We start from the raw sequence: 52,180 nt of genomic DNA on the forward strand, positions 1-52,180 counted from the left end.
TAAGAACCTGCTTTTAATCACTGTTGCAATTGCACCAGTTTTAAAAATCAATTATATGAATCACAATAAATCTGTGTGAGACACAGTAACTGTGATTCATTATCCATCTCCTAAATGCTACCAATTTGCTCATAGCTTGGATTCACAAAGCACTTTGCTCTGTTGCAAAGAGAGTTTCTGAGACACACTTGACCACTCAGGATAGTCAAAATTAGCTCCTTCTGAAGTAAATAAATCTATAATTACAAAAAAGAAGAGCCTACTTCCATTTGTTTAAAAATGGAATGTAAATGGAGGCAATATCAGAAATAAGGATTTAAACTTAAACAGACTGGCAGGTTTCCAGTTTATAAAAGGCAATGAGGGTGCTAATCTGAGTATCCAAGGTCTATAAGACAAAAAAAACAGTTCAAAGAGGTCTTCAGGTAGAGTTTTCTGGACACTAGACATTTAGTAGATGTTTTTTTTCTGCAATTAAAAAACAAAAGAAAAACAGACTCGAAAGCAGGGGGTGCAGCAGATGCACTTGGAGTTATGATGTAATTAAGACACAAAGCTAAAGGGTCCTTGGGTATTAAATGTCTTCATCCTGATATTGCAGGTATTTCGCTGCAATTGTTTCTTCTAGATGAATTCCTGAGCTCCCCATTAATGCAAAAGCTGGATACATTTTACCAGAGCATTCCACTGGGCGTTCATAAAGACACTTCATCCGATCTGCATCATAGAATCCAATGTTGCCTTTGTCACAGTCAAGGCAGATTCCAATGTTTGATGGCATGGGAAGAACTCTGTTCACACAATCTTTGGGAGCAGCTGAAGCAGATGATGCCTTAGGAATAAACATTTTTTTCATGCCTATGGTTATTAATGTGAAAGGCTGCAAGGACTCAGCAAAGATGTCTTCACTCCCACTGTCATGACCACTGTCTTGTTCGTATCTGAAAAAGACATACTAGTCATGCCACAATACTCAGGTTTTCAGTGAATTTTTCAGACTTCAGCACAATGTTCACACAATATGGTTTTGTCTTTAAAAATATTGTACTGTACAACATCACAATGTACTTGTAGGAGAGAATGATAAAGGTAAGTTGTGTGTGCTTTATTAAATATTAAACACCCTAGAAAGGATTCTAATTTATTAGAACATTTAACTGATCAAAATGCTCTTTCCAGATGAATTGCAATACAGTCATGTTGAGGATGCAATCTGGCTGCAACACTATTTCAGTGTAACCTCTTGGGGGGGGGGGGGTGGAATCCTGAAATAAGAAGCAATCCACCCCCATCCAATGCTCAACTCAACTACAGTGTGCCAGCAGGAATAAAAGCAGTCTGTATGGCACTTCAAATCCCCTAATCTACCCTGTCTAATACAAGTAACCCTCAATTTACAACAGTTCACTTAGTGACCATTTGAAGTTATAACAGCCCAGAAACTGTGAATTATGACAGCTTTCCACACTTACGACTCTTGTAATATCTCCATGGTCACGTGATCAAAATTCAGATGCTTGGCAACTGACTCATTTCATTTAATTGCCTCAACTGACTTCTTTCAGATCACGGTTCTCAATCTTTCTGGCTCCATGGACCAGTGGCAGTAGCGGGGGATGGAGGGAGGATGGTTTCGCACGGACAACCTAGGTCCAGTGCATGCACGAATAAGCTTTGTGCACTTATCTGCCATTTGCATGGCCCAATTTCCAACAGGCTGTGGACCGGTATTGGTCAGCAGCCCAGGGGTTGGGCACCCCTGGTTTAGATTATAAGAAAACATTAGTATGATGTGAGTTTCAGATTCTAATCTAATTTTTCACAAGATCAAAGTACACACTAAGATACTATATTTTTTGCACTATAAGAAGCACCTAGCTTTTGGGAAAGAAAACAAGAAAAAAAAATCTACCTCTGCCTCCCAGCAACTATCAGTATTCATCTGGCTAGCGTTCTTGCAGCAAACAGCCTGGTCAGCTTCAGCATGTTATCGCAGCCCAATTTAGCACAAGCAGCTGATTGGCAGTTGGATCGGCCTCCCAGAATACCGCCAATCAACTGTTCCAGGTTGCGGAGATCGCCACTGCCTATTGCCGCCTCCGCGCATCCCGTTTTCAGCCTTTGCGCATACCATTTTCAGCCTGTTCCAGGTAGCGGGGATTGCCGTCGCCTATCGCCGCTGCTGCCTATCGCTGGCGGCAAAGGTGATAGGCAGCAGCAACAATCCCCACCGCCTGGAACAGGCCAAAAACGGGCTGTGCAAAGGCTGAAAACGGGGTATCCCGAGGCCAAAAACTGGGCGCGCAGAGGCTGAAAACAACTAAAGTGTGTGGGCTGGCGGATAGGTGGGTCTTCAGCAACATTCGCTCTATAAGATGCACAGACATTTCCACCCACTTGGGGGGGGGGAGAGAAAGTGCATTTTATAGACCGAAAAATACAGTAATCTAAGCACAACTGGATGAACCTGTTGCCCAGGGAATACATAAAAGGAGAGGGTATCATGATTTTTCAAGAGTGGACAATTCTTACAAAGCCACATTTTTTTCTATCTTAGATTAGCTTGCTCTCAGATTGCCTTTTATATGACTTAAATTTCATGTCTCACTTCTAACATACAGCTTTAGAAGTGTTCTATTTACATTTCTTTCAGCTAGATCAGGGGTATCAAACTCAACTTCATTGAGGGCCGCATCAGGGTTGTGTTTGATCTTGAGGGGCCAGGATGGGCGTGGTCAGGGTGGGCATGGCCAGCTCAATGTCACTCGTGTCAGGGGCGCCTTTGGTGGCCCAAGTGCTCTGCCAGCAAAAACGGGCTTCCAAACTCTGTTTTTGGCTGTGATGGCCTCCTGCAACCCTCTGCCAGTGAAAATGGAGTTGACAGTGCCGTCCGCGGCCCTCAGGAGCTCTGTTTTTGGCTGCGACAGCCTCCTGCAACCCTCTGCCAACAAAAACGGAGTTCAGCCCTCCTGAGTTCCATTTTCACTGGCAGAGGCACTGCGGGCTGGTCCACCACTGTTTCCAGGGCAGCCCCCCGGGCCAGATCTAAGCACCCCGCAGGCCACATCCGGCCCTCAGGCCTTGAGTTTGACACCCCTGGGCTAGATGCATTCTTTTCTACATTCCATGAAGTATTCTAATTATTATTAATTATTAATAGATTATTAAACCCTATTAATAGAGTTGCCTCGAGATGGGCAGCAAACAAATTTAATAAGTAAGTAGGTAAATAAATAAATCCTAAGTAAACGCCATATTCCAATTGTCACATTTCTCAAAATCATGTCACAATGGATTTAACTTGTGCATACCCTATATAAAATTATAAATCTCTTAACTTGAGGAAAGTATCTACATATTTTGTTAATCGTATACTTAAGTATGTCTGTTTTAAGTATCTTAACATTATGATATGTAATGGCTAAGACCCTGGATGTACCACTCAAGGATTATTGTTGCTATTCTTGTTGTTATTCTTTTTATATATATATATGGCAGCCTTCTCCCATCAAAAGATCACGAAGCTGCTTTTGGAACTTTCAATTCAATGAAAGCATGTTGGAATCCATTTGACATACACAGACTAAAATTCCCTTGGGCATGAAAAAATGGTTCCGTATTTCTTAGATGCAGATCATTATCTAAATTATCTTCTTCCGTGTTAACATCCAATTAATGTATTTGACCTAATGGATAAATGCTAAACTATTAAATTACAACAGCAGAACTTAAAACAAAATCTATGAAAACAATAGAAAGTGATTACTTTACCTGGGGCTACTTTGTTCACGAGAATTGTGAAACCATTCTTGGATCTTAACATCAGATGCAACTCCTACTTTCACAAGATATGAATAGGGTTCCACATGGAAAGCCCAGAAATGCTTTCCTTTCACAACACCAGTGTCTCCAATAATGTAGTCCAGGGCAGTGTAACAGCCTTGTTGGATACGTTCAGCTTCCAAAAGCAGAGGAAACCCAGCTCTGCTTTCCACAACATTTCTTCTTGCATTTAGCAGAAGACGTTCACTATTGTAGCCACATTTGTCATCCAAAAGAAAACTGAAAACTAAAAATGAATAACCAGTCAGTAGAATTATAGCTTCAGAAAATATCCTAAAGAGGAGGATAATAAACATCTCTCTCCCAAAATTGCTAGGCTACCCAATTCCATGACTCTGGGAGGCTTAACATGTATAAACAATAAAATCAAAATAAAATCCAGAAAAATGTTAAGAGGGAACAACAAAAAGTTCTAAAGAATACAGATAAGTCTTGAGTTACAGCAATTCATTCAGTGTCCTTGGGAAGTTATGATAATGCTGAAGGGTCTTACAATTGGTCCTTAAAGTTCCGGCTGTTGCAGTGTCCCCATGGTCATATGAACAAAATTCCAATACCTGGCAACCAGTTCACACTTACAACTAGATCCAGCATCCCACAGTCACATGATTATCATGTGTGTCCTTCCCTGCTGGCTTCCCCCAAGCAAAGTCAGCAGAAAGTCACAAGTTGCTAGGGAAAGTCTCCCCTCCACCTTTCTTCATTTGCATGTACCACACCCTCCATTTGTACATATCTTCTGCTCTTTTTAGATGGCCTCCCCACACCTACATGCACCCCAAATCCTCTTTCTACAGCTTCCCTGAAATCACACACACTCTACACCCTCTTTCCATGGCCTCCCTGCTATGCACAGGCAATGCACACACATGTACTACCACACTCATTTCCCTTTTCCTTGATCTCCCTGCAATCGCACACATACCCCATGCTCTTTTTCTGGCCTCCCTGCACTCATACACATTTACATGTTCTCCACACTCTCTTTCCCTGATCTCCCTTGCACTTCCTACACAGGCACTTCATACCCTTTCTCCAGCCTCACTGAACTTGCACACATGCATCATCTTTTGCTGTCTGAATTCATGTCGCACCAAACGCCCCTCTCCCAAATCATTGCAACCTGCGTCAGTCCTTCCTCACCCCCTTGCAGCACCCCTGCATTCCTTACCTCCCGTGTTTCCTGCTTAACTATTTGTGCATCTTAACTACCTGGATTGCTATCACTAAGCAATGCAGTGATGTTACACTTTATGACTACATTGTTTCGTAATGGCAATCCTGGTCCAATTGTAGTTGTAATTCGAGGGCTAGATAGATAGATATAGTTAGATGATAGAGACAGACAGACAGACTATATACTTTGAATAGTATTTTAAAGTAACTGCTGTTGTTAAGGAATCTCAAGAATATGTTATAATTTTTGTCAACGTTTCTTCTGATGCATTATTAGAAAATGGACATTATACCACGTAGTCAAACTATTTAATTTCTGCTTTTATCCGAATTGCTATAGAATTCTTTTTTCTCTAAAAACAAGTATTACTTTATATTCAAAGATACTAAAAATGTCATATATCATGGCATCTTATACTTCATTATAGCAATTTAAAGACTGATGAGAATCTATGGATATCATCTAAATTCTGTTATGTAGACTTATTAAGTATGATTGTTTAAATTTATACCTAACACTCTTCAGTTTCACTAATTGCAACAAGAGAACGGGGACAAAAGTATCATGTGTATATTTTTTATTGTACCTGGAGCTGGTGGTGTATGTAAGATAAGTTCTCTGCTCCATGGGCTACAGATAGATCCTTTATATCCTCTGACCCTAAAGGCATAGGTACTGTTTGTGTCAAGGTCAGAAATTATTTCACTCTTACTGCAGACTTCAATTTCTTGCCATGCTGTATTAGCCTCTTCTTTATTAAGCTTGCGATATTCAAGTATGTAAGTATCAGCTGAACCTGTTTTCTGTGGATGATCCCAACAGATCAAAGCTTTGTTATACATTTTGCTCCGTTCCTCACTGATTTCTGGTATATCATTCCCTGTATTAAACATACAAGGTGTTAATATATAAAAATACTAGAGGAAAAATACATTTATATATAAAAATATTCATAACATTAAGGAGAGAAGAAGGGCAAAACATGTTTACATCATCTCAGTCAAATGTTGTTGTCTTCATCCAGCCTATCCAGCCAAATTTAGGTGTGTTCAATTCTCGAGTGAGCATCATTTTTGACAACCAAAAATGAACCAAGGGACCTTTTTACAGGTTACTTACCCACACATATTATCCTCACCAAACCATAGTGCTGCTCACAACATCTTCTCTCTTACAACGAACATTACACCAGGGGTAAACAAAAATTTGGCCTGCCTACATAGATGGCCAGAGAACACCTGCAATGGGTCCCCATCATCCCATTACCCAAGAGACATAACAAATAGGGGCAAGCATTTTCTGTAGGATTCTCTTCCAGTGGAATATTCTCTTCATTGACCTGAGGATCAACCTGCCCATTCTTCCAAAATACTGGAAAATATCTCTTCCAGATGGTCATTGTAGATTGATTGTGGCATAATCAATGTTAAAATTAGTGTTTTGGTACTATATTTTCTATTTTATTATCTTTGTATGGGTCCCAGTCAAGCCAGATGTTTAGACTGGATTTGTCATTTTAATATAGGCATTCTTATTTGATACTGTTGAAGGTATCATCATGGGATACAAGATGTTCCAAGTAAAACTGCAATTGACTGATGATAATTTTATCAATTCAAATGGTGTTCCAGATCTTTTGAGACTGTACCCACCAAGATGCCTATTACTATGGATACTAGCCTTGCTTACTTTTGCCAGTCATTCTACTTCTGTTTGCAGATCTTTGCATTTGAAATTTTCTCCATTCTTTCTCTTCTATGATAAATAAACACTGCAACATCCACTATCCAGACTTTTCTATCTTTCTTATCAACAATTGTTAAGTCTGTGGTACTATATGGCAGGTTCTTGTCTGTTTGAATTCTAAAACCCCAGAGCACATTAGCTTCCTCATTTTTTATTATTTTGTCTGTTTGGTGATCATTTGTTTCCTTGCAGATAAGTGGTATTTCTTGCAGATATTCCAATGAACCATTGTTTCTGCTTTGCCATGCCACTGTTTGTAGTCAGCCTGTACAATTTTCCTGCAGCAGCTAACTAGTTAGCCCTCCATTTCTTCAGTTTCTTTGGGGAGGCAGCAATTGCTCTCTGTTGCTGCTTCTCAATTCTGGTTTTGTATGCATTTTTCTTAAGATTTGGTGTTGTGCAGCCAGAATTAATCCCTCTGTCTCTTTCTTCAATTTTTCTGCTCTTATCCATTGCCACATTCTACTGTACACCCACTCAAATAATATATATGAACTCATACTTAGAGATGTTAGTAATATCTTGTTACTAAAGATATTGGCCAATTTCTCTTCCTATAAGGATTTTTAGTATACTAAGAAATTCCCATTTGAGGATGATCAAGTGTGTGTTCAACCAACTAATACTATATCAAGAGCAAACTGTTTACAAATACAGTTTCTCTTGCTCCTTTTCTGAGGTGGAAGAGGTTACATCAGTGGTGAAATCCAATTTTTTTTACTACCGGTTCTGTGGGCATGGCTTGGTGGGCGTGGTGTGGCTTGGTGGGCATGGCAGGGGAAGAATACTGCAAAATCCCCTTTCCCTCCCCACTCCTAGGGGAAAGATATTGCAAAATCTCCATTCCCACCCCACTCTGGGGCCAGCCAGAGGTGGTATTTGCCGGTTCTCCAAACTGCTCAAAATTTCCACTACCGGTTCTGCAGAACCTGTCAGAACCCTGGGTTAAATTTTTTTTCCTTTAAACTTACCATTTGAATGGAAACACATATTTTCAAGAGCTTCCTGTTGCTTTTCTATGTCAAGAACAAAGTCTTCAAAAGAAGCTTGAGCTGCAGGCCTGAAGCACTTTAAAGATTCAGTAGCTTTCTGAATTCTGTAGACAGAAAAAAATACCAATATTATGCACACACTAACAAATTGCCTTTAATACTTTAATATGAGAAAAAAATTGAATGGATACCATTCATAAACTATACTAAAATACATGATTCTTTACTTTTTACTTCTAACTGCAAATTAATAAAAAATAATTATTTCACTAAAGAAAATCCGTATATTATAATGAAATTAACACTAGCAGCTGAACTCATATAAATTGAATAAAATTTTCAAGATGGTAAAATGTAATCCAACAAAAATTCTCCTGTGCAAACTAATTAAAATAGATAGGAATGTAATGGATCTCATCTTGCATTATATCTTTGGGTCCAAAGCAGAACATGCATCAGCAGAACATACTCCTATAGGTATATATTATACACTATATAAGACAAGTTTCTAATTTTTGTACCTGTTACTCTTGCACTGCATGCATCTCAAACCAGTGGGTACTATTGGAGAAATGATTTGCAAAAGTACAACTAAAAGGACATTGGGAAATTGCGAAAGAGACACGCAGAGGATTACACACAATTCAAGCCACTCTGAAAAGAAATAAATTACATACCTATCATGAAGCTGCTTTGCTGTTTGAACAAAACAGGATGGGTCTGTTTCTTTGAGAACTTCTTGTGCATATCCCACTAGGCCGTTATTTTCTAGAAGTCCTTGATACTCTTCTATTTGAGAATGCAATTTGTCCATTCTTAAATTTTTGGATGCTTCAATAGCTCTAAGTGCAGTGTTTTTCCTTTCCTCCAAAACATGAAGCAGCTTATCGAAGTTATTAGAAGCTTCCTCCTTCGCTCTTTCACCATTGCACTGGATTTTTTTTTAAGTTAAAGCAGAATAATATATTAACTTTACGCATGTTTTTGATTAGTTTCAAGAACAATTTCAAGGAAAGAAGTGAGATTAATGTGATGTACAAAACAGAATTCTTTCTATAGCAGGTCTGTCAAAGTTGCGGCCTGCAGGCCAGATGCATCACACCCTGGCCACCCCCACCCCCAATTTAGCGAAGGGGAAAAAAGTTGCGATACGTCATGTGACGATGTGACGACATGAGTTTGACACCTCTGTTCTATAGGAACATAAGTTAAAGTATTTGATACACTGAAATAGCATTGTTCATCTTTATGATTCTGAAGTTTAGTTTACAATCCAACCCTTTACACATGTGGAACTAACCATGGCAAACCACAGTTGTAAACAAAGAATTGCTCTTAAAAATGTAGACACTAGAACATCTGTAACAATCAGGACAAATATATTAGGATGAAGGAACATTTCATCTAAATTACTTCTCTACATTAAATGTTAGGTTTCAAAGTCACAGTAGTACAAAACCGCTAGAAAAAATAGAAAAATACTATTTTTTAAAAGAACACGTTTATAATAGAAGCCTTTCAAAACTCTTTAAAAATTGAAATATTTTCACTGCATTTCAGAATAATAAATTATGGATATTTGCATCTCACAATCTCAAAGGCAATTTAAAACAAACTACCTTTTCGTAACAAGAGTTATTTCAGAAGGAAAGGGTGAGAGATGCCTGTTCAGTATGTAGGCATTTAGCAAATATTTTTCCAATCAGGGCCATTCATGGGGGCAAAGACCAAAGAGTAACAAAGAACAAGGAGTCTACAACACTTCCTTTTCTGGACAAGATAAAAAGTGAAGAGAGGGAGGGCAGTTAGGCTACTTAGTTTGTCCCAGAGAGAATGCTTTCTTGCCAAACAGGGTGAGGGAGACTCTCTACTTTCTCCATTCCTATAGTACTTTTTTCTAATTTGATCAAAATTGTAAAATGGGTTAGCACTGGCTTTGGTTGCTGCTTGATCGTGGCATAATTTTCTGAATATTTTATATAATTATCAAGCTGTAGAATATGATTAATCTAATTTTCAATAACAGATTTTCTAAAATTAAATGTTAGCTGCTCAGCAGCCAAATATTTTTTATTTGATGGTCATAATAGCTAGTAATACACTTATAGTCAACTGTCACAAGTACAGTAACTGAATGATCAGTAGTAGCACAATTTTCTAATACAACATAACCTATTTACAAAGCAGAATATGTAGCTCTTTGGGTTTTTTTAATGCAATATGCAAGAACTTGAAATAAATTAGTCAAATTATAATGCATAGAAATGTTTTAGTTTGAATAAAATTGTTTATGTAGAAATTCACATTAATACTAGTACTATTAAAGAGCCATAAAGTAGCCCTTTTTTTTTGCCCATGGCAAAAGTAAGTAGTTCTTACCTCAGCTTCTTTCACTAAAAGACCAAGCTCTGTAATTTGGTTTTTCACATGGCTCTCCTTACTAATGAGGTAGTGTATATCCTGTGAAAGGTTCTCCTATGAAAAATCATACTGCATGGTTAAAAATGATTGTAAAGTACTATTTTTGCATTTGTGAATACAAGGAACATTAATATTTTTTGTTTTGTGATTGACAGTTCGGTTCAATAAACTTCTATGTTCTATATTATCTATCAAAACTACAGCCCAGCAATTGTTTTAGAATTAACTAAAAGTGCACATACTTCAAGCATGATATGAGAATAAAGAAATGTGATGGGCCTTGGCATAAACTATGTAGGGAGCAATGTCAAATATTTGAAAGCTGCATTAAAAATGGTAACCATGTTCTTTTACTAATATGGAAACATTTGTTGTTTCACTAATTCTAATTGCTTCTTCATTTGCTTACAAATTTAAAAGGTTATTAAAAGAATATAGTATACAATAAGTCAATTAAAACCTGCAGTGAACCAAAACAATTTAAGCCAATATTACAATTATCAAATTATATGCTTTCTCTTTGTTCCAAGAGCTAATCTCAAATGTTACTTGTCCCATCAAATATTTATCTATTTGAACAGATGGCATGAGTCAATATAAGGTATTCAAGGATATTTTGCATGACCATGACCTTGTATTATAGATGGAAATACTCAAATGTGCCTAAATGTTAAAACATGATTAGGACCACAGATAATTAAGCAAAGTTAAAGACAATTTTATTTCTGAGGAAATTTCTAATATTCTACAGATATAACCACTTTGGAAGATGATAATTATTGAGCCAGCTGGTCACAAAATTGTGGCATAAGTCAGAATCAAAACAGACTGGATGCTCTTTAATTACCTAGGTTTTATAAAATGTCATGACACTGAACACAGGATCAGTTCAACAAAGCAGCTACTTTACACTTTGAAACACTAAGCAACACAAAACCAGCCAAGAAATAAAGAGGGGAGACACCTTAAGTGTTTTGTAGGCACTGCTCATGGTAGTCACTCGATGATTTGCATGTGTACCACCCAATTTGCAAAGGTGACAAACAGGTCTTCTGCATATTTCACAGTACATATTTACTTTTTCCATTTCATGTTCCGGACACATCAAAATCTAAAAATAAAATAATAGAATATAAAATATACTTCAAGAACTGTGTAATGATGAAGTAAAATCAGAAGTATTTTCATTTTTGTTTTTCATATACATTTTTTCATATACATCTTTATGAAGATATTAAAATTATTTTCTTCCTTTCTTATCAGATAGTATTTATATACAAATGAATGGATTTATACTCGGGCTACATTGTATCAAATTGTTTAAAAATGAATGCCACAAATCCATTGCAACTTTCCAAAGAAGGGTAAATTTTCTCCCAAAACTTTCTCTTGTTCAATATTGAACAATTTTATGTTGGAATCTGGGTTTCCAGCCAATAGATTCTCTTAATCTCGTCTGGAGATTTTAGGGACACACTGCAGAGGAAAAAGTTGCATGAGGAACTGTCTCTGTAACACTGGATGGAGACTTTTTAAATAGTATTAATCAGGGGTGAAATCTAAAATTTTTCTTACTGGTTCTGTGGGTGTGGCTTGGTGGGGGGGGGGTGTCCTGTGACTGAGTGGGCGTGGCCAACTCGATATCACTCACAGCCACACCCACTCAGTCACAAGACCCCTCCCATCAAGCCACTCCCACAGAACCCAGTAGGAAAACTTTAAATTTCTATTCTGCTGGCGTGTCCTTACCTTTCTCCCGCAGCTCCGCCCACCCGCCCCATTCCCCGGAGTCAGGGAATGCACCATTCCCTGACTCCATCCTTGCCGCAGAGCTGCTGCCTGCTCACCCTTCGCCACGCGGCTCCGCCCACCCGTCCCATTCTCCGGAGTCAGGGAATGCACCATTCCCCGACTCCTACTGCTCATCTTTCTCCTGCGACTGGCTGTCAGGGAAGGCATGCGGCCGAAAGTTACCGGAGTCACTCACTCTCCTTCTTGAATGAGCCGCTCTGGTCCACACGCTGGCTGTGCAAGCGCACACCCAACCTGCTGCTGATGAGTGAATTAAATAAACAGTGTGCGCTTGCGCAGCCGGCGCTTGGACCAGAGCGGCTCATTCAAGAAGGAGAGTGAGCGACTCCGGTAACTTTCGGCCGCTTGCGTTCCCTGACAGCCAGTCACGGGAGAAAGGTGAGCAGTAGGATACACCGCGTGGCGAAGGGTGAGTAGGTAGCGGCTCCGCGGCAAGGCCAGAGTCGGGGAATGGTGCATTCCCTGACTCTGGGGAATAGGGTGGGTGGGTGGAGCCTCCAGCTGCCATTGCTACTGGTTCTCCGAACCACCGGCCATCATCGCTACCTACTCGCCCAAGCTGGTCCAAACCAGGAACATTTCACCCCTGGTATTAATGTAACTATACAACTTCGATATTCATGACCTTATTGTACGAAATACTGTATATTTTGTTATTTTGGAAAATTTCAATCTCATTTGCTTCTACTTCCTTTTGAATAAATTTTGTCTTAAGAATAGATCATTGGACTTTTTCTTTCAGACCCAGAAGCCTAGTTACCTGCATTTTTTAACCTTTTAAAGTTAATGAAAACAAATTCCTTAACCATTTGTTTGCATCAAAGCTTTCTTTTTTTCCCCAGCTTAACTACATCAATTATACTGTACTATATTTTTCTAAATTTCAGAATTAATGGAAAATACGATAGTTTTGGCTAAAGTATCAAAGTAGCCTAAAGTTCACTTAAATAGGATTATAAAATTACATCTTACTGAAACTATTTAATTAAAATTGGAATTAGAGCAAGAATATCACCATCTTCCCTGAAATATTACATATGCGTTTATTCTTTAATAACTTTCCAAGGCAGTTTTTTACAATAATAAGTTTTTTTATATTAATGGAAGGCACCTCCACTTACAGGGATACTGCAATATTCATTAGGCTGAAGCTATAGTCCTCTGCTGCAGGACATGCCATAATATAAGTTTTTCCAATGTTGACAAAAGCATTTTGCAACAGGGAGGAAATTACTGAATTTATAATATGGTTGAGAAACCCAGGCACTGTTGAACTACAGTGATCAATTGGGGGAAAGAGTGCTCATTGCTCCGGGGGGTGGGGGTCTGTTAAATCACAAATTATTTCATTTGGGCAATTTAAGTCATTTGTATAACTACATAATTATGCAAAACATAGAAATTATGTCACTCCTGGTGATTTTCATCATTTGAATAATAAAGATGTAAATTGATGCAAATTACATAATTTGTGCATGATTTGTTAGAGATATTGTAAATAACAACAAAGATTATTTATATTAATCTCAATTTTACTGTTCATCTAAACTATTTTGGTCCATTATAGTTTGTTAAAAGGGGTTCTATTAAACTGAGCTTTCACTATATAACTAACCCTAATGGTGGGTATGTCAACTGTTTTTGCAACTCTACAATCTCTCCGATATTTAATTATTTGATTCAAGATACTATTTAGACTAATGAGAAAGATTTAATACTGGTGCAAGAGCTAGTGCAAATGGATGCAACTATGAACAAATTATAAACTAGAAACTAGGAGGGGAAAGATAACAATTTCGACAATGAAGACTTGGAATAATCCCTGAAAGCTAAACATCCTAATTTAATTTTCTAAACTGCACAATTTCATACATTATTTACAATAAATTTCAATATCAGGCTTCAATAGACAAATCTTAAGAATATAATCATCATCAGTCCAATTCATATTTTTTTTGCTTGAAGAATTAAAATATGTATTTAAAAAAAGAATCAGGAAGTAATCACCCAGACTCAGGATTATCTTCATTTACTTACAGTTATGAAACATGGAGATCATTTAAAATTGGCAAATAGATAAGTATTTTTGTAAGTAAAATAGTAGTCTTGAGGTAGCATTACAAAACAGAGATGTTGAGCAGAAAAGGAAATTTTCTGTTATATGCTACAGGGCATGCTCACTTGAGACTTGAAGCCAATTAACATCTGAATCCACAGCTATTCCACAAAATGTTATAATCTGATTCATGCTGAAGAACAATCTATTCACAACATACAATGAGGACAGAACTGACCTAAAAAACCCTACTATCAAGCAAAGGTTCCTCACTCTGAACAAGTTGCTGAACAGCAGAAAACTTCAACCATGATGTCAGAATTGCTACTGTGTGATGTGTAGCATAAACTGAGCTACAGCTAGAGGTCACAAGACCATTTTTATGAATTGGTTTTTGCAAAATAACAACTTTTCCCCAGTTCTGTGATCTTTGTCCCATTTAGCAGTGTTTAAGTGTGTTCTCAAAATTATAAGCATGGCTTTTACCACATTAGCAAAAAATAAACCTGATTCCTTCTTTCTAGCTATCTAATATAATCTATTTATGAAAGACTGAACAAAGTCTATTACAATTTCTCTGAAAAACAGTTTAAATCAACAGTAAATCAGGGATGGCAACATTTTGAGCATTTTTCTGCATAGGCACTACTTTTCCAGCAGTTTTACATGATTATTTTAAAAATATAGAAATAAGATATGGATCTAATAAGGCTGGACACATGGTATCTATGATATATTTATGTGTGAACAAATATTATCCAACTTCCTGTTCTACCTTTTTTTTAAAAAAAAACTAGAATTTTGTCAGGCACGGAGTTCAAATAAACTGATTTATTGCTAAAATCTATACACAGGAATCTTTTCAAGTAATGATCAATACCTTGCTAGAGTTAGATAAGAGCCAACTACACTCAAGGAGGGAGAGTTGTACTTAGTTCACTTGTGGCTATTTAACTATTCTAGCCTGATCCTCTCTTCACTCCGCCCCCAGGTTCTGCCATTCCTTCTCCTACATATTTGGCCAATAGCAAAACATAGCACATCTCATTTTCATTTCTAAGAATACCAAATATAGTTTCACTACATGTTCTTAGAAAAACAAATACTAAAGGGAGGCAATCATCTTTGGGGGGTGGGGGGGTGGGAAGGAAATGTGCTCATCCATCTACAAAATGGTGATTTACAATGGAAGAAAAAAATCCAATACAACTAGCAGTTAAGACCTCAAATTCCATTTTAGGAACATTAGGTTTCTTAACAAAATGTTTAAGATTTGGGGGGACATCTATAAATATAATACTCTTATCACCATAAGAGCTCAGCAATTGTTTCATACCAAAATTTAATGAACAGTTGGTTTTAAACAGATGCATATATGTTCAATTCTATGTGATTAAAAGCACACTGAAAGAAAATACCACTTACTTTAGGTCTGAAATTGGTGGTTGGTCCCACATATTCATGTTGGGCTTTTAAAGTTCCCCAGGGATGGTGTATTTTGAAGCATTCGTTGCAATAACTTGCACTACAATCCATGCAGCTCTTTGTGGATTCTTGTGCTGGAGGTTTACATAGATCACACATAATAGCTGTGGCTGCCCTCGCTGCCTGCCTGTACCGTTCTACAATAGTTTCCAAGGTGACATTTCGAAATAGGCCACTGATGCCACGTTCGCCAAGATCTACATCATGCCGGCATCCTGGGCAAGGGAAGGTAGTTGTCCTAGGAGTCAATGAATTGCGTTTCCAACCTGCATAGATGGTAGAATCTAATTACAATGCAATAAAACATGTTTTATCTTTTCAAGAGACAAAGAAATGCTAAAACACTGGATTGCATTTAAAAAGAAATAATGTACATCATAGGCAGATACTAAATTAGTGCCACAGAGTACTATTATTAAACAACTTTTCAAGTTGTTATTAAACATCTCAAATGAACTATGTAATCTTAACAACATGGAAAATTACATTAAATGCTTTATAAATGGACAGTCCATGAGTAAAATGTTAGAATGAATACATACATATAGAATATAGTAACAACCATAATTGAAAATAGTATAATTTAAATGAGAAAGATTGTATAATTGGAAGGATTTGTTCAGATCCTTCCTTATCTGGAAACTCACAATAGCCTTTTGCAGTTTATGGTCTCCCAACCCAAGCTGTTACAAATGTTTTTAATAAGGTATTTAACTGATCCCATTATTGTTGTGGAGCAGAAAGAGGGAAGGAAAGAAATCAGCTTGTGAAGCAAAGGAATAATACTATACTTCATTCTCAAACTGCAAGCAATTACTAACTAGTCATTAAAAATGCCTCATACAACCGAGTTTTTTCCCCATAAACATGCAAATATATGCATGTTTGCTTCAATATTAGTAATATTCTTTTGGAGCTACAAGATTAACAGCCCTTAAAATATAACTCATGAAATCCTATACAAATCCTAGACAAATTTCTATAGAAAGAAAAGCTGATTTTTCTCACCTTTGATGTCAAAAATAAAGTAAATCCCCCCTCTGAGTTTAAGTAAATCTAGACAACTTTCAAATATTACATATAGTCTTTTTCAGATCCACTTTCCCAAAATATCTGTATTGTTTTGGAAAACTATAATGCAAAGGTAAAATAAATTATAGCTTCTTTTCACAAAAAGAAATTTTTGAATTTCTAAAATATATGGAGAAGTGGTCATTCTTAATTACATTACAATGGCATTTATTAATTTCAATTAATAAATTAATTTACTAATTTCACATGATTATTTTAAAAAAATTGTTAGGACAGCAGGTTTAATCTAAAAAGGTCACACATGCTAATAGCATAATACACATGCATTTTTAAAATTAAAATACAGTATGCTCTAAACAAAATTTAACTCACAACACAAACCACTACTGATATACTGAGAAGTAAGTGCCATTGAGTTGATCGGAGTTATTTAAAAATAATTGATATAAGTCTTTAAAATGTAAACAGGAGGAGGATATACTCTATAGCATGCAACATGCAGTTAAGCAATGCTACAGAAGCAAACTTAGGCTGGCAAATTAAGCAGGGAAGTAACTTAAGGCATTATTATTCAATAATGAGATTAAACATATATGAAAAATAAAATGCAATTTTATGTATATGTAAAAATGTATAAATTAAAGTGTAGTGGTCAAGTATAGATAGTATGATTTGAAATGTTTAGATAGTAACATGCTTTTGAAATGCCCATAAGGGCCAATATTTTCACTGAAGCCAAAGCATAAATGCTTAGAACTGTTTCAAGTTTAATTACAAATAAAAGTAACAATAATGAAAACATGTGATGTGATGATGATAATGATTGTTATAAAGATACCTAAGATGTTCTATCCCTTTTTATATTCTCTATATTTGCTGAAACTAAGGTAGTATATGGCATTTTACCCTTATTTGCACAGATATCACAGATTTCAGGCATTATTAGTAGTAGTAGTAGCAAATCTTTATTTGTCTGGGCAAGATTTATTTACATTTGAATTTAAAAACAGTTTAAACCCTATCAGCACAGTTAATACAGACTGTCAGTATGCTATTTGTCTTTGTGTTTTCTATTATACTTTATATCCAGAGGATCAGAAAATTTCAGCTGGGCTGAACACAGTATGTCCCTCTCATATTCCAGTTAAGATACTGAGTTCAATTTTAAACTACTAAAGAACTTGGTACCTAGACTCTTAAGACATCTATGAATCTGCATTAAATTTAAGATTGTTCTAGATATCCTTCAATGAACATCATCTTTGCATAGCACCAGAAGCAGCTCAACGTTTAAGAATACACATACTCTTATATTTTCTTCTACCTATACAAATACAGAGCTGGCTAAGAAAAATTTCCAACTGCCTTTTTCTGCTTCTACATGATATTGCAAGACTATAACCTGTGGTTGCAAGGCAGAAAGTCCTTTTATCAATGCACTGAATGTATGTAACAGAGCTTCTACTACTCAGGGAGAGATAAATTATTTTATTCAATATTCTAACAGATTCACAAATAATTCACAATACCACACAAACAAGTAGAAAAGGGATAATACCCCCTTAATTTATTGTAGAGTTCTGAATCAACAGTATCACCAGCATATCACATGAAAAATAAGAAGAATCAGTTCATAGGCTGTATTTAAAAAATACTCTGCAAAATTAAGTCAACTGGATTCATATTTTGACACTAACAATGCTCTTCCTATAGCAACAACGGTCTTCCTATCTTTTGAAATAATATTTTAAGATTATTAGAGAAAGACAAAGATTGAACTGGGAACTAAAATTGGAAACTAAATCACAGTTTGGGAATAAGAATTTTTGAACAGAGATTATTAGGTCTAATTAGGATAATAATATCTAAAATCTATTACCCTCACTGGAAATTTTTTTGGTTACAGTCATACTTTTTGGGAATTGAATTCTAACAAAAATGAATTTTGAAAATGGGGCATAATCTCATAATATTCTTTCCAGAAAATAATGAAAATACAAACCTGATAGCTGTATCAAGTGTATGGAATACAGCATTTACTCTTTTACCATAATTTTTTTCCTTTACAAGAGAATGTGATTAAAATTCCTTTACTAGTGAATTTTGCAATTGACATCTATACTTTTTCAAAATTTATTTGTGTCAAAGGAGAATTCAGAATATAAAAGTTAACAAAATTTTTCACTTAGGACATCTTGGTAGCATCAGAATCACTATACCAAAATTCAAAATATCATTTATTATGTCTAAAGTTAATGTTTAATGCATGTTTAAGTCATCTAATGAAGGTGCAATATTGCCCATTTGAATCCAGCGAGCTCTATATGAATTAGCAAAATGAAAGTAATTTTTGTTTGCAATATTGCCAACTGATAATTTTGGACTTGACCACTGATACTTAAAATAATTATACTAAACCTAATATAATAAGATCCATGTTCTAACAAATATTATCTACAGCCATATAAAAGGAAACATTTCTACCTCTCAACCCATGAGGCCTCCTCTGTGAGGCTGTAAACAGTGAACAGAGAAGCATTTTTAGAAGCTGAAAAGGAAGGATTCTTGTTTACAGTGGTTTATATACCACTGGTTTACAGTGGTATGCTAGAGATAACATAGCATTTCATAACAGCAACTTGGTTAAGTTTAAGCCATGCACATTTATTTGAAAGTTCCATTGAGGAATAATGGGATTAACATTTTGAATAAGCAAGTATCAGAGGTAAGAAGAAAATTTATATCACCATTTATATCTGAAAGATATAATTATTATTAGAACATACTTTATTGATGCTTCTAACTATAGAATTGCTAAGGTTTCAAACATTTTTCTTAAAATGTGATTTATTAATAAATCTAATCAAACATACATCAACTTAACTGAGGAATCAAAATTCTTAACCTCACTTCTGTGCTTCTTTAACACCAATAATACAATCTCTCTAAATATTTAGACAAACAAAAATTACAGGTTAATTTGAAAACATTGGTTACAGCTAGTCCTTGACTGGCAGCCTCCCCATTATGTAAGTTATGATGATCATAAACCGGGTCACCACGTGACCAGACCTACTTTTATGACTTTTCTTAGGCAGCTGTTGAATGACTGTTGTGATCACTAAGTAACCACCATAGTAATTAAGCAATCACCGTGTTCGTTAATCCATTGTTTGCTATGGAACATTTTTGTTAAAAACCACAAGTAAATGCCAGCTTTCAGCAAAAATGTTAAAAATTGCAGACACATGACTGCGGGATACTGCAAATGGCCATAAATCATGGGCTCATTACCAAACATCAAAAATGTAATAATGTGAATGGAGGGAGAGCACAGCAATCATCAGAACTTCAGATTCAGGTCATAACTTTCCTTTAGGGGATCCAGCTAATTTCAAACAGTTGCTAAATGACCAGTTGTAAATCAGACTCTGTACTCAGTTAAGGCAATATGTACCTTACTGAATCTGTATTAACTAAATTTTCAATGTCTAAAACAATGAGGGAATCTGGTACTAGAGTTTATGAACTCTTGGTTGAAGGCAACCAGTTAATATCTGTATTTTACATGATTAGGAGGAGGCCATCCATGACTCATTAATTTTAATTTTCAATTCTAGTTACAATTGCTAAAACTATTGAGAATCAAAAAAATGTTGATAATCTATTGAAAATGATTCAAAGATCCATTAGTTGATAACAATCTATCATCTTTGACAATACCAGAAAGACTGCAGTAACATGAAAATGACCATAACTCAATCACCAATGCATATGTTTTATATACAGAAGATCATAGATTCATACTCTTGGTATCCACATTTAAAAGAAAAAGGAAATATGTGATACACATGACCTCTGCCCTAAGACTCTAGTCAGGAACTTCTAGTCAGAATTAACAGCTGTGAACTAGATAAATAGGTTGTCAAGTTGATGAAAACATTTCCCAATTTTGGCTATGTTTGTGAAGAATTCCATTGCAAATGAAATGTAATACAGTAGAGAAAGAAGTGGAGAAACCAACACCATGATCTCAGCCACTCTTCCTGGGATTGCATTAATTTAGTAACTTTATGCAGAATGCAAGCACCTGGAAGTTGAATCATTACAAAAATATGGCATATTCTTAGAAAAGTGAAGACACACATACTATGAAGAATCAAACATGGTATTCAAGTAAACAATTAAGCTTTGCTCTACTTTAAATGCTGGAGACCACTAATTTCATGATGCTACATGTATGTGCATAGATACATGAATGAAAAAGCTATAAAAGCTATTTATTGGAACATTAATACCCTAACTTCATCTTGACAATATAGCAAGAAAGCATTTTACATTTTTTGGACTCATTGGTTATCTAATAATACACTGTGCAATTCAGATGATACTAATCAAGAGATATCATTTCTAATGTTAGATCCAAACTTATCTATTGCTCAAGCATTTTGACTGTTTGACCTAACTGGATGTAGATATCATGACTTGTTTTTATTATTTATTTTGATGTGGTTCTATTAAGGTTATCGTTTTGTAAATTACCATGTTACTTTAAGAATAATTTTTAAAAACTTTTTTTTACATACCTGATCTATTAACCCTGTCAATTCTATCCAAGCTAGGGGAATTCATTCTACTGCGAGGGCTACTATGATTGGAAGTTTCTGAGGCAGCATCATTGAACGAATCTTCAAATGTTAAGTATAGAATTTCTTTTACACATTTGTGGCAGATACTATGTTGACAAGGGAGAATAAGTGGATGGGTAAATAACTCCTTGCATGCTGGGCAGATGAGTTCTCGTTCAATATTCTTAATGGTAACCTATAAACAAAAAGAAATGAGAAACTATAAGAAGTACCATGATGGCTACAGTCAGTTAAAAAAAATCATAACATTATTTCAGTCAGGTAATTTTAAAGAAATTAAAATATAAATACTGTATGCTGTACGTAGCTATTTTCACATTCAGCAATCCAGATAACCTATAATTTCCACTATAAACAGTTGTTCATACAATAACTAAAGACAGCAAGAGTAATAACTAAAGACAACCATTTTGAGAGCAGTCAAAAATGAAATACTAATTTAATACATTTTATAAGAACAAGAACATAAAAATGAAATGGGAAAGAATTTATAAAATATGACCAAAGAAGGTAGAGGATAGGGCTCCAACCAATATGGAAGTTTATTAACTGCCTTGGACGGAAGGCTGATTTCTTGAGTTTACAGATATTGTCGCAGGATATAAACTATTCCAAGTAAAGCCACCTCTTGCAATTGACTGATGGTGAATTCGTCAATGCTGATGGTTCAAACGGTGCTTCATTTTTGGGAGGATTACACCCAATAATTACTATTGGTATTACCTTTGCTTACTTTTCCCAGTCATTCTATTTCTATTTGCAGGTCTTTTTATTTTGTTATCCTCTCCATTTATTTCTCTTTATTCCGAGGACTCCAGATACTGCCATATCCACTATCCAGACTTTTTTGTCTTTCTTATTGACAACTGTTAAGGTCTGAGATGTTATGTGGTGATTGCCTGTCTGCTTGAATTCTAAAGTCCCAGAGCAATTTAGCTTCTTCATTTTCTATGATTTTATTTTATTGTCCCACGAGTTTTTGCTTGCAGGAAAATGATATTTCCTGCAGATCTTCCACTGCATAATTGTTGCTACTTTGTCATTTGTGTTGATAGGGAGTGAGTGGTCCAATTCACAGCTTCTCCTTTGTAGCATGCTATACGGCTCAGTATTCTCTCCATTCCTTTTTAACATATAAATGAAGCCATTAGGTGATATCATCTATCACCATGGGATGAGGTGCCATCAGTACCCTGATGATAGTCAACTTTACATCTCCATCCTTGGTGATTCAAATGAAGCTATTGCTGCCCTCTCACAGTGCCTGGAGGCTGTGAGGATTTGGATGGGGGACAAAAGACTTAGAATGAACCCTGGTAAGACCAAGTGGCTTTGGGTATGTGGAGCTTCAAGATCAAGGACTTTTAACATCTTTAGTTGTAGATGGGGATACAGTGCCTGAATGTGCAACTTGAGGATTCTCCTGGACTCGCAATTCCTGCTTAAAGAACCAGTGTCAGTCATGGCTAGAAGAGCCTTTGGACAGTTTTATGTTATGCATCATATATGCTCTTTCCTGAATCGGGAGCCCCTGCACTCAAGTCACTCAAGCCTTGTTCATCTCATGCTTGCACTACTGCAAACCACTCTATATGGGACTACCCTTGAGTATTCGGAACTCAAAATTCGAGCAAAATGCATTCATACAGACAATCCTTGGCGCCCTTAGGGTATCCCATGTTATACCACTATGAACTGCATTGGTTGTCAGTTTGCTTCTGGATCTAATTCAAGGTGTTCTCATCCTTAAAGTCCTTCATGGCATAGGTCCAGGTTATCTGAGGAACCATCTTACCCCAATGGGCTTGGCCTTCCCCACCTACACTAGCAGAAGGGGCATGAAGACCCTGTCGATCAAGCAATTCCAGCTGGTGGGGTTCAGGAGAAAAGTCTTTTTGTGCTGTGACTCCTGTCTTCTGGAATATTGTGCTCCTCCCCACCCGCAAGGTGAGATTAAGACCCCATCTTCTTTCTATGTGATTTTGCTCCCTTCCTTCTCAATTTGAAATTGTCAATCTTTGTCAATTTGAATTTGATTTTAGTGTTGTATTTATTGTTCTAATGTTTCATCTTGTTGTATTTATTGATTGTAAGTCACCAAGAGCTGCCCCTAGGCAAGCTGGGCAGCATAAAAGTTTAATAAACAAATTAAGGAGTTGAAAACAAACAAGGGATAAAGATAAAAATATGAATTATTTTTACTATATTACATGGTTTTTTTACCTCTTGTAGAAAAAAAGCAAATAAATATAACACTATAGAGAAAACAAATGCCAAGAACAATATAACAATGTTTGATTCTGAGAGTTGCACTTTCACATTGATACCATGGTATGGCAGTAAAAACCTTAAGAGTTTATCAAACCACTTAGACATGAGAATTAATGTCGTTTGTTTAAAATCTATTTTAGCCTAAATATTTAACAAAAGGATGTAAATCCTATCCAATTTATTATTGTATTTTCTAGTTCTAAAAATAGTATTACATATATTGAAGTGCCCGTGCTTTAAATACACATTTAGTAAGCATATGGCGATTTTCTTTGCTTCCTTTCCAAAAGGATTCTGAAGAAGAAGAAAGTACATGGATAGAAAAGATGCTTGTCTCAGTTACAGTTCAGTCAGAATAAGTTATAAACTGGTTGAATAAATCAGATGTATTCTGCAACATTCAGTACTTCACCTTTTGGGAATGTCAATTTGCAAACTCAGCAACCAAAGATTTCAAATAGTCATTATTCATTCTCCAGGGAAAAAAAAAAATCACTTTCCACTTATCCAGAGAAAAAAGGGAAATGAAATAGTATTCCATGTTACTCTGTAATATGTTGACTAGGGAGACAGTTCTTTTTCAGTTAAAATTGAAAATATGATGGATAGATGCATTTTTGTCACACTGTCATTTTCTCAAAGGAATTTTGAAGTACCACAATCTGCAATCTAATCTTTCAAAATATATTTGCTTTGACATAAGCAAAATATATAAACAAACCACCATCTCTTCATTTATTTACTCAAATTCACTCAATAAAAAATTGATAGTTATTTTCACTGTTTAAACATCATTTTCCACTGATAATTTAAACTGAAATGTCTTAAAGACCTATGGTACTGACTCTCCCTTTTACTTTCTATAGCTTGACAATATTGTTTGCAAAAGTTGTTTGCAAATTAAGACTTAACACTTATATCCTAATGATAAAAGCAAACAAAATGAGTTAAATGTTGGACTTTATAAAGTTTTCCTTGAACAATTAGTTATCTTTCACTTTGGAAGATACAATAATCTGCCTTTTAAAAATCTACTTCTGAACAACTAACATTCAAGGTCAAATGTATCATTTTATGTAAAGACAGATGACCAAGTGGTGATCTTCCATCTTCAGTTTTAGATTTGAATATGAAGCTATTTCATCTTTCTTTCAACTGAATTTTTGAAATCATACCCCAGAGTGAGAAAGGATATTGCAGACTAACAGGGAGATTTTTTTTTTTTTTACCCTGAATCATTCTGAGTCCACTGGGTGCAATATCCAATCTGGATCACTTCTCCAGAATGCTATTTGGAACATATATTACAGTGGAAAACTGTTCTCAGAAAAATTGTACTGGAATAAATTACACTGACTTTTGATATCTTTTGTTGTGGCCTTTACGGTGGTTCAAGACACTCTTATTTATGCTTTTCAAAATTTATAAAAACTTGCTCTGAGAAATTACTGGGAAGCTTGATCTAAGATACCATCAACAATCCAACCTCTTTTCCATCTATTAATCTCTGGAAAATTATTAGTTAGGGGTTTCAAGGAAGACCTACATAGGATGAAGATAAACTAAATGAAGCATAATCATTACAGACTGAGAAACTATTGTACAGAATAGTGTTTATACAAAAGCAATTTTGGAACAAAGAGTCCTGAAGGAGGTTGCAGTGAACAATTAGGTATTATCTTTGGGTTCACTAATTCGGGTGACTGTTTTTTCTCAACTTCAGTTTACCACATCCTGGTTTCATGCAGATTAGAGTGCAGTCCAATATTCTGATTTGCATTCGTTATCTTTGTTTGAGAAAACTGGATACAGCTGCAGTAATGCAAATAAAATTTGAGTAACAATGTGGAACCTGGTCTTCTTTTGCCTCAATTTCCCTCTCATTTTCCCAAGCGCCTTTGCATACATTCATCTACTTGGCTGCATGTACGCTTTAGAAAGCAAGGCTGAAATCGTCTTGTTTGCTTGTGCAAAGCAATTCATGACCGAATGACTAACCCTCTCCAGTCAATACTTACACACAAGTGAAAAGCTGGAAAATGGACTGCACCTACCCAGCCTAGATCAAGAGAATATGAAGGATGGACATACTCACTTGATCTCTTACACAAGCTCCAATAAAGTGTTCCTACCACATCTGCAACAATGCAGACATTCCTGAAAGATCTGAAAGAAGTCACGGTCAAAGACTGAAATAGATGGAAGCTCCTCCTTGGGATAGAGTCCATCAAACGCTCAATTACACACTATGAGTTTGCACAAAGCTTTGGGTGAGAGAACACCCGGGGCTCCAAAGCCTGTGTCTTACTTAAAGCAAACAAGGGGGTGGGTGGGAGAAGAGTCAGCCTTCAAGCGAAGGTCGGACGGGTGAGGCTATTTGGCAAGCCGGCTGCTGAAAAGGCAACCACAAGCTCTTCGGAGAAGGGAGCGGAAAAGGCTGCCACGGAGTTCTGCTTTTGCAGCCGAGCCGCGGGGAGAAACAGAAGGGAGGCAGCCTGCCGTGATCGGGCTCCCTTCCTCCCCACGGTCGGGAGGAAGACACGGTCAAGCCCCACAGGTCGGGAGGGGGGGGGGACCTCAGATCCTCCCCCTTCCCTCCCATATGACGACCCCCCCCCGCCCCGTCAAAGCCCCTCCCGTCTCCTCAGCCTGCAATTTCCCTCTCAGGAACACTCACGACGGGTTCCAGCCGGTCCCCTTCCATCCTGGAATCGTCACTACCACTGACGCCGCCTTCGGTCCCGGACGGTTGAGCCGAAGGTGCCCGGGGGGGCGCGTGTCTGGTTCTCTCGCCCTCTTCGCAGACTCTCGGAACCGGTCGAGTCCGCCCTTCCCCCTCCCGAGAGCGCGGCGCGAGGGAAGGGATCAAGAGAGCACGCGCGAAGCGGCTACGAGGCGCCCAGCAGCTGCCACTGCTGCCCCTAGGAAACTCCGGCACCGGGCGGGTGGGCGGGCGGGCGGGGGGGGGAAGGAGGTGGGGCAAAGGGAGAGGGGCGGGGCCTGCCTGGCAACAGCCTCCACGCCACAATGTGGGGGGCGGAGCGTCAGCGCCACCTGGCACCTTTGTTGAGCTGCCGCTAGGATGTTTTCTCCACCTTTCTTTCCAGGAAGGGAGCGGGGGAGGGAGGAACCTATAGAATGAGTTCCCTCCCTGACCCATCCCTGTGGGGGAACCACGAGGAGGAGGAGATTATAGTAACTCCTCTCGAGAAGCTCTCAGTCGGGCTCGAACCAAAATCGCTGCCACCCGTTTCCAGCCTAAGGGAGTCTCCGAGGAAGACCGCAAGGGCAGTTGCAACCAGGGCTGCTGCACGTAACTGGATTTCTATCTCGACAGACAAAAGGACTAGAGAGGGGAAGAAAGGAGGAAAAGAGCGCAGTCTTTACATTGTGTTCAAGGCAAAGTTTTGGGAGTTTTATTCTAGGAACGACAATTGCAGAAAGAATTAACGCGGTTTACAATTTTCGGATAGAGAGCACCGGTATAATTTTTCTTTGGGCAGAATCAGGAAGAGCACTAATCTTAATTCGCTGATGCTTTTGACTCTTTTCTAAAGCAAATTATGAGAATTGGAGCAGATTAGTTACCCTTTGCAGGCCTAGGGTTTTCGCAAGCCACTCTTTTCTTAGTCTTGGTTCCACTCCTTTATGAGGAGTATCAAAACCATTTCCCTAGCCTAGCCTAACATAAGAATTTAAGAATTACACTAAAATGGGGAAATTAACTCGGAAAATAAAATATCTGCTTTACTCATAATTTGATAACTAAAAATAGGTTTTGGACTGTGTTTAAATATACTTAAAGGCCAAATGCACATTGCACAAACTTGTTAATATTAAGAGTAACACTGCATGCAGTGAATGTGTTCCAGTTAGTTAGTTTGTGTTGCTAGGAACTGATATAGAGGGAAGTTGGAGGTAGACACCAGTTTCCATCTGACTAGATAAAACCTTTGGGAAAGTAAATATCTTCAGATTAATTCTCTTTATATCAAGTGTCTTTGATTCACTTTAAAAAAAAGTTTGATTAAAACAAAGAATCTGACCTAAAGCTTTGTTTAAAATCATTTTTCTTTTCCTGTATTCAACTTTCCCCCCCCTCCCCCCCAAATCTTAGGGCCATTCATTCATCACTATCAGGCTGATTTCCATCCCTAAGTCAGCAGAAACTATACCAATGTAAAAGATATCCTATCCATTGTTAATCCATACCCTGCTTCAAGTCATTGCAATCCTGACTTCTTTCCAAGATGGCAATACTTAAAAATATTTTATAGTTTTGAGATTGCCTTTCCACGCTTGTGACAAGAGAGAAAATATCCATCAAAGGAAAGCTATCTGACCTTGAACTAGAGACAGAATGAAGATAAATGATGTGTATAAACAAAAGCAAAAATCATGTTTAGCTACATTTATGCTGCAGTCAGATATCTTTAAGGGAAGACCTTTCATCACAAGCATAACCAAAAGTGATTCCACCATTGTTTAAATAAGAATAGTGAATTAAAAATAATTTAGCATCTAATAAGTGATAACATGTTTATTTTTATTAGCAGGCCAGAAATGCCAGCTGGATAATTTTGGACCAGTAACACACTCTCAGCCCACAATGCCAGGCTCAGATGACAAGCCAGATGGTCAATTCCTCATACAACCAATGAAACAAAACTCAGTTGAGCAACAACAAAAAGCAGACTCCCATAGTTGCAGGGAAACACTAGGAAAATATATGGATCAACACTTAAATATAAAATAGGCTCATCTTAAGTCTATGGAGATTCTCAATCATCCAGATCATGGTTGTCCCAAAGGTGCTTTTCCCAAAGCCCAAATGGACTTTTTTGTTGTTGTTTTTTCTTTGAAAATGTTTAGCTTCTCATCTCAAGAAGCTTCTTCAGTTCTGAATGAAAGAACCTTCTTGGATAAGAAGCGAAATATTGTCAAAGGAAAAAACAAGGAAGTCCAGTTGCATTTGGGAAAAGTACCTTGGGGGCTCATCATAAAACTTGAACATTCCTTGCAAATACGCACACACCAATAATGAGCTGCTGAGAGAATGCCTGAGGCAGCAGAAGATGTGGGAGAAAGATCAAGCAGAAGTAGTCATGGCAAGACAAGACCCTGCATGGCATGTAGAATGGACAGATACCTGAGGTAGCAGACATTGGGAAATCTTACCGGTGGCTGGAAAAGGATGGATTAAAAGACAGCACTGATCATAACAGCACAAGAACAGGCGCTAAGCAACAAATTAATAGGAATAGGGATCTACCACATTAGACAGGACCCAAGATGTTGGCTATGCAGAGAGGCCTCAGAGGCAGTCCAACACATCGAGGCAGGGTATAAGATGCATGCAGGAACCATATACACTGAACTGCACAATCAAGCAACTGGCATTGTGTACAGGAACATTGGTAGTATGGAGCTGCTGGGTGACTTTGGAACCTGGATCTGCTCCCTAGACCAGGTGCCATTCTTCACCCACTTTAACTCAAAGTTGGAAGGGCATTATGACAGTACAGTACACATTGCTATTATCTGAAACTATGCTGTCATTTTAATTAACAAATTAATCTTCTGAAACAATAGTTTCAATAACATGCCTATTTTCATTGAGAAACATGGTCTTCCTTGAATCTCAATTTTGGGGGATGCATTGCCTGAGTGGGACTACAGCTTGATGGAGGAATACATCCTACATCATACTCCCCCCCCCTTTTTTTTTTTTTTTCTGATTATTCCCTACTTACTTTCTCGCCTTCCCTATTCACCACCCAAATTACACAGTAGGCTGCCAGAAAAGGAGAGATCATTTTGGCTAGAGATCCAAACTGAATGGAATTAGAAACTCTAATGCTGTATAGAATATCTAACTGGATCAGAGAGTATATTTATTAGGAAATAGATATATACCATTCTTTGGAATAAATATACCAAAAATATACAATAATATTGCAGTATCTTTAACAAGCAGCCATAGTATTGACCAGCAAAATACAGCAAGGATATTAACACCAGACATCTAACTATAAAAGCAGCATTTTATTCATTCTTCACCTAATCTATATTGGAACAAAGTGGCTCTGACTCAGCAGAGCTCTTGAAGATATACACTAATTGACTTTGTTGAAATGAATGCATTACAGTAAGAGTATTTCTGTCTGTTAGCAAAGAAAAGAGACTAAGTGCTCTTCTGGCCTACCAAACACAGGAAACCACAGACTGTAACCATTTTCAGGGCAGATATGTGACTTCACTGTCTGTCATTAAGATGCATTTTATTGAATGGGGTTCATTCTCCAAGAATTGAATTAAATATGGCAAGGATTCGGTCCTATTCAATATCTTGGCGTAAACCCTGAGTATTTGTCAGAACATACTTCTGCTATAAAAATTGATAGGCCTCAGGAGAGTAGAATTATTCTCTTGCATAGAAACTAGCCTTTTCACAAAAAGACTGGACTAGATTCTTTATCTATCCATTATTATTCAAGTGTGCAAGTTATCAGAATGAACCCTTATTTGGAACCAATTACAATGGTTCTGTATGAAAATTGTGAGCCATCTTGAACATTTTTTACCATAGAAAAGCAGTATGTAAACAAACGAAAGATGAAATTAGGTTTCCTTTAGTGAGTCAACAGAAATTGCCCCCCTACACGCACACACACACAAATGCACTATATGTTCTGGAGCACTGTTTCTCAATCTTGACAATTTTAAGATATGTGAACTTCAAACTCCCAAGAATTCTCCAGCCAGCATAATGCACAATTGCACTCAGAAGTCAACTAATAACTAGTACAGCTTGTGTGGCATTGGAAATGCCAACAGGTTCCCTTTGCTGCTCACACCACTGCATTTTGAAACAGGTCTAGTTTCTGGGTGGTCTTCAAGGGCAGCTCCATGCAGGAGCATTGCAATAATCTAGTCACCGGATGATGAGGGTATGAATACCTCTGACTGAGGAAAGGGCACAACCTGTGCACAAGGTGAACCTGTGGAAAGGCTCTCTGGGCCATAAACCTATCTGATCTTCAAACAGTAACTATGATTCCAGAAAGACCCCAGGTAGTTTATGAGTCTTAAACAGAGAAATTCAGTTTGAGATATGAGGACAGATTAACATCAAGATCTTTCAAGATTAGATTTTTTAAAATGTTCTGGGTTATAAAAAATCCTATTTCATTTTTTTGCAGACTGACATGAAAACAGCAGGAATGGTAGATTATTGAAAAGAATAATCCTAACAAGTCATCAAAGGGACATGATGGCTTAGTGGTTCAAGATGCTGAGCTTGTCATCTGGAAAGCTGAGACCCCAGTTCAAGACCCCAGTGCCATGTGATGGGGTGAGCTGCCCCAGTTCCTGCAAACCTAGCAATTTAAAAGCATGCCAATGCAAATAGATAAATAGGTAGCACTTGGTGGGAAGGTAACAGTGTTCCGTGTGCCTCAACATACAGTCATGATAGCCACATGACCACAGGAGTGTCTTCAGACAATGCTGGCTACCTCGGCTAAGAAACTGAGATGAGCACACACACCCCTAGAATGTGACATGACTAGACAGGGTAAACCTTTACTTTTAACAAGCATCAACTACTTACCTTCAAAGATTTCACAGATTGATTTGATTAAAGATTTGTCTAATTAAAGCAGTCTTTCAAGGATGATTTCAAACTTGGCATTTTTAAGATGTATGGACTCCAAGAATTCTTAAAGTACCCTGTTATTAACACAGCTGCCTGCAATTTACTGCTGGTTCGAATCTCTCCAAGGCTCAAGGTTGACTCAGCCTTCCATCCTTTCTAAGGTAGGTTAAATGAGGACCCAGTTTGTGGGGGCAATAAGCTGACTTTGTATAAATATACAAAAGTATGAAGGCTATTGCTTAACGCACTGTAAGCCGCCCTGAGTCTCCGGAGAAGGGCGGCATATAAATCAAATTAAAAAAAAAAAAAAAAAGTTGCCAACATCTTAAAGTTGCCAAGTTTGAAAATACTACTTTAAACAATCCAATTGTGCATTGCCTTGATAAAGGTTGATATTGAATAGTTCAAAAATAGACTCAATCAGTAAGAAGTGGGTAGTAATATCCCAAAGAAAGTGTTTGGGAATAATAGGAAGCCCAAATGGAAATGCTAATAAAGATGTCTCTAACTTATTAGGGATTTCAACAGCCTGTCCGTCCCCTCCCCCCCCCCCCCCATCTCACCCATGTAATATGCTGTTTGGAGATTGTGAAACTTCAATACCACAATGAGAAATAAAGTTTATTGCCACAATAAATAAAGTTATTCTAAAACGAATGCAAGTTTTCAGCCTTTCAAGAAGAACATAATTAGACAGAAACATTATTATAAATCCTGAATCATTTCCTGAAAGAAAACAGTTTTCCTATTATAGCCCTTATTATCATTGCAAAAGAAAGCATATTTAGCACTTAGTAACATGAAACTACTGCTTATGCATAGATGAGTCCTCCAAATGGTCATAATTAACTTCTAGTTCAGTATTTTTCATCTCCCATGATGGTTGGAGAATTCTGAGAGTTGAAGTCCACACATCTTAAAATTGCCAAGATGGAAAAACATTGTTAAGTACCAGACTCTTTGTTGTCCAGGTCCAGCATGTAAACAGGACAAAATGTTAACTAGCTAGAAAAAGTTTCTAAGTTGTATCGATTTCGTATCACTTGACCATTCTACTGAACTCTTTCTTCTGTTCTATCTTAAGCAAAGGTATTGAATCCTCCACATTTATTATTTTTTTGAAACTTGTATGCCTCTTTTCTCCCAGTGACTGGTGCTCCAGGGAATAACAAATGTATTGATTTACTTTACTGCCATATTTATAAGAGATTATAATAAAATCAAATTAATTATGTCCAACACATAGTTAAAGATAATTCTTAAAGCTTATATTAATATAAACTATATTAAAAATTAATATAATCAACTTAAATTATAATGAGCATGCAGTGGCAAATCTTAATTAAAAGTCTTTCTAAACAGGTCAGTTTTCAAAAGATAAAGAGAGAGGGGGGTTATCCAGATTTTTGTAAAAGGATGGTCCCTAGAAATGGTGCCTCTACTGAAAAACAAGATGTTCTTGCATTCCCTTGAATTTCACATGGGGGAAAAATTGGAATGTCCCAACCTGAAACATGTGCACTGGACAGATAATATCCATTGGAAAATCATTGTTTATGTGCCATTGAATTGTTTTCACCTCCTAACAACCATATAGATTTTCCCATGACGACCTATTTGTAACCTGTTCTTTCAATTCTCCCTGCAATCCACTCATCACTTCTGTAACTAAGTCCATCCATCTTACTGCTGGTCATCCTCTTCTCTTTTTTTATACCTTTTCTAGCATTACAGACTTTCCCAGAGCAACGAAGCCCAGGTGAACTAAATAATGGGAAGGGAACAAAAACTACAGTTACTATGTGAGATGGTTGGCTATACAATGTATTTAAATAATTACTTTAATTTTTTAGCATCATGAAGGTGAAATTTTTATATAATACAAATTATTTTTGATGAACCCAAGCTTGTGAGGAAGATCACAAAGTTCTGAACTCTGCTTGATCCTCACCCCAAAACTTTGAAATTGAAATCACCAAACACCATAAACTATAGAGATCATAAGATCAGACAAGATATATAGTCAAGGTGGTCAGGAATGGTCTTTTTGTCTCATAAAACAAAAAGCAGAAGCAGAACTCCCAATTTGTCCTTATAGCCCAACAATATAAGTATTCACAGTCCATCATCTCATGAACAGAGCCCCTGATTGCCACCAAACTTTCATTGATGAGAAAGTGAATTTCATTGTGAATTAACTTGATCTTATTACACAGGCATTTGGCATTTACAAGCAACAGCCTGAGACTGAAGATCTCATGGACTTCTAAATATACTTTTCCCTTGAACAATTTTTCTGGTGCTGTTTCCTGAATCTTCCCTATTCATTACTACCTCAATGTGCCCATCACCACTCATTATGTTATTGGATTGTCTAAATTTGTCTGATACTATTTCTAGGTGTTTCTCTGAAAATACCAATTCCCCATGTATTTTGCCACCACCTTTTGAGCTCAGCTTCATTTTGCACATCTAAAAAAATGATTTTTGATTTATACATTTACATTTTCTATACCTCAGCTTAAAACCTTATTGTTGATCCCTTCCCATTACAGCCGCCCGCTCATGAGGCTGATGTAGATAGGAATTCCCTTCCACTTCTGTCACTTTGGGGGAATTCTCTTCCTTAAGTTTAAGTATCCAGTCCTTCTGTTAGTCACTGCTCAATATATTTCCCTGTCATATTGGCTCATATATTAGAGAATCTTATTATTACTTCTTATTACATTATTATTATCAATTGTCATTCTCATATTTTTCTTCTCTCTGTCCCATTCCACTTCAATCAAATTGTTTTGATTTGTAATCAAATCTCCTTCTGTAGAAATGTGTTACACCAACTCCATATAATGTCCTCTATTCTGATATCCTAATCCAGCAGCCCCCAACCCTTTGGGCACCAGGGACCAATTCTGTGGAAAGGTTTTTCCACGAACCGGATGGGGCATGATTTCATGGGCTGCCTGCATCCCATGGATGGGATTTCGCTTTTTTACATAGCTTGGTTTCTCATATGCTGTAGACTAATGCCGGTCCATGGACTTGGGGTTGGGGACCCCTGCTTTAATCAACAGTGCTACCTTTCACTTTTTTGTGTTTTACATTATATTTCCCAGGGTTCACTCTTTGATGACTGACTGCCAGTTCTTTTGAAAGGATCCCAGCCTTAAAAATTCTCCTTTGTATTCAGATATATTGGGCTTATATTATAGGACCCAGAGACACACTATCTTTGCCTAGGCCCCAGTGTAGATAATTTCCCAAGATATCAAAAGCAGCATACATAACCATGGCTGAAAAATGGATCTAAATCAGGGGTGTGAAACTTGCAGCCCACAGGCCAGATGCGTCAGGCGCTGGCCATGGCTACCCCATTTTAGCGAAGGGGGGAAAAGTCACAATACATCACATGATGACAATGTGACGCCACAAGTTTGACACCCCTGATCCATTCATCTCCTTGAATTCAGAACTTTGCCCAGGAATAAAATATCTGAAACTGGACAAGAACTGAAAAAGAAATGAATAGCACGTCGATAAAAATGTATTTAGTACCACCCTTTGTCAGCTTAGCCAGAACTTATCTCAACTTTTATTAGCTAAAAAAAATAACAGTAAACACATGAAAAGGAGATTCTCCTTTTCAGAGAAACACTCTCTGAAAAATAATCTATTATAAATGGATAAGCCATAATTACAGCTATTGGATTTGTATCATATGTAACTGGCACAATTCCAAATCACTGAACTAAACTAAAAAGTTCCATAAGAACTGATTAGAGCAAGCTGCTGAATACTCCAAATTCTTTAAACACAGACAAGAATGCTGTGAGGTTTTCAATATGCTAGAATGATCCACTGGAGATTTCTGTAAGGCACAACCTTGTTATAGAGTAGTATTTCCTGCCCATCACCACACCCTGAAACTGATCTCCAAACAGGTTCTAATCTATACTGTTTTAGCTTTCTGCTAGTATCAATCTAGGCTTCTTTCATATTTCATTGCTGCTGACAATGAAAAGCTCTTTTGGCTTTCCTGAACAGGAGAAAACACTCAGGGGCAATTCATGCAATCATCCAAGTCATTTCTAGACGTGAGCTAGAGCTTTAACAGAAATGAACAAGGTAATGGAAAAATGTACAAGCCTGTCAGGAAATTTGGATAAATTAATAAATGTATCTTTTTGGAATAATCAGCTGTGGTAGTCAAACAAGGAACTCGGAATATTTTACAGCTGCAATTGAAGCTATACAGCTGCTTACCAAATTTCTTGGGTCAAGCATAAGCTTTAGCCACATTTCAAATCCTTTGTCATACCAAATTGTTGTAGTCTTCTTCAACATTTACATTACAGTGTAAATTAAACTCAGAAGATAGCAATCATACTACATAGTGCAGAATTCTGGGAGTTGAAGTCCACAAATCTTAAAGCTGCCAAGTTTGGGGACCCCTGCTCTAGATGGATGACTAGGATGAAGATCAGGTGCACAAGATTAGATGAAGATCGAAAATGTTTTTTTAACTATTGCTGCCCAATGACCCTAAAAGTGACATTGAGCTGTGCTGGATACTAGATGAAAAGAAAAGAGATTCTGCCTTACTAAAAATATTAAAACTATCCAGAACATAAGTCTGCATTATTTAGCATTTGCGCCCATTACTTTTAAAAAGCTAAATTTAATTTCTGCTTATAATCAAAACATGCATCAACTAGGGAGGTATAGTTAAATGACTTAAAATTCAGTCCTAAGAGCAGGATTTTTCAGATTGGATATTGCCTATTGATGAAGTAGCCAGATTCCAGTTTGGTGCCTAAGTGAAGTTCTGGTTCTGATCTGTTTTTATCTGCAGCTTTAAGTCACTGCCTTAGTACATAGCAGCTGAAACAACCACTAATGTTTTTGTTATAGACACAAATAAACATAGTGATATGGTCAAAGTTTGAGATGTGCCCAACTCCTAACATTTCAGACTGCTGTAGTTACATTCCCTGCTCTCTGACTGCTGGCCATTTTACATTAGGCTGCAGGACAGATTTCACAGCTATTTTCTGCAGAGGCATCTACCCACTTTCCAAGCCACTTTCAAGGTTTTACATGGTTTTACTAACCCTATTTTTAAACATGACTTTAGTGTTGTTCTTTTGAAGGAACACTAGGCTTCTGTTTTTTTAAAAAAGGCCAATGCTTACCTCAACTTGTTGCACAAAGAATGATTTAAACTAGACAACAGAACCAGGTTCTATCATCAAAAAGACACTGCATTACAATGTTTGTGTTAATTCTGTTGACAATGGTTTTGCACTTAATTTTTAATTGGGAGCAGGCAGAACCATTCTAGTTTATTCCCCAGCCTGCTTCTTGATGCTGATGTTCATAGCCACTTACAGCAGAATGCTATTTATTTGCAGAACCGAGGATGGACTTATTTCTTCACCTTTCACTCTTTGCTTGCTACTTACAATTCTATCTTTGGACATGAGTTTAGCACTCTTTAAGAAGAACACCATACTCATATTCAGAAATAGGCTGATTGATAGTTTTGGCATGTAACTCTTATGAGTTATAGGTTGAGCAACTTAACAAATGCATCATTCCACCTGCCATTAAGGAGAGTAATTTTCCCACTCACGGGTAATAATAAAAAGGAACAAAGCGAGGGGAAATCTATTTTCCTTAACTTATCCCATTTTAAAACAGCAAGGGCAACACTACTCACTGGTCTCATCACTGAGGCATAATAAGATCAGCAATGATAACAGCACAATTTGTACTTTCTTACTACTCAGGAAAGGGAAACATTTTGACATTCAAGATCCCTCTTAGTGATTTATATTATGTTCTAGCACACCCCCAGCCATTTCAGAAGCAATCACAAGTGATACTTATCACTAATGGGATCCTATCATAGTTTCCATGAGAAATACCAGAAGGTGTTAACATAAGTTATGCAGGCAAGATTCAGTCCAAGGAATCTATTACTTCCTTCTTCAAATTTATGCCCTTCATGTGTGTCAGATTACAGTGAAAGATTATGCTGAATAGGTAGAATGTGAGTTACTGCACAACACATTTGGAAGACAGCTCCACTGTAGAAGATATTGCATCCCTGTGCAAGATACATTTATCCCAAAGAACTTCTACTTCCTAAATCAGACAGTGTAAGACACATGGTCATCCAGAAATAGGTTTTACTACTATTCAATGTGTTGAATACTCCTAAATCTAATTTACACAATTTTAAAATCTTTGCTTTCAACAATTTTCCCAAGTGACATAGAAAAAAAAGATAGATTAAAAACAAAGATTAAAGCAACCTAGTTGCAATCAATAGAGATGCTTCAGGTGTAGAAACAGCTCAGCTGTAAAAACCTAGGATGGGGATGATGCAGCTAATTATCCACGTTACACTTTCAGCTATAGCTTTGCAGTAAGTTTCAATGGCCATCCTGTGGAATTGCTATAATTGAGAACATCACCATGGAGCACAAACTATACATTGATTTTCATTGTAATTTTTATTATTTTAATTCCCAGACCATGAAATTATCAATTATAGTAATGAGAAACTAATTTAGAACAAATTAATGACATCATTCATTAATCATACAAGCTCAACATCTTTTGTCTCTAGTTACTTGTTGAGTTCTGACTGGAATTGCTACCGTATTGAGTTCACCACATGCTTATCCAAAAACTGCACTGCATAAAATTATCTTGCTTGGTTTTAACATCATGGTTTAGTGTACCTTGTAAACCCAGCCAATTGTGATTCATTTAATACCTTGGCTTAACAACTTGCACAACTGTTAATATGAAGGAAGCTAATACGAGGAGACACTTATTTCAAACACCTAGTAGTTGCTTTAGCTAAAGCGTCATACTTACAAGTTATCTGAACTATGGTTTACTTTAACCCAGATTTCAGGCTTTATATGCCACATTCACTGAATCATGAACTACAAGTAGTCGTCCAAATGAACTACAACACTAAATGAACTTACAACAGTTCATTTAGTGACCATTCCACATTACCACGGCAACGAAAAAAAGTGACTTATGCTCATTTTTCACACGACCATTGCAGCATTCCCATGGTCGTGTGATAAAAATTCAGATGATTGGCAACCGACTCATATTTATGACGGTAGTTGTTGTCCCGGGCTCCTGCGATTCCCCTTTTATGACAAGCAAAGTCAATTGGAAAACCAGATTCGGTTAACAGCCATGTTACTAATTTAACAACTGCGGTGATTCACTTAACAACAGTGGCAAGAAAAGTCGCAAAATGGGGCAAAACTCCCTCAACAAACGTTTCACTCAGCAACATACATTTTGGGCTCGGTTGTGGTCGTAAATCGAGGACTCCCTGTACACGGCCGAGTTCGCCAAAACCCCTTAGGCTAAAGCGTGATTGGCTAGTTGGTGGCTTAACTACGTCGTGCGAAGAATAGCCAGGGAGCTACTCCTAAACGTAGAACCGCTGGAGGATTTGAAATCCAGCTCGGCCGTTGAGTCTGTTAAATAAACAAGAACCCGGCGTGCTCTAACTAGCCTACACTCCCGGAGTAGCGGCTTACCACTCAGACGCAACTCACGCTTCTTTATCCCGGAGGGCGGACAAAGCCGCCCGTCCAGTCGCTCTGGTTAAGCAGCTCCCCTCGCGGAAGCCCGCCTGCTTCTCCCTTCCGCCGCCTCGGAAACTCTTTTTCTCGCGGCTGGTCGGTTATTCCCGCAAGCCTGAGCCGAAGTTGCTTTGCACCTGCGAGCGCGGCAACCGGAGGGCTTACTTCGTATTGGACGCCGAATTACCGGCGACAAACGCGAGGGAGATTTGGGTTGTTGTTTTTTTGGGCGGGGAGGCGAGAGGGAATTCGCTTTTACCTTGCCTTTTGCTAATAGCTCCACTATGTAGCCGAACGCGCGCTCTTCCTTCGACTCGGACATCGTTTCAAAGGAAGCCCTGCGGAGGCAGACGCTTCCACCGCCACCCCCGCTTCGCTCCACGCCCACCCACCCGCCACGGGAGCGTCAGTCAAGCCCCGGTGTCGAAGCAGCGGAACTCCGAGGAGAGAGGAGGACCATCCTCGCCTTCCTCTTCGACTGCCCCCTCGGTCGGAGGTGGCCGTGCCAAGAAAACCTCCAAGGCCGCGGCCGCTGAGGAGGACCGCAGCGGCGGGCGGGACGGAAAGTGTGTGTGGGGTGTGTGTGTGTGTGGAGATGGAGACGGGCTGGCCTTAATGAATTCTGTCTGACAGCAGGTCAAGGAAAAGGGGCGTGCATAAGTGCACCAGCGTGCCTACCGTCCCTGTCCTAATATTCCTTTTTACTTACTCTCTTCATGTATTCAAATTAAGTCTGTACTTTTACCTGTTATCTTATATATGATTGACAAATAAACTTATGAAACTTATGAAAAGGTGAGCGAAGGAGAAAGGGAAAAAAAAAAAAACTGCCCGGATTTGAAACAATGAGTAGCTGGTTTCTGTCTCCGGACAAGTCGCATTCCTTCTAGAGGAGGCAGGGATTTTATTCTCACTCCCTCTCTGGCAAATAGCTCTGATCCACGGGGGTCAAATGAACCCAAAGCCAATATCCTAATGTCCCCATTTATTCATATGCATTTCATGTATTCATAATCATGTTTATACTTTGATATATGTAATCTTATATATGCTTGACAAATAAATAAAAATAAAATAAATAAAAAATCATTTCAGCAAGGGGGGGTGGGGGTGGAAGGCTCTGTTTACTCTGAGGACAGTTATAAGGCAAAGCCATGAAATCAAGAGGCTGATGGCACCTTTCCCACTTGACATATTACAGGTAGTCCTTGATTTACAACAGTTCATTTAGTGATGTTCAAAGCTTATAACAGCCTAGAAAAAGGTGACTTATGACCATTTTTCACACTTATGACCATGGCCCCATCTCCAAGGTCATGTGATTTCCATTCAGATGCTTGACAATTGACTCACAGTTATGACGCTTGCAATGTCCTGGAGTCGTGTGATCCCCTTTTGCCAGCCTGACAAGTGAAGTCAGTAGGGAAACTAGGTTCACTTCACAACTGTGTTACTAATTTAAGTACTGCAGTGATTCACTTAAAAATGTGAGAAAATTCGCAAAATGGAGCAAAACTTACTTAACAAATTTCTCACTTAACATAAATTTTGAGTTCAATTGTGATTGTAAGTTGAGGGCTATCTATATATAGCCTGGGAAGTAGAAATTCTCTTGTATTCATATTTTAAATCCTGATGTCAGACTAGTGCCATTAATTGTTCTTGTCCTGTTTTTCCTATATAGAATCCAGAGGGGTGTTGATGCTAGATGGTGGCATCTGCCCTACTGGAGAAGAGCATGTAAAAGTGTTGCTGATCTTGTGTATGTATTTTTTGGGGCCTGTGACAGCGTTCCTGATGTAGATGTGAGGGCAAAGAAGATATCTGATCTCACCATATCCATACCGACAGCACTATCACAAATCCTATTGATGTTGGGGCCCACTACAAAATAAGTGGTCATAGAATTGCATGTTTAGTAAGACTCTTCATGCTTCATGGTTAAGAATCAGATCAATTTTAATTAGCAGTAGATTCTTTAATACCATTTTTTTTCCTGGCATGAAAAGTGAAAAAAGTTAGGCTGCTTTAATGAACAACAGATAAGTGCTACTCTCTTGCAAGATTATTCTTACTAATGATTTCCTAGTTAAAGTTTTTGTATTTCTTGACTCCAGTATAGTATTTTACTAGATTTCTGCAGTCCTGGTGTATTATGCCTAGATAAGCAGCATTTTAAAGAATTCTCTCTTCTTCCTTTTTTTTCTTACCTATTCTGCACACTCTTTTTGGAAATTAACACAAGTGGGAGTTGGTTCATCATTCCACTGTTTTGCTATTTGAACTGAGCTAGGTATGCTGTTATGTCATTTTGATAGACTAGCAGCACAGCACTGCTGAATTGAAGTAATCAGGAATGCAAGCAACATCAAAATGGAGGCAGAGTGATGCTAACCATGGGTAGGAAGAAAAGGGTATGCCCTCATCAATCTGAGATGGCTACTAAGTGTTATTCTAATTCTGCATACAACAGATAAATCTGATTTTATCCCAGAATGGCTGTAACAGATTTTATATGTCTTAGGGCTTTTGTTTGATAGTGGCCACAAGAAGAAAAATACTACCCTAACTTTAATATAACTAGGTAAGGCTACCTTATGTGTCAAGATGAGATGGAGCTGTGTCGTGGGGACATGCCCCCCCCAAAAAATTGCTGGGGGTTGTTTGCATCATAGTTCAGTACAAGTGGAGAAGGGCCCATTACGACACATTTGCAGTATGTTCTTACAAACTGAAAGCCAAATTCTATTAATCTGATCTCAGTTAATTATGTAATCTCATTAACTCTATCCATAGAGCTTCTTGAGAGCTACTTTAGGAGAGTTGAATTGCTCTTTTCAGAGTGTTCAATGGTAATGGTTACTGTAGTGATATTATAGCTTTCTACAGTTTAACCTTGATACAAAATACTCTTCTCTTTAGAAAACTGAGCACAAAGCTAGGTATCAAGCTCCACTGTTACTGGATACTCTGCTTTTCACTCAATCATTCATTAGCTAAATAGCTTGCTATTCATTATGTCCTGTTTCAGCAAAGGCACAGGCTTTCTCTAGTGACTTACCTTTCCCCCCCCTTGTTCAGTACTGTCTTATAAAGTTTTGCAACTAAGCACCCAAATGAACTACATAACTTGATACAAAAAAAAGAGGAACAGTCATCAACCAATACAGAAAAGAATTCAAAGGAGAAGAGAAAGGTAGAAATGTTCTATTGCTGGTTTTGTTTGGGCCTTGATAACAAAACAAGTAATGTGTATCACCTTCAGTAGTTGATGAGGCCTTTCCTCTCAGTTCTTAGGTCCAGAGGCTGGGCCTATGATGCATTCTGTAGCCATCTTCTTTCTGAAGTAGCTACTGGAGGGCCTGTATTGTAGCTGAAATAGGACCTAGGAAAATTGGCTTGTTAGGCCAATTTGCCTGAGAAGGCAAAGTACATTCCAGCTAGCTACAGGGCTGAACCGCCTTCTGAACTATCCTTGCTTGACCTTCAGTTACTCCTTTTTTCCTATATTTTACATTTATTTCGTTCCCAAGAATCAACTTTTGTTGGATAAAAATTCTATTAGATTGAAGAGAAACACAACACCAACTGATCCCTTTCTCTGAATTAAAACTTAGTGGTGAAACAGGTAACATTGGAATCAACAGCCGTAACTGATATTAGGCTCCCAATTTTAAAAGACAAAGAGGGCAGAAAAAAGTTGATTTATATATTTGATAGCCAAAAATCATAGGAAGTCTCGTAGAACTTTTAATAAAAATCAAAGGCATAAGCTTTCTTGACCTGCCCCTCATTTCATCAGATGTAGTGAGTAGCTAAACTGGTGTAGAATATGAATTGTGGTGAGGCATAATGAGGGAGAGGACAGATTTGGTATGCAAATGTAAGTTACATATGAGACAGATTTTCAGTATCTTTTGCTATTAAAACCCATTTTGTTTCTTGAGAGCTTCTAAGATTATCTAAATCTTTTGTTGTTTGTGTGTTCATCAGTTCTTGCTCAATAGTGGAGTTAAGGACCTTTGAATTCAGCTGTAGAGTATCCTGGGAAAATGATTTGTTCTAATACTATTTTGCACTTGGACAAGAAAGAACTGGGCTGGATCTAATCAGTGTTGATCAACCACACCTACTGCTTTGCATTGTTATAATTTAGTGGAGAAATGTCCTTTGACTCCTGAATATCTAAGGATAAGATGCAGAACATAGCAAAGAAAGCAAACTAGGAGATTTCTTTTTGGAAAAATACATCACAGCAGTGAAAGAAATGTTTTGGACTATCTTAAAAGCTAACAACTGTACTTCCAACAGCTTGCATGGACCGAAGGTGAGTTCATTTGAGGGACATGAAGCATTATCCTAAGTTGGTAGATAGATTGTATTGGAGGCAAGAAATATTAAAGAGTAAAGTCAAAATATAAGAAGCAGGGATTCTACAGTCACAGTTCTTTGTCTTTTCTTCAGATCTCATTACTTTCAGCCTCATGTAGATAGGGCCTTTAAAGGATGTTCTATGCCAGAGGTGTCAAACTCAATTTCATTGAGGGCCGCATCAGGGTTGTGTTTAACCTTGGGGAGGCGTGGCCAGGGGGCATGGCCAGCTTGACAGCACTCATGTCAGGGGCGCCTATGGCAGTCCAAGCGCTCTGCCAGCGAAAACGGGCTCCTAAACTCCGTTTTTAACTATGATGGCCTCCTGCAACTCTCTGCCAGCAAAAACGGAGCCCTCCTGAGCTTGGTTTTCATTGGCAGAGGCACTGCAAGCCAGTCCTTCTCTGTTACCAGGGTGGCCCCACAGGCCAGATCTAAGCACCCTGCAGGCCAGATCTGGACCCCGGGCCTTGAGTTTGACACCCCTATTCTATGCCATAAGAAAAGTTTGAAGATGAGAGAAATGTTATCGCATAATTTTAGATTCCATTGCGTTGCTTGAAGATTCCTAAAGTCTAGAGTATTTTAACCCAGCAATAAGGTCTTGCTAGATTGAATAAGGCCTAGGACCGTGTTGGCGAACCTATGGCACATGTGCCGGAAGTGGCACGCAGAGCCATTTTTCCGGGTACACGAGCCGCCGCCAAGCTCACCTGAAACTGTGCATGCATGCACCTCTGGTGCACATGCGTGCAATTCAGGGGACCCAGATGGTCTTCAGAGCTCTCCTGCACATGCATGTGTTTGTGCATGCATGCGAAATTGCGTGCATGCGCAGACAGCATTAGTGCATGTGCATTGCACACACAAAAACTGCACATGCGCATATAATGAGATTGTGCACACAGCATGTGCTAGTGCGCATGTGCGAAAGCGATGCGCATGCGCAGATGGTGCGGTTGCGTGCACAGCACATGTGGACCATGGATGGGCGTGAAGCGCGTTCCTGTTCGGCACTCGGTAAGTAAAAAATTCGCCATCACTGACCTAGGATGCCTTGAAGGAGATGGGGAGGGGGGAGGGGCTTAAAAAAAAGCCTGAATTGTGGCTGCAATTGTGTGATTAAAGCCCCATGCCATCCCTTTCTACACGTGTGAAATCAGTGCATTATAAAAGAATGGGACTTCAATTACACAATTACATTTACTTCTTCTTTTTTTTTTAATTTGATTTATATGCTGCCCTTCTCCGGAGACTCAGGGCGGCTTACAATGCGTTAAGCAATAGCCTTCATACTTTTTGTATATTTATACAAAGTCAGCTTATTGCCCCCACAAACTGGGTCCTCAATTTACCTACCTTAGAAAGGATGGAAGGCTGAGTCAACCTTGAGCCTTGGCGAGATTCGAACCTGCAGTAATTGCAGGCAGCTGTTCTTAATAACAAGCTTAATAACAGAGTGCCTTAGACCACTGTACTACCAAGGCTCTACTACCAAGTTACTGTCTTAACTCCCCTCTCACTGAATAAAGTTTTAAGAATAAACAAGGCAGAATTACAGGGCAACTACATTTTCTTATGCCTAGTCATGCTTGTTAAAATCATTAACAGTGAGACTCATTTCAAACTTGTATTTAATTTTTATTCTGAAAGAGAAATCAGGCCTGCTTTTTTCCATGACTTCTGTATTAAGAGAAATATTTTATGCTGCATCATCTAAATAATGCACAACGTGACATCCATATTTTGTTACATAGCTAAGGTTACTGTATTGTTTTGATCATAAACAGAATTTCTTCACAGAAAAAGCTAGTGCACATATCACCAACGCTGCATAGGCAGATCCTTGTAGAATGAAGTGGCCCAGCTTTCTGAAGCTGTCCTTTGTGTTTTGTTAAGCCACCAAACACCTGCCGGGATAAATACAGTCTTGAATTGCTTGCTAAAGTTATCAAAGAGAAGCTGGATGGAATTTCAGCACTTTGAGCTCTTCAGTCTGCTCTGGTTTCCACAAGATGCTCAGCCGTAGTTTGATTTGTTCTTGATTGACATCTTCCTCTATGAATTCAGCCACTGCAATTTATAAACATACCATGCTTCTGGTTTGGTATGTTGTGTGATATTTTTACATTAAAGTGAGAGTGTGAAGTGTCTGTGCAGCCATCATTTGTCCTCCAGTTATGCATCCCACTTGAATTTGCTCCTCATATTAAGCTATAATTTACTTAAAAAGTGCTTACTAAAGAAATGTTGCAAATATGAACAGTTATGGTTTAACAGTGCCCAATTATTACAATTCTTGTAAACTGCCTTGAGCTGCCATGTGCAAATAGGCAGCAATATAAATTTCCAAATAAATAAATTCCTGTATCAGCAGGGGTGTCCACAAACGGAGGGGTCAAAAGAGATGACAGCCACAACCATAGAATTGAAACCCTGGCCCTTTTTATGTAGGCTGTGACATACTAAAAATAACTACAGTTTCAGCTGCATGGTTTTGATTGCTATCTTGTATTTTCTAATTCTTCACTGCAGACACTGCTATCTGTTAGACAACATTACTCATGTTTTACTATAAGCAAGAAAAACCAAATTCACACTTATAGCATAGGTGGTACCTGGCTCAACAGCAGGAACTGCAAGAGGGATCTTGGAGTCCAAGTGAACAAACACTTAAATATGAGCCAGCAGTGTGCTGCAGCTGCCAAAAAAGCCAACACAATCCTACAGTAGGTTGCGTTAATAGAGGGATAGAATCAAGACCATGTGAAGTGTTAATATCACTTTATAATGCCTTGGTAAGGCCACACTTGGAATATTACATCCAGTTTGGGTTGCTACGATATTTATTTATTTATTTATTTATTTATTTATTTATTTATTTATTTATTTAATGCAATTTATATGCCGCCATATCTCCGAGGACTCAGGGTGACTCACAACAGTAAAAATGCATAGTTCCTCATTAAAAGCGATATAAAATTAAAGTTCTGATTTAAAACAGTTTAAAATTCATTAACCAACCCCCACCTCCCCATCAGTCCAGGCTGTGGAACAACCAGGTCTTCAAATTGCGGCAGAACGAGCAAAGATCAGGAGCCATTCGGAGCTCCAAAGGAAGTTGGTTCCAGAAGGTGGGAGCGCCCACAGAGAAAGCTCTCCCCCTAGGGGTTGCCAGCCGACACTGTCTGGCCAACGGCACCCTGAGGAGGCCCTGTCTGTGGGAACGCACTAGGCAATTGGGGATATAAAAAAGACATTTACATAGTCTAGAAAGAGTGCAAAGAAGAGCAACAAAAATGATTAGGGGACTGAATGCTAAAATATATAAAGAACGGTTGCAGGAATTGGGTATGTCTAGTTTAATGAAAAGAAGGACCAGGAGTGATATGATAGCAGGGTTCCAATATCTAAGAGACTGCCCCAAAAAAGAGAGACTCAACCTATTCTCCAAAACACCTGAAGGCAAGGACAAGAAGCAATGGATGGAAACTAATCAAGGAGAGAACCAAACTGGAACTAAGGAGAAATTTCCTGGCAGAACAATTAATCAGTGGACTGACTTGCCTCCAGAAGTTGTAGGTGCTCCAACACTGGAGGTTTTTAAGAAAAGATTGGACAACCATTTGTCTGAAATGGTATAGGGTTTCCTGCTTTGAGCATGGGGTTGGACTAGAAGACCTTTAAGGTCCCTTCCAACTCTGTTATTCTGTTATCCCAATGCAGCTCCTATAAACAGGCATTTATATTAGGCTATTAAAATTCCAATTATAAAATTTTATAAACATTTGAAATAAAGAATATAGATACTGGAATGGTTGAAAGTGGATTTTGTCCAGGGCCATGCCAGTGCATACAACTGAAGTTCTATAAATAATACAAGGCTTTCATGTTTCTGACATATTTCTCATGAAGTTTGTTTCCTGAACTCCATGGAAAAGCCTTGCTCACTTAGCACAAGACTTTAAACATTACAATATTCAACTCTGAAATATGGGTTGTGTAGACCCCTATAAATATTTCATGTATAATGTTCTATTTGCCATTATGTACTTATAAGCAACAATCCCAAGTCAATGGAAAATCATATACCAATTGCCTTGATATTAAAAAAATGTTTCATTTGGAATACATATCCACATATCTATTGCAGAAACCTTGAATTAATCCTTGATCCTTGAATTAATTGCTACATTTTACCCTTCTTCTTTTTCTTGATTTAATAATTTAAATAAGTAGTCTTTTGGGTGAGTTGACATTTTTAACACAAGAGCATGTATAAAAGAGCAGACGTAATTAACCAATAGGGCAAGATATTTTTTTTTAAGTCAACAAAGAAGCCAGTACACTCAGGGTTAAAATATTAATTGGCTTTAAAGTGTCAAGTAAGTATTCTAATTATGCCAAAGTAATAAACAAGATATTAAAGATTTATGGAAGGAAAAAGGAAAAAGAGTGGTTGGGCAATTAATTGTAAACTCAGGAAATCTCAGAAGATCTTTCAACATAAATATATTTCAGAGAGCAAATAATCTATTTCTCCCCCAAACAGTTCTATAGAACAAAGAATGAACTGACAAAGCTTTAAGTTCTGCCTTTCATTTTCAATTTCTAATTCTTAACATACTCTTTCTCTATCCCATATGATTCCCTGACCTTGTAAAATTAAAGAAAGAGAATAATGAGAAAATGTAATTATATCGGTGTTCAAAGAAATTCATTAAGAAATCAAAAAGGATGGAGTAGAGAGAATAATCTAAACGGCACCTGAACTAGAAGTTGCAATGGAAATCTGAGGAGACCTATATACATTATAACATGTTTTTTTTTCCTCTGAGAACTCAGCATTAGGAATGATTTGTCTCTGGAGTTTCACAACTGCATAGATATTTAAACAAATGTTTCCTGCATCTAAACCAACTTTCTAAGCAATGATAATGATGGAGTTTTCACTAGAAATGTTTGTCTCGAAGGGAATCTCTAGTAAAAGTCAAAAGTCTTATATGATCTGAAGAAAAACTAAAGTATGGCTGTTTTTTAAATAGGTGAATAAAGCATTGCTTCCGCAATTGTGAGTGCACATTACAATGATGATAAATGTTTTAAAGGTTTAAACCCATGCATGTCTAAATATTTAAAATGTGCTGGGACTGAAATACCTACTGGGTGAGCATTGAGAGAGTGGAAAGTTTATGAATACTGTATAAAGCCATCTACCTTACAAGCACTTGTAGTTTGTCTGAAACTTACTGCACACAGCATGCAGTTCGCATATTGTAGTATTTTCTGTACATATGAAATATGCGTTAGAGCTAAGGGAGTTTTCATTTGCTTTTAGCCACAAAAATATTCCATTGATTAATGGTCATAAGGAGCTGTTGCAGCTGCTAAAAGAGGAGGAATAGGAAAGGCAAAGGAGTGAATGAGAGAATGAACCTAATCCAGATTTGGTATCAGATCAACAGCTGCAACAAAATTTTGTTTCCTTTTTTGGAAGGGAAGTCGTGGGAACTCTTGATCTCCACACATTCCATAGTCTGCACATGCCTTTGAGATCAACATACAAGGGGCCCATGTTACATGTATTCAGATTCCACAGTGCCATTAAATATCAAAGTCCACAGAACCAAACTAAACTTACATGCATCTGTAAAGCTGCCTATTTTTAGGCTTTTGGAAGTGCTAGTACAGGGAATGTTTTGTAGCCCATTAAGGCAAGCAGTGGATAGGAGACAATTCTAGACACTTGCATCCTGTAAGATATGAAGAGTATTTATTTTCAGCAAGTAAATTCAAGGCTATTGAAAATATCTGCACCCATAAGGAATCATTATAAATAGCATGACCTCTATAAACATCTCATTTTATAGTGGTCATTTGAAGAATTTGTGATCAAATCTCAGAGGAGATGACCAACCTTTCAGTGGCAGTAATAGTACTTAATCATGTTTAGATAAATAAGGACACAATTGGCAATTGTTGATGCAAAGTGGACAGAAATATATCATGCATATTGGCTTTGCCAGAATTTTCTGATTTGTGGAGTCCTTACTGTTCAAAGTTCGTTTGCTTGCAGACCTTTTTTTAGGTAACATCGATGCAAGTGGTTTGCTCCCATATATAATAGGCTGCCCTTCAAGCATTGATGGAGGTATGTTTTTCTCCTTAATAGTTCTTTGATTATTGTTTTCTGCTTGATTGTCTAGTGTTAATCCTCCTTATCTAGATCTTGGCTGCTGGAGAGGATCTGTTCTTTTTTTTCCTTCTTAGCTTTTTAATTGTCTCTTTTGAATGGTGTGTAAATATGTCTGTGGAGATTCTCCACAGTCCAGTTGCCTTTTGAAAAGCACCTTTGGGAGCGCAAATATGGTTTATTTCTGTGTGTCTTAATAGCTGATTTGTCTGAATGCCAAACTTCCAAGAATTCCCTAGTTTTTTTTATTATTTAGCTTGGTCTAGGACAGGGGTGGGCAACTGTGGCCCTTTTACAACCTGTGGACTTCAACTCCCAGAATTCCTGAGACAGATTGGCTGTCTCAGGAATTCTGGGAGTTGAAGTCCACAGGTTGTAAAAGGGCCACAGTTGCCTACCCCTGGTCTAGGATGTTCAGATTCCCAGTTGAAACTATGGTTCAATTTTCAGACAGAAAGACACCAAAGTTAAGAATTACATTGTGGTTGTATTATATATTCATATACTGTAGAAGGTAGGACACATTCTGGTAGTCACATGAGAGTAATACCTGAAAGCCACAAAATAGTGTGGATACTTTTGATGTCTCAGAATCAATAATCAGAACAAAATGGGAAGAAAAGAAGAAACAAGATAGTGTAGCTTTTGAAACCTGACTGATAGCTACATTCCAGGTCTCATGACCAGGCAGGAGAAGGGAGGGGGCTTAGCATGAAGGAATCGGCAACATACTGGATTACTGACTCACTGAAATCTAGAAATCTCTTGTAGGGGGAATATTATTCTTTCTATCCTCTGGTTGGATGTGGTCCATTTTCAACTCAACTCCCTCACCGCTGCAAATCTGGTTTTCTTCCACTCTTCTTCAGATGATAGACAATGTCTCAAGATTTTTACACAAGGTTATTCCTACATTATTTTGAGTTAGAAAGGATTAAAAGCTGAGGGGAGGGGGTAAGAGAAGATGAGAGATACATTAATATTCAGAGCTAACAATCTGCATTTAGCAAGTCTTAAACGGGGATGCCAAAATAGGTTTTTGAGATTTAATTTAGGTTTGTACAGGTGCTGAGATGCCTTCAGGCTGATGGGAAGGAAAAGATCCCTTGTTCTTAAAAAACTCCAAAGTAAATTGCTACATTTATTCCTAAGGCAGTACATACATAGCATAAGTAAATATGGAAAACGTTAAATCTATAGAAGAAAAACTGAACATATGATTGGTAAAGCATCAATTCAAAAAAAGACGATCAGAAAAGACTTAGAATGCTCCCCCCCAATAAATAAAAATTAAAGCTCATCTTCCTATATATTCTGCTAAGTACATAATATGTGTTCTATAATATATATTTCAACATATCGCTGCATTGCAACTTGAACCTCAAGAAACACAGAACAGAATAATAGAGCTGGAAGGGATCTTGGAGGCCTTCTAGTCCAAACCCATGCTCAAGCAGGAAATTCTATCCCAATTCAGACAAATGGTTGTCCCATCTCTTCTTAAAAACCTCCAGTCGTTCCACTAATTGTTCCATCAGGAAATTTCTCCTTAGTTCTAGGTTGGTTCCCATCTTGATTAGTTTTCATCAACTGCTTCTTAACCTGCCTTATGGTGTTTGAAGAATAGGCTGATTCCCTATTTTATATGGCAACCCCGTAGATATTGGAACACTATCATGTCATGCCTAGCCCTTCTTTTCATTAAATTAGACATACCCAATTCCTACAACTATTCTTTGTATGTTTTAGCCTCCAGTCCCCAGTGAACCACAAAAAAATAAGGAAACCAGAAAGTTCATTTTAAAATGGCTTAACTAGTTTAACCTACGGTAGTTAAATACACTGCTCAAAAAAATAAAGGGAACACAAGCAGAAGACATCCGAGATCTGAATGAATGAAATAGCCTTATTAAATACTTTGTTCGTTACATGCAGTAGTTTTGTGTTCCCTTTAGTTGTTTGAGCACTGTATAAACTACTGTATGTAAAGAACAAAGTATTTAATAAGGCTATTTCATTCATTCAGATCTCGGATGTCTTCTGCTTGTGTTCCCTTTATTTTTTTGAGCAGTATATACTTCTGTTGAAAAATCAGTGAATTACAATAAAGTTGAAAGCACACTTCAGATCAAAGAAAATGGCTAAAGGATACAAGAATCCCCAATTTGCCATTTATCAGCCCCGAGAACAAAACAAAAAAAAAATATTTTTCTTCTCCTTCATGCTTGGAAGAAATTACATTTCTGATATCGAGGATCTCTTGATAGGAGCCAGAATTAACAGTTGTCCAGCTGCCACAGAACACTCTCTGGCTTTTCCTTTTCCCTTCTGTATTGTGTAAAATGTACATTTTCACCCAGATGTAACCTAACAAAGGTAACAACATTAATCACAACACTGGGGAAAAAAGCAAACAAACCTGTATCTACTATAAATGGTTGTGTGTTAAATTGGCATGTTCTGATTATAATAACTTGCCAGATTAGATCAAAACTATAATGATATAACTGTGATTTTTCAATTTTAATTTAAAGGTCTTAGTTCAGAACTGGTGGAAAATAAATTGGTCTGCAAATATTCACAATCACAACCATTCACAATGGACTTGCGAATTTCATTAACCCATGATTTGTTTTACAGTACAGTACATCATTAAATAGGCCATAGATCAATAAACCATAAACTATGATTTATCAATCACTCAATTTAGTTTTCATTTGTTACCACTGTAAAAATGGGATTCCCTAGAAGCAGCTTTTTGAGAAATACAGTCCAAATTTCCCCTATTCAGGCTTTCCACACAGTATCAGTCAGTTTGTGACCGTAGGGTACACTGTTTTATCAGTTTGG

General features: G+C 37.7%; 1 protein-coding gene across 3 annotated transcripts; it reads right to left on the reverse strand.

The window, feature by feature from the left end:
• Positions 1 to 512: 512 nt before the first annotated feature.
• Positions 513 to 39,383, reverse strand: TRIM36 (tripartite motif containing 36). Of its 3 annotated transcripts, XM_087885993.1 has the most exons (11): positions 26,162 to 26,427; positions 25,580 to 25,650; positions 21,151 to 21,388; positions 15,473 to 15,798; positions 11,144 to 11,290; positions 10,138 to 10,233; positions 8,436 to 8,689; positions 7,738 to 7,862; positions 5,607 to 5,900; positions 3,772 to 4,069; positions 513 to 941 (listed from the first exon to the last, which is right to left on the reverse strand). In XM_087885993.1, the coding sequence occupies exons 3-11, from the start codon at positions 21,194 to 21,196 to the stop codon at positions 575 to 577; spliced, it is 1,953 nt and encodes a 650-aa protein (XP_087742119.1). In that variant the 5' UTR covers positions 21,197 to 21,388; positions 25,580 to 25,650; positions 26,162 to 26,427; the 3' UTR covers positions 513 to 574. The 3 variants fall into 3 exon arrangements, with proteins under 3 accessions (XP_087742119.1, XP_034288674.2, XP_034288675.1); XM_034432783.3 differs by lacking the exons at positions 25,580 to 25,650; positions 26,162 to 26,427 and adding an exon at positions 39,026 to 39,383; XM_034432784.3 differs by lacking the exon at positions 25,580 to 25,650.
• Between the last annotated feature and the right edge of the window lie 12,797 nt (positions 39,384 to 52,180).

Source organism: Pantherophis guttatus, chromosome 2 (genome assembly GCF_059756535.1).
Source record: "Pantherophis guttatus breed Tessera chromosome 2, ASM5975653v1, whole genome shotgun sequence".
Lineage (NCBI taxonomy): Eukaryota > Metazoa > Chordata > Lepidosauria > Squamata > Colubridae > Pantherophis > Pantherophis guttatus.

Excerpts from the sequence above, each read along its gene's own strand:
- TRIM36 (XM_034432783.3), bottom strand. The coding sequence starts at position 39,088 with ATGTCCGAGTCGAAGGAAGAGCGCGCGTTCGGCTACATAGTGGAGCTA. Across the intron at positions 4,070-5,606 it reads ACATACACCACCAGCTCCAG|TTTTCAGTTTTCTTTTGGAT; the intron begins GTACAATAAAAA and ends ATTCATTTTTAG. Across the intron at positions 942-3,771 it reads CGTGAACAAAGTAGCCCCAG|ATACGAACAAGACAGTGGTC; the intron begins GTAAAGTAATCA and ends TGTCTTTTTCAG.